Consider the following 72089-nt stretch of genomic DNA (forward strand, 5'->3'; position numbering starts at 1 on the left):
AAGAAAGGATATATGATTTTTAAAAACCCCAAAAATGTGAAATACATTTGAAGTCTCATTGTAGACTTTATATATATTTTTTAAACACTCATTTAAATGAGATATTTTGAGCAGTTCTGAAAAATGCAGCTATGCAAAAGCAACTGCTTTGATTTCTAAGAAAAATTTAAATAATGTAACATTTTATAAGCAGTTTCCTCATATGTGCAATTTCCTCATATGTAGGTTTTGAGGAGACACTTGACCATTAATCTTGTTATGGTTGTCTAATAAGCATCCCATAGAAAAGTTACATTAATAGCACTAAATAGATTAAAATATATCCCATAAGGCTGGTGCTGTGGCTCACTAGGCTAATCCTCCACCTTGCGGTGCTGGCACACCGGGTTCTAGTCCCGGTCGGGATGCCGGATTCTGTCCAGGTTGCCCTCTTCCAGGCCAGCTCTCTCCTATGGCCCGGGAGTGCAGTGGAGGATGGCCCAAGTGCTTGGGCCCTGCACCCCATGGGAAACCAGGATAAGCACCTGGCTCCTGCCATGGGATCAGAGCGGTGCTCTGGCAGCAGTGCACTGGCCGTGGCGGCCATTGGAGGGTGAACCAACAGCAAGGGAAGACCTTTCTCTCTCTCTCTCTCTCTCTCACTGTCCACTCTGCCTGTCAAAAAAAGAAAAATCTATTCCATAAAATAGATTCTATGTTCTATGTCAAATGTTCTATGTCTGGAGTTTTGATAATTCTGTCTACCTACCACAAACTTGTGAGTTCATATCACTATTTTAATAATTCTTTTCTCTACATAAAAGTTTGATATAATATTTGACTTTGCTTATGCAAGCCATAAGTACCAAAAGGTAATTTCCCAGGCCACAAAGGCATAAACTTGAAAACACTTAAGATTTAATCCGTGTATTTTAATAGGAAAAGATTTATAGTTTACACATATATCAATATGGTGAATCCTTTTCTAAAATAAAGATTTATTTCTTTGGTATACAGAACACCATTTATAAAGTATACGAGGATTTTTTATTTTTCATCTCTCAATTTTGTTTGTTGTCAGTGGTGAACTAAATTCCAACCAAGATTTTCTGTCAGTTGCCAGTCTGCCATTGCCAGTGATAGTCTGTGTGAAGTAAAAAAAAACAAAACAAAACAAAAAAAACACAACTGCAAATGGCTATTAAGTTGAATTGAAAATGTTGTTTTTGATACAAATGAGATATTCAGAATGCTCACATGGAAAAATGCCTCATCTTTTTTTTAAAGATTTATTTATTTGAAAGTCAGAGTTACACAGAGAAAGGAGAAGCAGAGAGAGAGGTCTTCCATCTGATAGTTCACTCCCCAGAAGGCTGCAATGGCTGGAGCTACGCTGATCTGAAGCCAGGAGCCAGGAGCCAGGAGCCAGGAGACACAATCAGGCCTACACAGGCAGGACAAGAAGCAAAGCTGCCACAGTTTTTCTTGCTCCTCTGCATACACTGCCATTCATCTGCCTCTCCCATTTGTAGCAGGTTCACCAGACGTTACAGCCTGTGTTCTCCTGTAAGCCCTCCAGTGGACTACTGCTGAGGTGGCACAAACCACAGTGTGTGTGGATGTGTGTGTGTGAATGTTTGTGCACACACACTCAACAGAGTTGGGTACCTGGGTTGCCAAGAAAACTCCTAGACTCTAACAAAGGTGCCATTGAGAATAGCGGGGAGCCGGTGCACACTTTCCACTGAAAAGATAAAGCTGTGTGATGTACTGAGTCACCAAGTTCAAGTATTAAAATTTTTTGAAGCCAGTTTCCAAAAAGCAAAAGCAACCCCAGATTATAGAGGCTTATCCTGGTGATGTGTGGGAGTGGGTTTATTAAGTTCAGGACAGAGAGCTCCACCTAGAGGATCTATGCTGCTCAACACCCAAGGTCAATAAAAGCAAAACCATCAGTCAACTGCTATTTACAATGTCAAATTAAAAGCCCCCTGTCCCCCAGAGGACTTCAACTTCTGCTTGAGAAACAGTGAGAGAATGCAAGGCCTCACATTCCCCAAAAGTTGAGTCCTAATTCTATGCACAAAGTCAGAATACAGAGATGCCCCATACCATAGCTGCTCTAGCAGAGGTCATTGTTAGAGCAATCTTTTAGGAATCTTCTGCAAAGTGGAGCTACACCCATGAAGGGGTGTTGAATCTTATCAAATGCTTTCTCTACCTTGACTGAGATGACTATATGGTTTTTGTTCTTTTTTCTGTTAATATGACTTATGACATCTATTGATTTGTAAATATTGAACCAACTTTGCATTGCTGAGATAAATCCCACTTGATCATGTTGTATGATCTTTTTGATGTTAATCTGCTAGGGTTTTTTTTTTTTTGAGAATTTTTAAATCTATATTCATCAAAGATCTAGTATACTTTTCATTTCATATTTTGTCTTTGGTTTGAGTATCAGAGTGATGTTGACCTCATAGAAAAAATTTGGCAGAGTTCTGTCCTGTTCAATATTTTGGAATAGTTCGAAGACAATTGGAGTTAGTTCATTTTTAAATGTTTTGTAGAATTCAGTAGTAAATCCACCAGATTCTGCAATTTTCCCTCATGGAAAACTTTTAATTAATGCTTTATCTCATTGATTGTTATGATTCTGCTTGTATTATCAGTATCTTAATGATTTAATCTTGGTATAAGTCATGTGAATCTAGGAATTTATCCATTTATTTGAAGTTTTCCAGTTTATGAACATAGTTTTTATAGTAGTTTCTTAAAATCCTTGTATTTTAGTGGTGTCAGTTGTAATATCTCCATTTTTATCTCTAATTTTATTTATTTGAGTTTTCTCTCTCTTTTTTCTTCATTATTCTGGTGAAAGGTTTGTCTATTTCATTTATCTTCTCAAAAAACCAACTTCTCATTTTGTTTATTGTATTGTTTTCTTAGTTTCAATTTCATTTGTTTCTGCCCTATCTCTTATTATTTCTTACCTACTGCTGATTTGGAGTGTAATTTGTTTTTGTTTTTCTAATTTTTAAATATTTATTAGGGCCAGTACTGTGGCATAACAGCTAAGGCCACCGCCTGCAGTACCGGCATCCCATATGGGTGCTGGTTCGAGTCCTAGCTGCTCCACTTCTGAACCAGCTCTCTGCTATGGCCTGGGAAAGCAGTGGAGAATGGCCCAAGTCCTTGGGCCCCTGCACCCATGTGGGAGAATCAGATGAGGCTCCTGGCTCCTGGCTTTGGATCGGTGCATCTTCAGCCATTGTGGCCAGATAGGGAGTGAACCAATGGATGGAAGACCTCTCTCTCTCTCTCTGCCTCTCCTCTCTCTATGTAACTCTGACTTTCAAATAGACAAATACATTTTTTTAAGATTTAAAGATTTATTCATTTATTTGAAAGAGATACAGAGATAAAGGGAAGGAGAGAGAGAGACAGAGAGAGAGAAAGAAAAAGGGAGAGAGAGGGAGAGAGATCTTCTACCCACTGTTTCATTTGCCACATTCCCAAAATGACCACAAAGCCTGGGCTGTGGCCAGGCTGAAGGCAGGAGCTAGGAGCTCCATCCATATCTCCCACATGAGTGCACAAACCAAGGACTTGGGCTATCTTCTGGTGCTTTCCTGGGGCATTAGCAGGGAGTCTGATCAGAAGTGGAGCAGGGGCCGGTGCTGTGGAGGAAAGGGTTAATGCCCTGGCCTAAAGCACTGGCATCTCATATGGGCACCAATTCAAGACCTGGCTGCTCCACTTCTGATTCAGCTCTCTGCTATGGCCTGGGAAAGCAGTAAGAAGATGGTCCAAGTCCTTGGGCCCCTGCACCTTTGTGGGAGACCTGGAAGAAGCTCCTGGCTCCTGGCTTTGGATGGGCACAGCTCCGGACATTGTGGCCAACTGGGGAGTGAACCATCCGATGGAAGACCTCTCTCTCTCTCTCTCTCTCTCTCTCTTTTGACAGGCAGAGTGGACAGTGAAAGAGAGAGAGACAGAGAGAAAGGTCTTCCTTTTCCTTTGGTTCACCCCCCAATGGCCACTGCAGCCAGCACGCTGTGGCCGGTGCTCTGTGCTGATCTGAAGCCAGGAGCCAGCTGCTTTTCCTGGTCTCCCATGTGGGTGCAGGGCCCAAGGACTTGGGCCATAGCAGAGAGTTGGACTGGAAGAGGGGCAACCAGGACAGAATCTGGTGCCCTGACCAGGACTAGAACCTGGTGTGCTGGTGCCACAGGCGGAGGATTAGCCTATTGAGCCACGGCGCCAGCCCTCTTTCTTTATCTCTGCTTCTCCTTTCTCCGTGTAACTCTTTCAAATAAATAAATAAATCTTAAAAAAAGAAGTGGAGCAGCCATGACTCAAACTGGCATCTATATAGATGCCCACATTGCAAGCAGCAGCTTAAGCTTCTATGCCACAATGCCAGCCCCTCTAAATCTTTGAGATGTATCATTAGGTCACTTATTTGAGACTTTCTCTTTTAAATGTAAGGGCTTGACATTATAAACTTCCCTCTTAAAACTTCTTTTGCTTTATCTCACAGATTTTGATACAGTGTGTTTTCATTTTAATTTATTTCAAGAAAGTTTTATATTTTCTTTTTAACTTCTTCAATGACTCATTGATCATTCAAAATGTTTTATTTCCGTGTCTTTTTGAGTGCTGCATCTTCTTGTTGGTTTCTAATTTTTATTCCTTTGTGGTCTGAGGTGATTCATGGTATGATTTCAGTCTTTTTAAATTACTGAATCTTTACTTGTAGCCTAATAGATGATCTAGCTCAGACAATACTCAATGTGCTAATGAAAAGAAGGTTATTCTATAGTTGGTGGGTGAAATGTCCTGTAAATGTCTGTTATGTCCACTTGCTCAACAGTACGTTTCAACTCTGATTTATCTTTATTGATTTTCTGTCTGCTTGATTTGTCCACTGAAGAGAGTGGGGTGTTGTAATTACCCACTATTATTGTGTTGGGGGTCTCTTTCCTTTAAGTCTAATGTTATTTGCTGTATATATCTGGGTGGTCTTGTTTTGGATGCATAAATATTTATGATTGCTCTATCTTCTTGCTGACTCAAGCCTCCTATCAAAATACAATGTCCTTCTTTGTCTCTTTTTACTGTTTTTTATTTAAAGTCTGTTTTATCTAATATGAATGTAGCCACTCCTGTTCATTTTTTGTATCCATTTTCCTGGTGTATCTTTTTCTAGTCCTTCACTTTCAGTCTATGTGTATCTTTATTTGTGACGTGAGTTTCTGGTAGCCAACATGTAGTGGGGTCTTGATTTTTTTTTTAACTATCCAGCCAACCTAAGTCCTTTGGTTGTTGAATTTAATCCATCTATATTAAATGATAGTATTGATGAATAAGAATTAACACCTGTCATTTGGTTGATTGGGTACTGATTTTACCTGCTCTGTTAGTGAATTTGGTGGTGTCATATGCTTTCAGGATGTTTACTTCTAATGCAGGACTCATTTCAGAATTTCTTATAAGACTTGTCTGGTAGTGGTGATTTCCCTCAGTTTTTCTTATTTGAAAAATAGCTTATTTCTCCCTCCATTTTAAGGATACCATCTCTCAATACAATCTTCCTGGTGGAAAGTTCTTTTCCTTGAAGACATTGAATATATCATCCCACTCTTTTCTCACCTGTTTGATTTCTGCTGAAAAGTCTGATGTCAACCAAATTAGTTTTTATTTATATATAACTTGATACATTTATTTTAACCTTATTGCTTTAGTATTTTCTCCTCATCCTTAACTTTTGTCAGTTTGACAACAATATGCCTTGTAGATGATATTTTTTGGTTCAGTCTGCTTGCAGTTCTTTGAGCTTCTTTTATCTGGATAGCCACATTTCTTTCTCTTTTTTAAGATTTATTTATTTGAGAAGCAGAGTTACAGACAGAGAGAGAAAGAGACAGAAAGAGAGGTCTTAAATCTGCTAGTTCACTCCCCAAATGGCCACAAAAGTTAGAGTTCAACAGATCCAAAGCCAAGGATAAGGAGCTTCTTCCAGCTATTTCAGGAGCCCAAGCACTTGGGCCATCTTCTACTGCTTTTCCAGGCCATTAGAAGGGAGCTGTATCAGAAGTGAAGCAGCCCGTACCTGAACTGGCACCCATATGGGATGCTGGCACTGTAGGCAGAGGTTTAGCCTACTACATCACAGTGCTGGCTTTGATGTCTCCAGACCTGGAAAATTTTCAATTATTGTTAGATTTAGAAGGCCTTAAACATCTTTTCTCTTCCCTTCTGCTTCAGGAATACCTATAATAAAAATATCCAGTCATTTAATCATATCACAAGTTTCACATAGAATTTCTTCATTCTTTTTCATTTGTTTTATTGTCTGATTAGGTTGTTTCAAAAGTCTTGTCTGCCAGATCAGAAATTCCTTCATTCATTTGGTCTATTCCTTTGTTAAAACTATCAGTTATATTTTTTATCTCACTGACTGAAGATTTTATTTTCAAAATTTCCATTTGGTTCTTCTTAATTATTTCTGTCTGCTTACTAATATTTTCATTCATGTCACTCATTGATTTACTCACTTATTTAATCTGTCTATATGTATTCTCCTGATTGTATTAAGTTTCCTTACAATCACTATTTTGAATTCTATTTCCAGAATTTCATAGTTTCCTTCCAATCAGGATCTAAATCTGAAGAATTATTGTGTTGTTTTGGAGATGTCATGCTAGCTTGCTCCGTCATGTTTCCTGTGTCCCTACATTGACATCTGTACATCTGGTATAGTAATTCCTTCTTCTTTATGAAGTAGGTTTTCTTAAAAAAGAGCTTAAGGTTTGGATGAAATGCAACATATCATTTCGCTGGTTCTTTTGGCTTTGGTTCTAGGTAATTCCAGAAGTTCAGTCTCTCAGTTATATCTTTTGTTTTAATCAATGTCATCCTGTCTATAAATGACACACTGGTCTAGTCTGCTGCAAGCCATAGGGTTACAAGCATGACTTTGAGATGAAGGTAGGTTTCCTAGGCTATGGATCTTCAGTCCACACAATTTTGTATCAGTTACTCTGGAAGTGTGAAAGCCAGTGTCTTGGTGGTGAGTGCTGATGTCAATATAAATGACTGTTCCATTGTTCCAAAAGCAATCCTGAGTGATTGTAGGGCTTGTGGCATGAATTTCTATGATTCTAGGATTGTGTAAAGTGTATGAACCCCTCCATTGGTCTTGCTAGGAAAGTGCAACTGGTGCTGCAGATTATAATGTCCAAAGCCCTATTTCTTGGAATGGGCAATGTGAACTGAACCCTGCTCCAGTTCCACAGGGTGACTTTAAGGCACACAGGAGTCTTTTCCTGGCAGGTATGAGTCCCAAGGTGGAATGCAGGTGGGTTCTCCCCTAGGTCCATTGGGTAGATTCCAGTGGGATTAAACAAAATCAAACTGATTGTTATAATCCTGGTGTTATGTGGTATAGCAGAGTCATTACCCAAATCTTCTAGATGAAGTACATTTTGGTGCTAGTTCCCAGAAGCTAAGTGTCACCCCATTCCTACTCCCAGCTCACATACAGTGAGTGAGCATGGTTCTTGGGCTAATATTCTCAAGCTCCAATTGTTACAATATGAATGAGACATGCCTCTACACCACAATTTGCCCCTACTCTGACTCTTTGTCTTTTGATAGCAGTGGTTCAGAGATCAGTTGTGTGATTTTTTCCAGGAGAGTCCAGCACTCCATGGAGATGAGGGATGCAAGGGAGACAATGTGAATTCATTTCTTTGATTCTAGCAATTTCTCAGACCCCATTCAGCTTCCCAGGGTAAAGTTACAGTCAGTGAGTGACTGTGGAATTCTCCCTCAGCTAAAACTGTAGGAGGCAAGATATATAGGGGTTGGCGCTGTGCCTTAGCATGTAAAGCCACAGCCTGCAGTGCTGACATCCCATATAGGTGCTGGTTTGAGTCCCAGCTGCTCCACTTCTAATCCAGCTCTCTGCTATGGCCTGGGATAGCAGTAGAAGATGGCCCAAGTGCTTGGGCCCCTGTACCCACATGGGAGACCTGGAAGAAGCTCCTGGCTCTTGGCTTTGGATCAGCACAGCTGCAGCTTCCACCACTACAGCCAATTGGGGAGTGAACCAGTGGATGGAAGACCTCTCTCTTTCTCTTCCTTTCCTTCTCTCTCTGTGTAACTCTGACTTTCAAATAACTAAATAAATCTTTTTGTAAAAAAAAGAAATATAAAAACTTCTTCCTACTTTTACTTGGTAAGATGTCAACTTTCAGCTTGCAGCTGTCTGTGCTGTGCTGCCAATCTTAAGCATGTTTCTGTTCTCTGTCCTCACTGTTCCATGGGATATTCATTCTTCTTATTTCACCTCCACTGAATATTTCTGTCAGCCAGACCTCTGGAAATGAGATCATTTCTTTGTTTTCATATCCTAATGAAACTGCAGTCAGTATGACTTTACCCAATTCAGCCATCTTGGATCCTAGGAATCTTGGGCTGCTTCTTAGGGCTAGACTCAGGGATGATCTAAACTTCATGTTTTTCCCAAGTTGAGATTCTGATGATGCTTAAGAATGTCATGTTTAACAATATCCACCCTGAACTAACATCAAAATTGTCATTTATTAATACTATGTGTCAGGCACTTTGTATAAGCATTAGGCAAAATGTTCACCACTAACTTGAAGGGAAATGTTAAATGACCACTTATTAGGAAATAAAGAAATTGAGTCTCAGGATAAACAGGCCTGAAATCACAGGTCTGTTTGAATTCATGTTTGATCAACTCTGCAAGATTCTTGCTTGCCAAAGATACCAATGGACTGTTGACTTCATGTTTTTAAGGGATTTCCTTAGAAACACTTAAATGATTATCATTCTGGTTCTCTTTCCAAGATATGTGATGATGATTTGAGGTACATTAACAGCAAGAGAGAATCACAGAAGACAACCTGTATCTTTCAACACTGGGTGAAAAAGCTGCTTCTTGCCTGCATAGAATCAGTTATGTAAGTGTCACATTCACTGTTAGCTATTCCTTAGACAAACCCTCCCTCTAGGGGCCAGCAAAGAAGGGGATAGATGTGAAGAATATTATGTGTGTGAATTTCACAAGCCATGTTAATTCTTTGGGTTTTTTTTAAAGTTTTATTTTATTTATTTGAAAGACAGAGTTACAGAGGGAGGTAGAATGAGAGAGAGAGAGAGAGAGAGAGAGAGAGGTCTTCCATCCACTAGTTCACTTCCCAGATGGCTGCAACAGCTGGAGTTGAGCCGACCTGAAGTAAGGAGCCAGGAGCTTCTTCTGAGTCTCTCACATGGATGCAGGGATCCAAGAACTCGGACTATTTTCTACTGCTTTCCCAAGCCATAGCAGAGAGCTGGATCAGAAGTGGAGCAGCTGAGACTTGAACCAGATGCCTATATGGGATGCCTGTGCTGCAGGCCGGGGCTTGCGCTGTGCCACCACTGTGCCACTGTGCTGGCCCCACCATCTTAATTCTTTGTAAAAGCCAATTTATTTTTGAACAGGCATGGCCAGAAATTATATCTGTGTTGATTGTCACAACTGTCAAATGTTAACAATTCTAGTAATTTTAGCTCATTGATCCTGGGTTAGGTAGCGCAGGGCACATTCTCCTCTTTGGATTCCCTGTGCTGAAGTCTTTCTCCACAACCTTGACCTTCCAGTGAGATAACCTGCACTGACCTCTGACTCACCCATAAAAGGAGATTCATCCCAACATTCACAAGGGAAGGGGTGAAAAGAGAGAATCTAGGGAAGAATCAGAGAAGAATCCCCTCCCCCATTGCCACCTGCTACCATCTATTGGGCTGTGGGATAGTTGATTGCTTAACTATCCAATTTTTCAGGTATCTAAAATGTGACAGTGGAAGCAGCTGATGACTTAAACACTATGTGTAAAAGGCACTTGAAATTCTTGAGAGGGGCAGACAGAACAGATGCTGAATGACTCACAGTTGCAAGGCTTATGTTGGTTCTGTCTTCTAGACCAACAAATTTTCCTACCGTCTTTGCTTTTAGGAGATTGCCTGCTAAGAACCATCACCAGTGTTTTTGGTTTTTGGAGCTTCAGCTATAGCTGGAGTATCTTCAGAATGAGGTGAGGAATAAGGATGCAAACACCAGAGGTAATGCTATGCTGATAGACACCCTAAACTTGATCCAGGTCCTGAAGCATTGCTGACCATGAGACTGTGACACCTCTAAAAACTGGTGGATTTGGGGCTAATGCTTTAGCATAGGTTAAGCCTCTGCCTGTAGCACTAGCATCCTTTATGAGCACCAGTTCAAGCCCCAGATGCTCTATTTCTGATCTATCTTCCTGCTGATTGCCTGGAAATGCAAAATATGGTGCAGTGTTTGGGTTCCTGCTTCTCACATGGGAGACCCAGAAGAAGCTCCTGGATCCTGATTTTGGATTGGCCCAGCTCTAGTCATTGTGAGCTCTCTCTCTCTTCCTTTCCTTCTCTCTCTGTGTAACTCTGACTTTCAAATAACTAAATAAATCTTTTTGTAAAAAAAAGACATATAAAAACTTCTTCCTACTTTTACTTGGTAAGATGTCAACTCTCTTAATGATTCAGTCACAACTGAATGATTCAGAGTGGATGGAAGGCCTCTTGCTGTCTCTCCTCCTCTGTAACTCTGTCTCTTAAATAAATAAATAAAGTCTTTTTTTTTTTTAAAAGAAGGAATCCTTTAAAAAAAAAAAAGACTGATGGATTTTTTCTTTCCTGCCAGCATGTGGAGTTCTCCAAGAAAGAAGACTTTAATATATTCATTTTGCACACTGGCTCCATGGTCCAGGATGATAACAAAGGAGGCCCCAATCAATACTTGTTGCATGAGGAAAGCACACATGGGTGATCAGATAACAGCCACCTCAATGTTTGGAGACACACAGGGTAGGGGAGCTGGCTAACTGTGCACTTATGTGTCTTAAGAAAAAGAAACAGCAAGAATTGGAAACATTCTCAGTACTTCCAAAGGAAGAAATGAGCAGCCAGTGCATGTGTATCCACCTCCACTTCCTTTTCCATTGGTGATGTTTATCACCTTCCCCCATCCCTTACTTACAGTGATAGTGAGAGAGGCAGCCTAACAGCTTGACACACTTCCTCCATTCTCACACAATATGGGGAGCTTGGGACATAGCTTTCCTTTCCAAATCAAACAACATAAAAGATCTGTTTTCTAATAAAACTTCTTCCCACCTAAACATGCAGCCTTTCTTTTCCAGGCAAGGAGTTCTGCTAGGCTGGGGAATGACAATAAAACCATAGATGAGGATGTCTAAACAGGAGGCACATATTCTGAGTTATGAAACCATGCATTATAAGTGAGCTTCCCAAAATTAAGGAGGAAAAAGAACAAAGAGAGATAGTGGTCAAGCAATGAATTATTCTTCAAACAAAAATGTTTTTGACACCATGTATAAGTCAAAGAATGTTTATGATGAAGAAGTGAACAAGCCAGAAACAGGTCTTGCTTCCCTGTCGTTTATATGCTGACACAGGAAACAAACATTAAGCAAAGAATGTAAGTGTGTTGAAGTGTTTTTTTTTTTTTTTTTGACAGGCAGAGTGGACAGTGAGAGAGAGAGACAGAGAGAAAGGTCTTCCATTACCATTGGTTCACCCTCCAATGGCCACTGTGGCCAGCGTGCTGTGACTGGCACACCATGCTGATCCAAAGCCAGGAGCCAGATGCTTCCTCCTGGTCTCCCATGCAGGTGCAGGGCCCAAGGACTTGGGCCATTCTCCACTGCACTCCTGGGCCACAGCAGAGAGCTGGCCTGGAAGAGGGGCAACCGGGACAGAATCCAGTGCCCCGACCGGGACTAGAACCTGGTGTACTGGTGCTGCAGGCAGAGGATTAGCCTATTGAGCTGTGGCACTGGCCATGTGTTGAAATTTAAAAAAGAAAAATGTGAAATGCACTGAGAACCTATCTTGGGGATGCTAATAACAGGGGGGGGCTCTTACTAATTTTGAGGAAGGCAGTAATGAAATCTCACATGCGGGAGACTTGTGGCATCAACCAGGCCAAGACTGGTGGGAAGAGCATGTGAAATTAACACAAAGAACACTGCTGTTAAAACATTTAAGACTGCATGATGTCCAGTGCATAAAGAACACTGGGGATGATTGAGATAGAAGAGAGAGGGAGGCTGGGACTAAAGAACCAAAGTGACTCCATTTTTAAACAATAATAAAAAAAAAAAAAAACAGCTTCCGTTTCCCATAGCAGACCCGGGTCCTTGTAAAAGGAGGCATTCAGGCATTCTGGAGATATCAAAGCTTACCAGGGACAGCTAGCTTGGTAGACCAAGGGCAGCACAGCAGAGATCTCTCAACAAAGTAACTCCCTGTACCCAAAGCTTCCATGCTGTATGTAACTCTTTTTTCCTGCTAATGTAGCCCCTTTTTCCCTTTAAAAACTCTCCCAAAGACTGGGGCCTCACTCCTTCCTCCACTGTGCTGGTTGGTTGGATGGGGTCCCTGTTGTGGCTTGTACTCCCGAATAAACCTTGCTTTTGCAGTTTGGTGTGAGCGACTCTCTGGGGGCCTCTGTGGGGATCTAACGATCTGGGCACAACAGGACCAGGTCATTCACATGAACAAATCTTCTGTCTACTGGTTCACTCCCCAAATGGATGCAGCAGCTGGAACTGAGCCAGTCTAAAGTTAGGAGCCAGGAATCTCTTTCAGGTCTCCCACAAGGGTGCACGTGCCAAAGTACTGAGGCCATCCTTTGTTGTTTCCTTGGTGTATGAGCAGAGAACCAGATCAGAAGTGGTGCAGCCAGGACTCAAATGAGCACTAATGTGGGATGACAGCACTGCAGGCAGTGGCTTTACCCACTATGCCACAGTGCCAGATCCTGAAGTAAAAATCTTGCCAACCAACTATACTCTATCCAGTAAAACTGTATTCAGAAATTAATGAAAATCAGAGTTTCCAAGACAGGCAAAAAACTAAGAAAATTAATCACCAAAAGACCATACTTACAAAAGATGCTTAAGAAAGTCCTATATAATGAAGTGAAAGAAAGTGAACTATTATTACAAAAACATGTAAACACCACTAGAAGAATAGATACACAAAAGAGAAATAGAAATGAATCTAAATGTATGAATTCAGTAAACCACCAGCCCCCCAAAATGGACATCAAAAGACAAAGAGCAGAACAAAGGTTTTTCAAAATAAACAAAATAAAAATTTTAAAAGACAAGACTAAGTCTTCATTTATTAATATTAATCTTGAATGTAAATGGACTACATTTCTAAATTAGAAGACATGGAATAGTTGGATGGATAGAAACCAAAACCCAATGATATACTGCCTAAAATAAAGCCACTTTATCAATATAGACACACAAATTGAACCAGCATTCTGATATGAGATGGGGGTGTACTAAGACTTCGCTTTACTTGTTACATCACAACACTTTCTCCTATAAAACTATTTGGGGTGCCAGCACTGTGGATTAAGTTACTACCTGCAATGCCAGCATCCTAAATAGGCATTTGTTGTTGGACCCTGCCATCCATATCAGAAACCTGAGTGAAGCTCCTGGTTCCTGGGTTTCACTTGGCCCACTGCTGGCTGTTGCAGCCATCTGGGGAGTGAACTAGTGAGTAGAATACTCTCTCTCTCTCCTCTGATTTCCCAATAAGGCAATAAATGTTTTTAAAAACTATCCTAATAAGCTGAAAGGGGAAAGAAACTGTTCAAACTCATTTTGCAAGGCTAGAATTATCCTGACACCACAGCTAGGCAAGGCCAGAGCAAAAACAGCAAAAGAAAAATATAGACCAATATTTCTGATCAATGTGAATTCAAGACTTCTCAACAAAATACTAACCAATAGAATCCTACTACACATCAAAAATTTCACTCAACATGATCAAGTAGGATTGCTTTTCTAAAGGAGAGTTACCTGTATTTTTTTTTTTTGGCAAAGATGAAAAATAAGCAGAGAAGACAAGGATGACTCCAAGGTTTGGGGCATGAGCAACTGGGAGGGTGAGGCTGTCACTGAATAAGGAGGAAGGAAGCATTTGAAAGAAACAAATTGCAGAGAAGTATCAGGGTTTCACTTTGAACATGGTCAGTGTGAGGTACCTGGGGGATGGCTCCATGATAATCCTGAGACACTAACTTATATTCATGTCTGTAGCTCAGTGGGCAAGAGTAGACTGCAGAAATAAATGTGAGGCTCATAGCCTGTAGATGGTAAGTGAAACCTTGAGGCATGGAGAAGCCAAGAACAAAGAACAGAAGCAAAGCAGACCAAAGACAAGGCCCTGGGCTCTCCAACACTAAGAAATAGAACAGAAAGAGGGAAGAATCAAAAAATCCCTAGTTGGAGCATCTAGTGTTACTGGATGAAAGCAAGGTGTTGCATGGAAGCCCAGAGAAGAAATCCCCCAAGAATAAAGGAGTGGTGTGCTGTGCCCTGTGCTGCTGGATGACAGAGTGGGACATGATGTAAGAGATGACCCTGTGCTAGCACTGAGAAAGCATGGGTGCATTCTCACAGAAGTACTTGGAACCTCTAGGTCTTGGTTTAAAGACTACAAGCAAAAATCGAACTTAAAACACCAGAAGAGTCAATTTTTAAAAAGGGAAAATATTTTTAAAACCATAAATCAATAAAAATGAAAATGTGTCTACAGCCCTATAACAGACAGTTCCAAATGTGACTTCTGTAAGTGTCAATAAATTAATAAATAAACTTCTGGCAAGACTGAACAAGAAAAAGAAAGCACATGCGATGTGATTTGAGTGGAGAAAGTGGATGTCACCCAAGTTTCAAAAACGTAAAGACTGTAAGATATTATGTCACACATAACTTTGGTTCAATAACATTTTTGGTGATTAAATGGATTTATTTTTGGAAATTACATATTACCATAATCAATTTTATGAAAAAGAACAAAAGGATATATCAACAATTATTATACAGTTTGAAAAATTTTTGAAATATGTATAATGACAAATTAAAAACAAAATGTGTACAATGTTTAAGCCCAGATGGTACTACTATTGTTGAACAGCGAATGCTGAGTGTCCTGTGTTTAACCTGGGAGGCCACCAGAGGGCACACAAACACATCTTTTTTGAAGAAAAGAAGGAAGGAAGGAAGGAAGGAAGGAAGGAAGGAAGGAAGGAAGGAAAGGAAGGCAGGCAGAAAGAAAGAAAGAAAGAAAGAAAGAAAGAAAGAAAGAAAGAAAGAAAGAAAGAAATTAAGACTGAAAGAACAGGCCGGCGCCGCGGCTCACTAGGCTAATCCTCCACCTAGCGGCGACGGCACACCAGGTTCTAGTCCCGGTTGGGGCACCAGATTCTGTCCCGGTTGCCCCTCTTCCAGGCCAGCTCTCTGCTGTGGCCAGGGAGTGCAGTGGAGGATGGCCCAGGTGCTTGGGCCCTGCACCCCATGGGAGACCAGGAAAAGCACCTGGCTCCTGGCTCCTGCCATCGGATCAGCGCGGTGTGTCGGCTGCAGCGCGCCGGCCGCGGCAGCCATTGGAGGGTGAACCAACGGCAAAGGAAGACCTTTCTCTCTGTCTCTCTCACTGTCCAATCTGCCTGTCAAAAAAATAAGTAAATAAATAAATAAAAGACTGAAAGAACATGTAATTCCTGTTACTTGTTTAAAAAAAAAAAGAGAGGCCAGAATAATTTTGATACTGATGATTAATGAAAATAGAATGAAAAAGAGAACCATATGGTCACTTATGAATAAAGTTTAAGTCTGCTGTCATAGCCTATGGGTGAACGCATCCGATTTCATCTGAAAAAAGTTTAAATCTTAGAAAAATGTACTTAGCAGATTATTAAGTTAATGATGCATTATGAAAAAGTAATTTTCAAACCAGGAATAAAAATGTGATAAAACATTAGTAACCATCCTGGTGGCAAGGGAAGTGCTAGGCACACATTTTGCAGTGATGAGTAAAGAGCCTTTCTTCATTAGCCTCCCTGCAGAGGGAGGATTCTTCAAAGTACTCAGCAGAGGAAGGCCTTGCAATAGAAAAATATAATTCAAAATATTCACTGTTTCCTCCCCAACACAGTATGTGTTCACTGATGTGTTCACTGATGTAAAATATACACAGTGATCTCTAATTAGAATTAATATACACAGAGAAGCTCCTGGGACTCATATAATGTGTTCTCCACTGTCTCTAATATGAATATGGTGTCCATGCCATAGTCCCTAGGATGAATCTCATATATACATGGCAGTCTCTTCTATGAACATGATGTCCACACTATATTCTCTGGTAGTAGCAGAATGTTCTAAAATAGATGACACAGGGCTGAAGACCAGTTAAAGAACTACACTAGTGAATCTTCACACTTGTCAGAAGGCTGTAGTAATGAAGACAGTGTGATGTTGGGGAAGAAATACATGAGTGGATAAATGAAACAGAATAAATGGAATGAAAATACAGCATGTAAATTTAGTTAACTAATTTTGTCAATGGAACTAAGCCAATTCAACACAGAACATTCTGTTCCACAGATGTCAACTGAATAATTATGAGGAAAAATTAACCACATGCAAATCACATGAGAAAAAATCAACACAGACACAAATCTTATAGCTAGCCCAAAAATCCACTCACAATGGTCTATAAACTTAAATTTTCAAGTGTGAAAATTGGAAAAATTATAGAATAAAATCTATATGCTCTGTCACTTGCTGGGGAGGTTTTTAATGTATCTATTTTGCTGGAGAAGTTTTTAAATTATCTATTTATTTGTGAGTAGGGGAGGTAGAGACAGACAGAGCTCCCATGCACTGATTTATTCTGCAAATTCACAATATATCTGGGATTGGAATGGGCCAAAATAAGGATCTGGAAACTCAATACAGGTCTTTCACTTGAATAACAGAGACCCAACTCCTTGAACTATACCTGTTGCCTCCCAGGGTGTGCACCAGCAGGAAACCAAAATAAATAGGGACCAGAACTAGGACCTAAACCCAGTTTCTACAACATGGGATATGGGCATTCCAACATGATGTTCCAACTTCCAGGCCAGTCTATGGAAAAAAATGTAAAATTGCCTGATCATGGTAGAAAACTGTCAATTGTACAAAAAGTTAAGCATAGAAGTGCCATATGGGAACCAATGTTGTATCATAGTTTGTTAAGCCAACTTCTACAATGCCAGGATCTCATATGTGCATCCTCGCGGCTCCACTTCCACTGCCTGCATCCTAATGCACCTAAAACTGCGGCAGAATATGGCCCAAGTTTGGCCCCTGCCATCCTTGTGGGAGATCTGGATGGGGTTCCAGGCTCCTGGCTTCTTCCTGTTACAGCCCCTGCTATTGCAACCATTTTGGGGGGTGAACTAGTATGTCTGTGTGTCTGTGTCTGTGTGTGTCTGTGTTGTGTGTGTGTCTTCCTCTCTGCAGCTCTTTCAAAGAAATATAATAAATCTTATTTATAAGAAAGTTACCATGTGATCCATCCATTTTTCTCTTAGATACAAATAAAAAAGTGGTGAAAACAAGTATTCAAACAGAAACTAGTACACTAGTGTTTACTTGCTCCCTTGCTCTCTTGGTTAACCCTAGGTATCCTGGATAGTGTTTCTCTTGGTGCTGCATCACCATATCCCTTACTGTATAAGCCCCTGGGAGCTGAAGGTCACATGCTTATCCAGGCAACCCTGGACATTCAGGGTAGTACTATCTGAACTGGCACTATGCATGTTCATATCTCACCAGAGGGACCTCTGGTAAATGTAGTCTTTGAGTTGCAAAGAAGAGTTTAACCAGACAGCTTCACTGTGTGCAGACACTGCCTGAAATGTCCAACATCATTTGGTTTCATCTACAGAAACTAACCACAGAAGTTCCCCATGTGTTGTTCTTGCTCAGTTTCTATGCCTCTCAAATAAAATAAGAATTTTTTTAAAGATTTATTTATTTATTTGAAAGTCAGAGTTACATAGAGAGGAGAGGCAGAGAGAGAAAAAGAGAGGTCCTCCATCCGATGGTTCACTCCCCATTTGGTTACAATGGTGGCAGCTGTGCCAATCTGAAGCCAGGAGCCAGGATTTTCTTCTGGGTCTCCCACATGGGTGCAGGGGCCCAAGGACTTGGGCCATCTTCCACTGCTTTCCCAGGCCACAACAGAGAGCTGGATCAGAAGTAGAGCAGCTGGGTCTCAAACCAGTGCCCATATGGGATGTCAGTGCTTCAGGCCAGGTTGTTAACCTGCTGTGCCACAGTGCCAGCCCCAAAATAAAAAAAAAATTTTTAAGGTCCAGCATTGTAGCATAGTGGGTAAAACTGCCTAAAATGCTGGTATCCCCTTTGGGCACTGATTTGGTCTCAGTTGCTCCACTTCTGATTCAGCTCCCTGCTAATGGCCTTGGAAAAGCAGTGGCAGATGGCCCAAGTGTTTGTCCCCCTTCCACCCATGTGAGAAACACAGATGGTGCTGCTGACTCTTGTATTCTGCCTGGCTCAGCACTGACTATTGCAGCCATCTGGGAATATCTCTCTCTCCCTCTCCCTCTCCTTCTCTGTCAAAAATAATTAAAAAAAAAAAAGAGAGAGAGCACAGAAGATCCCATCCACTGAATCACTGTGTGCCTACAATAGTGAGACCCAAGATCTAGGAACACAATCCAGGTCTCCCACCTTGGTGCCAGGAATGAAATTAATTGAGCCATCACCATTGTGTGTCAGGATATATATAAGCAGGAGCTTGAAAAAGGAACCAGAGCTTGGATTCAAAACCTAGATATAAGACTTGGACATCTTGACTACAGCCCACTCCAACATTGGCATTTTTGAGAGGAACCCTTCTTTTATGTTGTAGAATGTGTCTATATTTCAGTTTTTCAGATATTTCTTCAGAATGGATTCAGTTCATATATGTTTAGCAGGAATACTATGGCCATACTTGTGTGCACTCTCTGTGCAACCCACTAGATGGAAATGGAATGTTACTCCATCACTGATGATATTTACTATTTATTCAGTTAGAGTTAGGGTGAGGGGTGGGGAAAGGATCATGGTTAGAGTTTATTGTCACCGTTGGGTCTTAGCTACTGTGTTAGACATATGGTGGCACTACAAAAAGTTCATGGAAGGTGGAATTAAAAGATAAGTTGATTTTTGTACCAAAATTTTTAGAATACACCCGTAGTCTTTTCAGAATGCTCGTGTTCCATGAATTCTAGATCCTCATGTATGCAAATTAAGAGTTGTCATCTTCATTCTGGGGGACCTTCTATTCCAAGAACATGAGATTTATTTATTTATATCTTCTTTAAATTTTATTATTTTTGAGATAACATTTTAATTTACACTATAGTTGAAGACTAAGTACTCCACTAAACAAAGAATTCAACAAATAAAAATTTAAATGATCATATTTTATCAGGAAAATAGTTGATGTTTATAAATAATATTCGAATAAAAGATGCTCAAGTTTACTCATGTAAAATAAATTTTAAAATAGTCACAAAATCATTAAAACTATAGTAATATATAACAATAATATATACTCTAATACTATATGATTATTATTAATTTGATTTTTTTTTTATTTTTTGACAGGCAGAGTGGACAGTGAGAGAGAGACACACAGAGAAAGGTCTTCCTTTTGCCATTGGTTCACCCTCCAATGGCCGCCTCGGCTAGCGCGCTGCAGCCGGCGCACCGCACTGATCTGAAGCCAGAAGCCAGGTGCTTCTCCTGGTCTCCCATGGGGTGCAGGGCCCAAGGACTTGTTCATCCTCCACTGCACTCCCTGGCCACAGCAGAGAGCTGGCCTGGAAGAGGGGCAACCGGGACAGAATCCGGTGCCCCAACTGGGACTAGAACCCAGTGTGCCAGCACCGCAAGGTGGAGGATTAGCCTAGTGAGCCGCGGCGCCAGCTTTTATCAAGCTTTTAATAAATCAAATTAAGGCCAGTGCTATAAACATGGTTATGTAGATATCTCTTTAATACAGTGTGTTTTTGTCTTTTGGGTATATAGTGGGTAGTGGGATAACTGAATCATATAGTGAATCTATTTCCAGTTTTTCACAGAATTCTCCGTATTATTTTCCACAGTTACTGCATTAGTTAACATACCCATCTACAATGTTTAAGAGTTTCCTTTTCTTCACTTCTTCAACATCATTTATCTCTCACTGCCTTTTAGATAATAGCCATTCTAATATGGCTATTACTTGCATTTTGGCTTTGACTTGCATTTTCTTGATGCCTAGAAATATTGAGCACCATTTTCATATATTGGCTAGTTATTTATATTTCTTCCTTTTTGAGAACTGTCTGTTGATATCCTTTGTCCATTTCCTGGATTAGTTGGTTTTTTTGTTTGCTTGTTTGTTTGTTTAGCTTTATGAGTTGCTGATGTATTCTGTATATTAACCCTTTGTCAAATAAATATATTGCTAATATTTTTTCATTCTGCAGGTGGTACCTTCACCTTATTTATTGTTTCCATTGTGGTGCAAAAGATTCTGAGTTTGATATAATCCCATTTTTTTCTGGTTTTGATTTTTTTTGCCTGTACTTTGGGGGGTTTTTCAAGAAGTCATTGCCTATACCAATGTCTTGAAGTGTTTCCTCCACATTTTTTCCAATAACTTCATAATTTTAGGTCTTAAGTTTAGGTCTTTGATCCATCTTGAATTATTTTTTATATGGTGACAGGGATCTAATTTCATTCTTCCACACATACACATCCAATTTTGCCAGCACCATTTACTGAAGAGATTATCATTTCTGTAACACATGGTCTGGGCACTTTTGTCAAAAATTGGTTGGTTGTAAGTACATGGATTAATTATGACCTCTATATTCAGTTCCATTGAACTGTGTATTGGTTATTAAATCTTTTTAATCAATATAGTATGGTTTTCCACATATAAGTCTTATGTTTTTTTTGAGAGATTTATACCAAGTATTTCATTATTTGAGCAATTGTTCATGATATTGCATCTTTAGTTCAGTAAGAAAGTTGATTTAATTTTTTATTTATCTGAAAGGCAGTGATATAGAAACAAGGAGATCTTCTATCTGCTAGTTTGCTCCACCAAATGCCTACAATAGCTGAAGCTGAGGCAAGCAAAATTCAGGAGTCAGGCAATTAATCCAGGCCTCCTATGGTAGTGAGAGGGACCTAAATAATCAAGCTATCATCTACTTTTTCCAAGGCTGCACATTAGATGGAAGCTAGAATCTGAAACAGAGCTCAACTTTAACCTAGACATTCTAATATGGGATTTGGACATCCAAAACAATGCGTTATATGCTGCTTTAGACATCAACCCCAGGAAAGTTGATTTTTGTATCTTTGTCTTGCTTCCTATAACCTTTCTGGATTTATTTGGTAGTCTGAAGAGATATTAAACAATGAGTTTCTTAGAATTTTCTACCTAAACAGGCCAAAGTTGGACATCAGCTTCATTTCTTAATTTCTATTCAAATTCTTATATTTTTATTTTCCTGTAACATTGGCTAGAACTTCCAAGAATATGTTAAATAAGGGTGGAAAAGATATACATTCTTGCCTTGGCTCTAATCCTAAGAGAAAACACTCAGAAATTGTTCATCTTTTTAAAAAATTTGTGAATACTAACTGTTAGAATAAAAAAGGGAGAGGATGATCCAACATGGGAAGTGGGATACACAGCATACTCATAGAATGGCAGATGTCCTAATCAGCACTCTGGCCTCAGAATCAGCCCTTAAGGCATTCAGATCTGGCTGAAGAGCCCATGAGAGTATTTTAAGCATGAAAGCCAAGAGACTCTGGCAAAAAAAAAAAAAAAAAAAAAAAAAAAAAAAAAAAAAACAACACCTTAAATGAAAGATCTCCGCGAGTGAGATTCCAGTGGAAAGAACGGGCCATCAAAGAAGGAGGTACCTTTCTCTGAAGGGAGGAGAGAACTTCCACTTTGACTATGACCTTGTCTAAATAAGATCGAAGTCAGCAAACTCAAGAGGCTTCCATAGCCTTGGCAACTCATTACTAGAGCCTCGGGAGATTTCTGATGCCATAAACAAGAGTTTCAAATTGTTAAATCAACAACAGGAGTCACTGTGTACTTACTCCTCATGTGGGATTGTCCTTAATGTGTTGTCCAATGTGAATTAATGCTATAACTAGTACTCAAATAGTATTTTACACTTTATGTTCTGTGTGGGTGCAAACTGATGAAATTTTTACTTAATATACACTAAATCAATCTTCTGTATATAAAGATAATTGAAAATGATTCGATGTGAATGGAATGGGAGAGGGAGCAGGAGAAGGGAGGGGTGCGGGTGGGAGGTAAGTTATGGGGGAAGCTGTTGTAATCTATAAACTTTACTTTGGAAATTATATTTACTAAATAAAAGTTTAAAAATAAATAAAAATAAAAAATGTGTCTTAGAGTGTAGACTTTTGATGTGTATTTTGAAAACTTGTTATTCCCCAATGTAAGAGATCTTTATATTTGGTTAAGATTTTATGGCATTGGAAGTTTTGTAGGACATTGAAGAAATTCTGTTATTGGTCATGTATCAAGAGCAAAGGAATACTCAGAGACTGAGGCTTTTTTTTGGACCACGCCATGCAGATCCATATCCTTAGAAATTTGCAGTGGCCTGTTGTCTGCAATATTGTGTAATATGATTGTTGTGACTTGGTGTTTTCCTACCCTCTTGAACTTCTAGCACACAGCTTTAAGCTTTTCATAGTGTGCAATTTGATGTTGGCTGAGTTGCTATAATTTATGGCCACTGAGTCAACAGGTAAGTGGTTTTGTTTTATGCAACCAATTTTACAGATGCTGGCCTTAAGCTAATAACTATGGTATCTAGGGGACCCTGACTTAAGAATTTGAGCTGTTGCTGTTTTATTTTGAATAATAGTAGTATTTGGTAATCTGCAAGGGGTCTCAACAGATAGTGAGATATTAAGGCTTCAGCTTCTTGGTTTTAGGAGGATCAGGGTAAATTATATGCTACTTTTATTGCATGACTTTTCAAGTAGGTCCTCAGGCCATGAATTCAAATTCCATTTATGAACTAGTGTAAATGGACCACCACATGTTTTGCACCTGCACAGACGCTGGGCCAATGGAAGGGTTTCCTTTGGGAGGGATTATCCTACTCAAAAAGATTGAATGTGGACAAAGTCTGTTCAAACACCAGATACATTTTTTTAAAAGATTTATTTATTTTACTTGAAAGTCAGTTACACGAAGAGAGAAGGAAAGGCAGAGAGAGAGAGAGAGAGAGAGAGAGGTCTTCTATCCACTGATTTACTCCCCAACTGGCCACAATGGCCGGAGCTCTGCCAATCTGAAGCCAGGAGCCAAGATCTTCCTCTGGGTCTCCCACATGGGTCAGGGGCCCAAGGACTTGGGCCATCTTGTACAGCTTTCCCAGGCCATAGCAGAGAGATGGATCAGAAGTGCAGCAACTGGGAACACCTGTATGGGATGCCAGCACTGCAGGCAGTGGATTTATCCATACGCCACAGCACCGGCCCCCAGATACTTTTTACAACCCCTTCCATGTACTCCTTTCATATCTCTAACCAATTAAGGCTTCATAAACAGCAGTAAGGCAGAAAACAGTGGGGGAAAATGGGTCAAAGTGCAAGGGAAAAATAAGAAAATATGCTCAGCCTGCCAAAATCATGGCCTTACTTGGTAGGGATGGAAAGAAACCTTTGAGGTAGGTTAATCAGCCAAGTCTTCCTGAAACCACCAGTAATGAGAACTTCAACAGAGATGTGCAGCATACAGCATATCTGAAAGAGAAATAATGCTCAGAGGCTGTAACATCCTAAACCTAAGGAAACTTCCTGTCTAGGGGAAGCCCCACTAGGCTGCTAAGGAGACACTTCATCAAAGGCAGTTTTGCTTTCAGAACTTGAAGGTGGCTCTCTCACTGAGACAGTTGAGGAGATGACAGAGTGGGAGTCTTCCTGGGAAAGCACATGTCACAGGTTTTAGCAATTCCATACAGAGTGACAGTAGCCAGAGTGGCTTAGCTTCTGGGAGACAGTGGAGGCTGCATCACCAGATGGAGGACTGAACTCAGTGCAGCACCAGAATGCCTGGAAGGTGGCATTCAATGGGAAAATTGAAACTAAGAGGCTGTGAAGATACTGAATTGGAAGTACTACTGAGAACTTGATGACTGGAACCTGTTTCCACTGCAAATTTCAGGGAGAAAACACAAGGGATACCTCAGGAAACAGTGACTGAGAAAGGAGATAAGGGAAGCCCAGCCCCCACCCACTCTGAGCCGGGAGATTTGGTAACTCTCTTTCTTTCAAAGGATTCTTTAAAAAAAAAATTCATTGTAGGGACTCCAAGATGGTAGAATAGTGACAGGGTGGTCTGCTCTAGGCTAGGCGAAAATAGTAAAAAAAAAAAAAAAAAAAAAAAAAAAAAACCTAGGCCAGCGCTGCAGCTCAATAGGCTAATCCTCTGCCTAGAGGCACTGGCACATCAGGTTCTAGTCCCTGTTGGGGCACCGGATTCTGTCCCAGTTGCCCCTCTTCCAGGCCAACTCTCTCCTATGGCCCGGGAGTGCAGTGGAGGATGGCCCAAGTGCTTGGGCCCTGCACCCACATGGGAGACCAGGAGAAACACCTGGCTCCTGCCTTTGCATCAGTGCCATGTGCTGGCCACAGCATGCTGGCCGCGGCAGCCATTGGAGGGTGAACCAACGGCAAAGGAAGACCTTTCTCTCTGTCTCTCTCTCCCACACTGTCCACTCTGCCTGTAAAAAAAAAAAGTGGAGAGAGTGCATTCTCAGGAGAAAGTTTCAGGAAAAGCTGCAGTGGAGATTCTGCAGAAGCAGGAGTGATGCCATGTATCTGTGTGGAAGGTGCAGAATTGCAGCAATGAAAAGACACAATAAAGGACACAGCAGCCCTGAGTTGGAGTAAACATCAGCTTTGAAAAGCAAGATGAGATCACATTGCAGTGGCCCCCATGCCACTACTGATATAGCTGGAGGGAGAGTCTAGTGAACTACACTGTCTTTGAGTAGGCAGAGAGCCCCAAAGGGAACAGGGAGCTTGCTCACCCAGAGAAAAAGAAATGGGACATGTCTCTCTCCCTATCCCCTGCCACAAATGGCACCTAACAAATGGCTGTGAGAGGGTGGGAACCATTTTGCACAGAAGTAGGTAGCAACTGCTGCAGGACTTGTGTGCACACTCAGCAACTGGTGGAGATAGTTTCCATTTTGTTAGCAGAGTAATCCTCAGCAGCTCTGCTGCACCCTCCTGGCAATGGGCTTGGAAAAGGAGCCATTCTGGCATTAGTACCACCTGCAGACTCTTGTATACACCCAGTATGATTGAGAAATGAATAGGGTTGCAGCCAGCAGGTACTGTGCATACATGAGATCAAGAGATTTTACCAGGGGGAAAAAAATCTTCATTCCCCACTGATTATGAGTCTGGCTGGGAGGATTGACAGGGGGCTGTCACAAACTGTGAAGTGCCCTTAACCTCTCAAGAAATCACAAGCACCAGGCTACTGGGCTCAATCTGCCTAGGCAGAGCACCCACAGCAGCAGGCTCTGGGAAACTCTTAGACACTCTGAGGATTGGGCAGGCTAGTGGTGCACAGTGGACTTTTGACACCTCATGATTGTGGGAGCCCTGAGTGCTGAGACTGTGAAAACACATGACTGCATGAGAGGGCACAGAGTGTAGCTGGGTATTGGGACAATCATTGTGAGCAGCTCCACATGCTCAGAGCTCCCTGATTGCCTGGGATGGGTCACTGTAGCAGGATTTGGGCTCACACTGAGAACTGCACAGATCCTTTGTATAGTCCAGGTGGAATCACAGGTGAGTAAAACAACCACTGAGGGCTAATACCTGGGCACTAACTCTCTGGGAAGAGAGGAAGTGAGGGTGTGATCTAATGAACAGAGGTGACCCTAGCCCCCCTTCTGATAACAAGAGATCTATCATGGCCAGCACTGTGGTGTAGTGGGTAAAGCTGCCGCCTGCAATGCCAGCATTCTATATGGGTGCCAGTTAGAGTCCCGTCTACTCTACTCCTGATCCAGCTCTCTGTTATGGCCTGGGAAAGCAGTAGTGGATGGCCCAAGTCCTTGGGTCCCTGTACCAATGTGGGAGACCTGGAAGAAGCTCATGGCTTCAGATTGGCACAGCTCCAGCTGTTGTGGCCATCAGGAGAATGAACCAGCAAATGGAAAGATTTATTTCTCTCTCTGCATTTGCCTCTCTGTAACTCTGACTTTCAAGTAAACAAATAAACTCTTTTTTAAAAAAATCCCAAATTAAAAACAAAAAGAGAGATCTAATGCCCAACTTGGGTGTCACACTCAATGTTGCCTGTTGGCTCCCTGGCCACACCCAGCACACACTTCCTGGGTATAAAATAGCAGACATTCCACTAAGCCACAGAAGCATAGTTCAAAGACAAGATCCATAAAATGAAAAAAAAAAAGTATCTCCACAAATGCCTAAAAGTAAATGCAGAAACTCATCAACATTAAGGAAGACAACATGACTCTTCTCCCAAAGGAACACAGCAACACTTCAATATTAGAATGTGAATTTGGCCAGCGCCACAGTTCAATAGGCTAATCCTCTGCCTGTGGTGCCGGCACCCTGGGTTCAAGTCCCCGTTGGGGTGCCAGATTCTGTCTCAGTTGCTCCTCTTCCAGTCCAGCTCTCTGCTGTGGCCCAGGAGTGCAGTGAAGGATGGCCCAAGTCTTGGGCCCTGCACCCACATGGGAGACCGGGAGGAAGCACCTGGCTCCTGGCTTCAGATCAGTGTGGTGTGCCGGCCATAGTGTGCCAGCTGCAGTGGCCATTAGGGGGTGAACCAATGGAAAAAAGGAAGACTTTTCTCTCTGTCTCTCTCTGTCTACTCTGCCTGTCAAAAAAAATATGTGAATTTGAAGATAAAATTGATGAAATGCCTGAAATGGAATTCAAAAGATTAATCATAGGATTACTCAGCACCAGTCAGAAGCAAATCCACAAATTAAAGAAAATTACACATGACATGAATGAAAATTTTATCCCATGAAATTGGGATTTTTGGAAGAAATCAAAATGAGATATTAAAAATGAAGAATTCAATAGGTCAAATAAAATTATAGTGAAAAGCCTTACCAGTAGATTTTGTGATGCAGCAGAAAGAATATCTGAGCTGGAAGACAAACCTTTGACAATTTTTCAGTCAGACCAAAGGGGAAAAAAAGAGGAAATGAGAAAAATTAACAACATTGGAGATTTATGGGATACTATCAAATGACCAGGCATATGGGTCTTAGGAGTTTCTGAAGGTGTGGAACTAGAGAATGGATTAGAAGGCCTATCTAGTGAAATATTTGTAGAAAACTTGCCTGACACCCATGTAGGAGACCTGGATTGAGTTTCTTGCTCCTCACTTGGAATCAGCCCACTCTTAGCCATTGTGGGTATTTGGGAAATAAACCAATGGATGGGGTCTCTTCCTCTCTGTGTATTCTCTCTATGTTCTCAAATAAATACAAATTTTAGAAGGCTACACTATGCAAATTCTGATCATAAAAACTCAAATGGATATCTTAGTAAGAGAAAAAACTTCAATGTGAAATACATCAAGTATGTTAAAAGAGTCTTTATATTAATAAATGTATCATATGTCAGGATGACAAAACAATTATAGATGTTACTGTACCTAAAAATGAAGCCTTAAATGACATGAAACAAAATCCATATAAGTAAATAAGGAAAAAGTAATCTACGGGGCCAGCATTTTGGCATGGTGGGTAAAGCTGCCACTTGTGATGCTAGCATCTTATGTGGACACCAGTTTGTATCCCAGCTTCTCCATTTTCAATCCAACTCCCTGATAATGGCCTGGGAAAAGCAACAGAAAATAGCCCAATGGCTTGGGCCTCTACACCCACATGGGATACCTGGATAAAGCTCCTGGTTCCTGGCTATATGTTGGCCTGCCTCAGCCATTGTGCCTATCTGGGGAATGATGAACCACCAAATGAAAGATATCTCTCTCTCTCTTTCTCTCTCTCTCTCTCTTCCCTCCTGTTTCCCTCCTCTACCTATAAATATTTTTAAATAAATATTTTTAAAAGTCATCAACACTTAATATTAGACAATTAATACTCCTTTAGGAATTGATGAAATGAGTAAAAACTCAGTCAAATCTAAACATTAATTACAATGTATTGATTAAGCTAATATTATAGAGCATTCTTTGGAACCCTCAGCAAGATAGTATATATACTTAACCAAAAATTAAGCATCAAGCATAAAAGCTTAAAATTTTACTAGTGAGTGCAATGAAATTAAGTTATAAGTCAATAAGAAAGAAGAGAAGATTCTTCCAATACTAAAATTCAAGTACTATACTAATCTGTGAGTGATGGAAGAAATTACAAGGTTAGAGGTCAGCGCTGTGTCAGAGTGGGTAAAACCACTGCATGCAGTGCCAGCATCCCATATAGGTGCCAGTTTGAGTCCCAGCTGCTCCACTTCCATTGCAGCTCCCCGCTGTCTGCTATAGCTTGGGAAAGTATTAGAAGATGGCCAAAGTCCTTGGGCCCCTATATCCACTTAGAAGACCCAAAGGAAGCTCCTGGCTTCAGATCGGTGCAGCTCCAGCCATTGCGGCCAATTGGGGAATGAACTAGCAGATGGAAGACCTCTCTCTCTCTCCCTCTCTCTCTCTCTGACTCTCCTTCTCTCTTTGTGTAACTCTGATTTCAAATAAATAAATAAAATCTTTTAAAAATTAAAAAAAAGAAATTACACGATTAAATTGGAATTTGTGCTGAACAAAATGTATCATGACAATGATGTTTGTGGTAGATAAGTGGTGGCCAAATTTTTTCCTATTCCACCTGTGAGGTAGCAACTAATGTACTTTGAATGTGGGCTGACATTAGCAATTAGTCCAACACAATTTGACACATTTGGAATGCTATAAAATTCACTAGGGGAAAGGATAGCACCTAACTGGAACCATGCTAAAGTTGACTATCTGTCTTGAAATAAATAATGATCACCTCAAATTCTCTGTTGTCATCTCAAAGTTTAACTTTGAATTTAAAATGTTAAGAAAAAATATAGGGAAAAATTTTTGAGACATTGGGGTTGGCAATCATTCATTTTATATAACATTGATGTATAATCAATCAAAGAAAAATATACAAAGCAAGTACATCAAATTGAAACCATGTACATCAAATTGCATTTTTTTTAAAACATCATATTTCTTTATTTGGAAGGGGGAGAGAGAGAGAGAGAGAGTCCAAATTTCATTTTCACCACTGTGACCTCAGAGTCAACCCTTAAGGCATTTGGGTGTGGCTGGAAAGCCCATGAGAGCAATGCAGGCATGGAAAGCAAAGACACTGTGGCAAAAATATCCTACATGAAGGATCTCTGGCAAAACAAAACAAAACAAACAAACAAACAAACAAAAAACCCTACATGAAAGATCTCTGCGAATGAGATCCCAGTGAAAAAGACAGGTTATCGGCCAGCGCCGCGGCTCACTAGGCTAATCGTCTGCCTAGCGGCACTGGCACACCGGGTTCTAGTCCCGGTTGGGGCGCCGGATTCTGTCCCGGTTGCCCCTCTTCCAGGCCAGCTCTCTGCTGTGGCCAGGGAGTGCAGTGGAGGATGTCCCAGGTGCTTGGGCCCTGCACCCACATGGAGACCAGGAGAAGCACCTGGCTCCTGGCTCCTGCCATCGGATCAGTGCGGTGCGCCGGCCGCAGCGCACCAGCCGTGGCGGCCATTGGAAGGTGAACCAACGGCAAAGGAAGACCTTTCTCTCTGTCTCTCTCTCTCTCACTGTCCACTCTGCCTGTCAAAAAAAAAAAAAAAAAAAAAAGACAGGTTATCAAAGAAGGAGGTACCTTTCTCTGAAGGGAGGAGAGAACTTCCACTTTGACTATGACCTTGTCTAAATATGATCAGAGTCGGTGAACTCAAAAGGCTTCCATAGCCTTGGTGACTCATGACAAGAGCCTAGGGTGATTGCTGATGCCATAAACAAGAGTGTCAATTTGTTAAGCCAACAACAGGAGTCACTGTGCACTTACTCCTCATGTGGGATCTCTGTCCTTAACGTGCTGTACATTGTGATTTAACGCTATAACCAGTACTCAAACAGTATTTTTCACTTTGTGTTTCTATGTGGGTGCAAACTGTTGAAATATTCACTTAATATATGCTAAAGTGATCTTCTGTATATAAAGAGAATTAAAAATGAATCTTGATGTGAATGGAAGGGGGGAGGGAGAGGGAAGGGGGAGGATTGCAGGTGGGAGGGAAGTTATGGGGGGGAAGCCATTGTAATCCATAAGCTGCACTTTGGAAATTTATATTCATTAAATAAAAGTTAAAAAAAAGGAAAAAGGAGGAAGCAACCCCAGCTTTCACAGAAGGATGAAGATAAAAACAATGTGTGGTGTATACAAATGTGTTAGTTTCTTTTCTGCTACGAATAATATAATTTCACAGACTTGGAAAGTTATAAAAAGAGTAGGTTTGTTTTGGCTCACAGTTCTTATTGAAGGGTGAAGGACTGCATTTGATGATGGTCTTATCATTGGCACAGTCCAGAGGCAGCAGAGGCCATCACATAGCAAGAGACAGGGAACATACATGACTCTTGGTCTCTCTAAATCTGTATAAGTCATCAGTATCCAATCATGAGGGACCTACTCTGGTGACTTTATCTAATCCTACTCCATTTCCAAAGGGAATGGCATTTGATGAACACAAAGTTTCACCTGAGAAAGAAAACTCTACAGATGGATAGCATTGATAGCTGAACATTAATGCAAAAAATATTAATGCTATTAAAATGTACATTTAGACTGTCCAATGTTTATGTATTTTATTACAATTAAATGTTTTTAAATAAGTATTCACCATAGTCCTAGCCCATAATCATTATTATGGTTGATTTTCCAGCTGTGGGTGTTGAATGTGACAGATGATGAAATGAAAGTGTTCTATGCCCAGTGTAGTGCCTACATCCACAAAAGGGGTCTGGGACCCACCTTTGAGGTGTATTCACCAGAGCATAGGACTAGTGACAGATAACAGGGAAAGGAGGAGAAATGGGGCTGTATTACTGTTGTGGCAGCATGAGGAACAGGGTGATCTCAGTTCCTGTTTCACATTGAAGACTTTCCACTGCAGACAGGGACAATGAGCAAAGTGAGATTTGTTGAAGGTGAGAAACCTCCTGCCTCAGCAGTCAGGAGGGAGCCTCTAAGGGAGAAGTTGCCAAAGAAGCTTGTCAGTGTCTGCCCTTTTTAAACATGAAGTGGCTCTCTCTGATTGGCCCCTTTCTGAAAATCAAATCCAGATTTCTGAAAATCAAATGCAATTGAGGAGGAGCAGAATAACAACTAATCAGAAGGTGGGGATTACAATCCTAACTTTGATAAAAACTAATTGCAGGGGGCCAGTCCTGTGGCACAGCGGCTTAACACCCTGGCCTGAAGTGCCGACATCCCATATGGATGCTGATTTGAGATCCAGCTGTTCCACTTCCAATCCAGCTCTCTGCTATGGCCTGGGAAAGCAGTGGAAGATGGCCCAAGTCCTTGAGCCCCTGCACCCATGTGGGAGACCCAGAAGAAGCTCCTGCCTCCTGAGTTCAGATTAACACAGCTCCAGCCATTGCAGCCAACTGGGAAGTGAACCATTGGGTGGAAGACCTCTCTCTCTCTTTCTCTCTCTCTCTTTCTCTCTCTTTTTCTCTCTTTCTCTCTGAGTAGCACTGACATTCAAATAAATAAATAAATCTTAAAAAACTACTCACAGGCTGGCACCATGGGTCAATAGGCTAATCCTCCACCTGCAGCGCTGGCACACCGGATTCTAGTCCTGGTCAGGGCGCCAGATTCTGTCCCAGTTGTCCCTCTTCCAGGCCAGCTCTCTGCTGTGACCCAGGAGTGCAGTGGAGGATGGCCCAAGTGCTTGGGCCCTGCACCCACATGGAGACCAGGAGAAGCACCTGGCTCCTGGCTTTGGATCAGCGTGGTGCACCGGCCGCAGCACGCCAGCTGTGGCGGCCATTGGAGGGTTAACCAACAGCAAAGGAAGACCTTTCTCTCTGTCTCTCTTTCTCACTGTCCACTCTGCCTGTCAAAAAAAAAAACAAAAAAAAAAACAAAAAAAACTAATCATAGGTAACTGACCTAACTTCCTTCCAAGCAGCCTAACTGCCAATTAGCCCATCCAGCTCCTCACATCCTCATCTCTTTCCTTCCCTCCTCAGAAAAATGGGACCTAACTGATGAAAGTAGTGTGGGGTGATGACCGTTCTGGATGCTTCATGCTGAAAGGGGACGTCATTGGGGAATAACAGGAGAGCAGTCCTCTGAGGGTCAATCTAGAAGTCCCTGGTAAAATGCAGATTTTCTTAGGTGCTTCATCTGGAGTACCACCTTTCATCACTTCCATTTATTTGATCCTAGCGGACACAAAGCTTGTAAGATAGTTTATTATGCATGATAGAGGAGGTTCCCCCATGCATGCAAAAGTATGTTTGATTTAACTCATTGGAAACTAGATGAGTACACAAATTTCCAGTACATTTAACAGAGCTTGGTTTAGTGAAGAGAGTTACAGATGTATTAGTCTTTAAGTTGGTTGGTGGTGTTAGTAAGAACCCCCTTCATTACATGGCTATATATGCTTGTGCCTTTTCTTTGACCAACGACAAGGTTAGACCAATGCCAAGGTCTTTATTGCTCCATCTGGTGTGGTCAGTTAGGTTATATCATCCAGGTTGGTGTTTGGTTGGGCTTAACACTGTTCCGTCTCTTACCCAGAGGATGTTACCTGTTAGCTTTGGATATCTATTTTGACATTATAAATCAAGAGGTTGGGCTGTATAAACCATAATTGAAGGCAAGGACTCTAAGCTACCATTCTGACAGTCTGATTTTACCAGTGAAATTTTATTCCACCTAGGCACATCAAAAGATCTCAAAAGAACAGAGCAGCTTTCTCTGTAAATCAGGCTGGCTTTGGAAGGGACAATTGGCCAAATCAGGGTTGGGCTTGGTGCATATGGTTTGGCCTATCTCCACATCTATGTAGTATGTCACCCTGGCTACAATTGGCCTGTGAGTGCATGGCTGTAGTATGCATCATTGTTTCCCTTATTATATTTGCTCCATTACAAACTCAGTGCACTAGGTGGTGACACTGTTGCATAGCAGGTAAAGCTACCAAGTGCAGTATAGGCATCCCATATGGGTTCCAGTTTGAGTCCCAGATGTTCTATTTCTTATCCAGCTCTCTGCTAGGGCCTGAGAAAGCAGTAAAGGATGGCTCAAGTCCTTGGGACCCTGCATCCATGTGGGAGACCTAGAAGAAGCTCCTATCTTCAAATTGGCCTAGCTCTGGCCATTGTGGCTATTTAGAGAGTGGACCAAAAGATGGAAACCTCTCTCTCTCTCTCTCTGCCTCTGCCTCTCTGTAACTTTGCCTTTCAAATCAATAAATAAATATTTTTAAAAAACTCAGTGCACTGTGCACACCTTCCCCATTAACTTTAGTCAGAGTTGCACACATGGACCTTGCTTTGATGTTTGAACACTGTGTTGGAACCAGTTAGGGAAATGGGTTGTAAAAAGAGAAACAACTGTAGGAGGATGTTTTTAAAGTAATATATGGGGCTATTTTATGGGAAGGAAGACAAGAAATAAGGATGATCAGAGAACTGAGGACAAAGAGCAGACCCAGAATTTCAGCAGCAAACAGCTGAGTTGTATTGATTACTTATCTCAAGGTGGGATCTTATTAAACAATAACTCGAGTCTTTTTGTGGCTTCCCACAAGCATTTGTCCTTGCTTGTGTTGTATCTGGGGTTGTCTTCCAGAATCTGGCCTCCTGGAGTTTCAGAGGTCCAAACTTTTACTCTAGTATGATGGGACCAGGTATCATGGCCTGAGCCCTTTACTAGTCGGCAGGTTCCATGTTCCATAAAGGAATTCCCATCTGAGAAGAGGACCTAGTCTGGATTTTCTAGGGAAGTTTCCTTAAGATCTCTGGCTGCCTATGTCTGCAAGACTACCTGTTCACAAACTTGCCTGGGACTTTCATTACCTCTCAAAGAAAAGTGGCAGGATTAAGAGAGGAGCATGTCTTGATCTGCAGGACCCTCTAGTAATAATGTCTGGTATTTCAAGAGTTATCTGCTTTTTTAAAGATTTGTTTATTTTATTTGAAAGGCAGTGTTACAGAGATGCAGAGAGAGAGAGGTCTTCCATCTGCTGGTTCACTCCTCAGTTGGCTGCAACAGCTGGAACTGAGCCAATCCAAGGCCAGGAGCCAGGAGTTTCCTCCAGGTCTTTCATGTGGGTGCAGTAGCCCAAGGACTTGGGCCATCTTGTACTGTTTTCCATAGCAGAGAGCTGGACAGAAAGTGGAGCAGCCAAGACTTGGACCAGTGCCCATATGGGATGCTGGCACTGAAGATGATGATTTTTACCTGCTACACCACAGTGCTGGCTCTGAGATGGTTATCTGTTAACCAGAAGCTTCCTTTTGAGGTCAGCAATCCAGTTACATTATGGGGCATATATTCTATTAAGTCCTGAGCCAGGGTAAGTTTCATGGCTTTAGGAGTCAGGAGGGTGATTGTAGCCACTGCTGAGAGGCAGGTCGGCAATCCCTTGGCCACTAGATCAAGCTCCTCACTAAGATATCCCACAGATTGTTGAGCTGGTTCTCTAATTTGAGTCAATACTCCTAAAGCCATCCTTTTTTTAACCAATTGAAACACTTAGGTCAGGGGCCTCAAGTAGAGCTCCTTTAGGCTGAGTGAAGTCTCATTGGTCTTCTGTGTTCCATACTAGAATATGAGTTCTGGTCATCTGGGTGTCTTTTGCCAGGATCCATCAGTCATTTCAAGTCATTTCCTAGTCCCTCACAAAGGACAGATCCACACGGTAGAGATTAGAGCAGTCTCAGCTCTAAGCAATTAATACAGCCTTAGTCAGCAAGCCTGGCCCCTGAGTCTTAAGACTGGCAGCTGCACTAACTGATTTTAACTGGCTGACAGGGAACTGGTGTTCTGAAGAGAGAGAGGGTTGCTATGAGGGACAGTGAAGCTCTGTGAAAAACAGAGGCATAAGCAGTCACTTGCTCATCCATCTGGTGCGATGATGTGAGGCTGATCAGAGTTGGATTTGAGTTAAACCTGAGTCATGACATCAAGGTATTGTGGGGGAATGAGGACAAGGGTTATCTCAGCTCTCATTTCATGTCAAAGAATTTGTATGCAAACAGGGACAGTGAGCAAAGTGAGATTTATTGATAGCCAGCACCTCCTGCCTCAGCAGTCAGGGGGAGGGCTCCAAGGGAGGAGATGCCAAAGAAGCTTACCAGTGTCTTCCCTTTATAAACATGAAGTGGCTCTCTCTGATTGGCCTCTTTCTGAAAATCTGACCCAGACTTAACCAATCAGGGGAGGATCAAAATAACAGCTATATCAGAAGGTGGGTATTACTATCTTGTCTAGCTTTGGTAAAGCTAAGTGCAGTTAATTGGCCTAAGTGCCTTCCAAATAGGCATAACAGCCTTCCAACTAATAATATGTTATAAGCCTGTGTAACTCCTCACATCCTCATCTCTTTCATTGTGACATCCAGAATATTAGCCAGCCAACTGGCAGGAGACAGAACCCCATGGTCTTGACTGCACATGTCTGAAGTTTCCAATTCACTGAGATAGGAAATGGGTGGGAGAGCAGGTTTGCATTAAAATACCACTGAATCTTCAGTTCTTACTGAAGCTTAGTAAATTGTCTTCATTAATGTTTTTTCATTGTTGAATGTCCTCGAGACCATTTACACAGCATTACATGGTTGGCTTTATATTTTGTTTTAAAGTAATTTTCAATAGAATGGAGATCTATAGAACTATTCATTGTCATGCCAGAAGTCTCCCGAAAAATCATTCAATTTTATAGTTAGAATGCTAAATATCCTGTAAATTATGTTTTAATTACTGTATTTTAATGATACATCAGTTACTAAAAACAATTAAACTCAATCAGTTGTCAGTCTCCTGTGAGTGACTCTTATTATAATTGATGTGGTTTGGAGGCCCTCAAGAAGCTAAAGTGACACTTATCATAATTTGACATTTTTATTTTAAATTGTGTAGCAATCATCTTCTAGTTCATTAAATAGATGAAATTAGGGCACATGCTGAAAATACCTGAGAATAAACTAGAAAACTATTTCATATTATGTAAAAGATGTCAGGAATTTTAAAATCCAGTGATCCATCATGCAGTTAATTTAGCAGATAAGGCAGAGGAGCTAAAAGGAAGGACTAATAAAAAAATTTGCTAAAGTAATATATTTATATTTGTACATAATGCATCCTTTCTATTTGTCATATAATATTAATTGATAGTTTATAGCATCCATGATTTAAAATTTGCTACATCTTTAAGAAATATCCATCATGTACACTGTGTTCCTGTAAGTACATTTTTCTTTGTAAAGTTTTATTTATTTACTTGAGAGGCATAGTTGCAGATAGAGAGAGAAATACAGAGAGAGAGGTCTTCCTCTGCTGATTCACCCCCCAAATGGCCATAATGGCCAGAGTTGTGCTGATCCAAAGCCAGGAAACAAGAGATAGTTCCGCATCACCCACACAGGTGTAGAAGCCCAAGGACTTGGGCCATCTTCCACTGCTTTCCCAGGTCATCAGCTGGGAACTGGATTGGACGTCAAATAGCTAGGACTCAAACCAGCACCCATATGTGGTACCAGCATTGCAGGCAGATGCTTATCCTACTACACCACAGTTTTGGCCCTCCAGGTGTAGGTTTTTTTAGGGTTCTTATACAATGGTATTTATTTTTCAGGAGTTATAAAAGGTAGATATCATAATGCCCTTATGTAACTGCAGATTTTTAATCATTTCTCTATTTCTCTTCAGTTTTAATGTTTTCTAGTAATCCATCTTATGAGTTACTGTATTGATTTTACCTGTACACTGTATGGGCCAGCCACACCAATTGAACGGAACCTATGGGAGAGAGGGACCTAAAAGAGGGACAAGGGCAAAGAGAATGGAGCCAACACAACAAGGCAGATCAAGGCTCATTTATTCCAATATCTCGGTGGTATTTATACATAACCAGCACAAAGAAGCACAAAGGATTACAACATATGTAAGCAACTTATCAGGGCTCTGGTAATACAGATAATTTTAACAGAGTGTTCTTGATTAACATCCTCCTTCGGGATGGGAGTCTGTGACTTTCTTATCCCAAGAACTCCACAAGCCAAGACTGGCCTTGATTTGTCCAAAGGCTGCCTATATCTCCCCCTTTTTGATTTTATTGAGAATGGCCTCTGTCTTAGGTTGCCCTCAGTCATCTCTGTCCTTACCCATCATTGGTAACTCTGGCAGCTTGGCCTAGAGCCCTGTCTTAGGTTGGTACAGGATGCTGAGTTTCTCACCCATCTTTGAGGACCATTCCAGTTTAACATGAGGTGAGAGATGAAATATACAGCCAAATATCAATTATTTTTATTATAAAAGAGGTTTTGTACAAAGCTTTAAATGATGAACCTCAGTTCATACAGATTGTAGCAAAGTTAGCATAAATTGCAGAACACACGGAAAACATCCCATACAAAATAGGAAAAGCAGTTGCAGTCCAGCCAACATTAATAACCAATGAATCCATTGAAACCCTCCAAATGTTAGGGGGTTAGTAATAAACATGTGTTGCATTTCATTTTTGAGTTTATCAATAACAGACTCTATATATGGCATATTGTTAGTAATGTTAAAACAACATCCCCCAGGCACAGATTCACAGCTTATATGATCTTTTAACAGCAAGTAATCAATAGCTGCTCAGTTTAAGAGTACTCCTGAGTGAACTTGATCCAATTCTTCAGCTATATTGGATAGTGCAGTAGCAGTAAGATTGATTGTTTTGGTCACCAGACATGTAAGCCTTTGTAGTCCATGATTATTTCCATAAACCAATCCAGGAACTCCCACTAGCTATATAGCTATGGTAAAGGCAGGTCTCCAGTTAAGATGACAGTATCATCACAGTTCTCAGGTAATGAGTGTCGCTGTCGTGTCTTTGGAAATACAGATGTTAGCACTGGGGCCACACAGCCCAACGAGCAGTTGCGGAAATCATCAGGGGCTAACGATGTAAAAGCAAATTGGTTGCATAAAAATAGCCATCCTTTAGGAGCCCATGTCCCATACTACTACCAGATCAGGTCTATTCCATTGATTGGTGATAGGATCCCTCCATTTTACCATTGCTCTTTTCGTAGCTGTTTGTGGATGCCAGTGTCGATCAGCTGCAGAATAACCATCTTTATCCAATGTGAGAAAATTTAAAATGAATAAAGCATGTGAGAACCATTTGTTAGGAGAATGGGCAGAAACCCCAAACTCCCCCTTTTTTATTTTATTGGCACCCAACATGGGGCAAAAATATAAGCAGGTCCATTATCCATTTTGATTTGTTTTGGAGTTCCTAGGGAAGTAAAAACTTGCGAGCAATGAGCAATAACATGTTTTGTAACTTCACCTGTATGTAAGGAAGCAAAATTAATCCAGAACAGGTATTAATAGACACATGTATATATTTTTGTTTACCGAATTCCAGGAAGTGGGTGATATTCATTTGCCATAGTTGATTGGGGAATAAACTGCAAGGATTAATTCCATAATGAGGTACTGGTAACTGAATAGAGCAAGTAGAGCAGGATTTTACAATTTGTTGAGCTTGTTCTCTAGTAATTTTATGTTTTAAATCTAGTGTATGAGTATTTAAATGATGTGAATCGTGATCTTTTGTTGCTGTTTCAATAGAATATACACACAGAGCAGAATTTGCCAAATGATTACCTTCTACCAAAGGTCCAGGAAGATTGGACTGTGCTCCAATATGAACGATAAAGAAAGGGCAGGTATGCTGTCAAATGACAGTGCAAATGTGAGAAAACAAAGGAGAAGTAGCAGAGGATTTAGGAAAGAATGAATAAATTTCTAATGAGGCACCAATAGGAACACATATTTACTATCAGTGTATATGTTAACCGCTACATCCAAAGTAGACTGCAATGCAAGTGCAACAGCAGCTAATTCAACTAGCTGTGGAGATGAAAAAGGGGTATTAATAACTACAGTAGCCATCATGAACTACAGAAGCTTGACCAGTGTTAGAACCATCAGTAAATATCAAGGCAGCATTTTTTAAGGGTTGAAAGTTTGTATTTTGTGGGAATACACAGGGATGTTGTCGTAAAAATTGTATTATTTTATCTGCTGGATAGTTATTATGAACTTGTCCTGAAAAAGAAGCTAATGCAAGAGGCCAGTCTTCAGTAAAAGACAGGAGCCATATTAGCTGTTTGTTAGTATATGGTTGACATATACATGTCATCTCTATTCCAAATATCTTTCTACATTCTAGTCTCCCTTTAGCTATAATCTCAGCTATTGCATTGTAATATGGTACAACATTCTTTTTAGGAGTAGCCTATAATATATCCAAAGTAAAGGAGCCTTTTGCTGCAACAGAGCGGTGGGTAAATAATCTGTAATCAAAATAATAAGAATTAAAGGTTGATTATAATCAATATAAAAAACAAAGCTCTGAGATAAGGCTTGTTGTGCCTTTTCCAAGGCCAGCCATGCTGCGCGAGTAAGCACTCATTGAGAGGTAGAGGAACTATCTCCCTTTAGGATATCAAACAAAGGTTTAAGGCCTCCTGTTGTGAGGTGGCTTTCTGTGGAAGTATTTTTTCGTGGGTACACTTGGAAGACTAGATATTGATAAGGATATTAAAGTTGCATTTTCTCAGGGACATGATAAGACCAAAAGCAGATAACTGCTCTTTCATTACTGTCAGACATTGCATCACCAAAAATACCTCGGGTCCAGCTATCAAAATATCATCCATACAGTGTATAATATATAAATTGCTATATATTTTGTGAATTTTTTGAAGGGCAACATCAACGAATTGTTGGCACAAAGTAGGGCTATTAGCCATTCCTTGAGGTAAGACCCTCCATTGGTATCTTTTCATAGGTTCTTTAAAATTTACTGATGGAACAGTGAAAGCAAATAGGGGCCAATCTTCTGGATATAAAGGGATAGTATAAAAACAGTCTTTTAAATCTATTATTGCAATATAAGAGGGTTTTTTTTTTTTTTTGGAATTGCAGTAGGCAACGGTAGACCTGGTTGCAAAGCCCCCATAATTTCCATAGTAGCATTAACAGCCCTAAGGTCCTGAAGCAACCGCCATCTTTCAGATTCTTTTTGATAACAAAAATAGGACTATTCCAAGGAGAATAAGAGGAAACTATATATCCTGCTATTAATTGTTCTTCCACTAATATCTGTGTAGTTTTTATCTTTTCATGCAGTAAAGGACATTGATCCACCCACATGGGATCATCTGATTTCTATTTTATTTTTTCCACATGGGGCACAGGTTGATCAGTGGCCATCTAGTGAAACCTGAGCCTTTCCAGTCACGATTAACAGTTAAAGTAATAAAAGATGTAATGCCTGTTGTTTACCTAGACCCTTACCTGGCAAATGACCCTGTTGAAGCATATTAGTGGTAACAACTTCATTTGGACTACACATTAAAGCCCCCATTTTGTGTTAAAACACTCTGCCCCCATAGGTTAATAGGCAGTCCTCCTAGAATATATGATTAAAATGTGTCTGTATTGCCTGTTTTATCTTTCCATTGTAACAACTCTGAACTTTGTTCTAGTCCCTGACTCTGACCAATACATCATAATTGAGTCATGGTAATTTCCTTTTTCCAATTTGTGGGCCAGTTTGCTGCTGAAATAATGGAAACATCAGCTCCAGTATCTAAAAGACCCTTGAATAATTTTCTATTTAATTTTAAGGAAAATTTGGGTCAGTCCTTAGTTACGGGTTGTATCCAATAAGCATCAAAAGATCCAAAACCTTTATTATCTCTGTTATTTAAAAAAGACTTACCAATTGAAGACAAGGGGAGCAGAATCAATTGAGCAATGCGTTGTCCTGGAGTTAAAGTTACAATTACATTATTGGCTTGGGCTATAATTTTTATTTCACCAGTAAAGTCAGAGTCTATAACTCCAGGAAAAACCTGTAACCCTTTCATAGTTGTACTACTTCTGCCCAGTAGACCAAAAACCCAGTTGGCAAAGGACCAAAAATCCCAGTAGAGAGGGCTTGCAGGCCCATCTCAGGGGTCAATATTGTATAGGAGGTGACACTGAGGTCCAGTCCTGCACTACCCTCTGAGGCTCCGTGGAGGGAAATTTTTGGACTTAGGGTGTTCTGTTGAGGAACAAATATCATGGCCCCAAAAATTTGTTGGTTTTGTTGGGATGGGGCCTGGGTCCAGCCCTGCTTCTAGTCTTTTGAGCTTTGTTCTTTTAATGAATTAAATTTTTTTTTATCAGTTTTGGAGTGACATTCATTGGCCCTATGCCTTCCCCTTTTGCACCGGGGACAAATCCCAGAAGTCTTATTTTGATCTTTAACTTTCAGACAATTTTTTCACACATGTCCCTGCTGCCCACATTTATAGCACCCTCATTTATTGGGCATAACCCTCCTCGTTGATTTTTGTAATGACATACCAAGCAGAGTGGCAGGTCCTGAATGTCTCTTTTTAAATGAATACATTTTGCTAATTCCTCATCAAAGAGACTATCACAGAACACCTCAGCCACAGTAGCCAATCAATCCATGTTCATGTTGTACTTATGTTTTGTAGAATTTACAATACTGTGGTCATCACTAGGTAATCTTTACACAGCACCAGAAAAGGATCCATATTGAGAATTATACATCATTAATAATCATCATGGGCATGTTTATTTAGATTGACTACGTGTTCCCCTGGGATGAAACAGCAGCAGCAGAGGCTTGCTCTGGCTCCCTCTTAAAGCCCCCAAGGACAAGGGTGGCTCATTGCCAAGATTTTAGGCAAGCAGTGCATCCCATCCCAGATCTTGGCCAGAGAGCCAAGACACGAAGCATGCCCACCTGTTTATTAGAAACATTCCTTTATCCTCCTCCCTGGGAACTGGCCAGGCTCCCAAGGAGCATGAGGTTATCTAGCAGACAAGTTACTTGTTTATCAGAGCCAAACCTAGATACAAGCCTCTCCATTTCCAAAATCTGTCCTTACATTTTGTCCTAGGGTTGCATTGAGGTGTAGGCATAAATAACATGGGCTCGTTGCATCATAAGAATACAATACAGGCCGGCGCTGTGGCTCAATAGGCTAATCCTCTGCCTTGTGGCACTGGTACACCGGGTTCTAGTCCCGGTCGGGGCTCTGGATTCTGTCCTGGTTGCCCCTCTTCCAGGCCAGCTCTCTGCTGTGGCCCAGGAGTGCAGTGGAGGATGGCCCAAGTGCTTGGGCCCTGCACCCCATGGGAGACCAGGGTAGGCACCTGGCTCCTGCCTTCGGATCGGTGCGGTGCACTGGCCGTAGCGCGCCAGCCACGGTGGCCATTGGAGGGTGAACCAATGGCAAAAGGAGGACCTTTCTCTCTGTCTCTCTCTCTCACTGTCCACTCTGCCTGTCAAAAAAAAAAAAAAGAGAATACAATACAAATTTTTTATACAAGTATACATCCAGTAATCAAACACAATAATATTCAACAAATTTTAAGGATAAATTGAAACATATCTGAGGGGGAATTAGCCTCTTGGGCACCCATGTCAGGACATAAAAAACATCACCGTTCCAATATAACAACCCAAGCTGCTGCAGACAGCCTGAGGATGGGCAAGACAATCCCATGGCATGGAGATCTGAGGCATTGTTACTTGCTAAACAAACATGTTGAGGTGCACACAGTCCAATTAACGAATGTGTTAACATTTTGCATTACTCTAAAACTAGTGATTTTGTGTTTCATTAAGTTTTTGCAACATTTCTTTTTGATAAGACAACAAATTTTTCAGTGGATGGAACACGGTGGGTAACCATTTAGCCATAATGATAGTAGCCTCTTCTTATCTGTAATTATTACATTCTTGTAGTTTCATGGAATCTTAACCATTTGTGGCATATTTTGATTTACATTCTTTTTGTAAAGCAAACCAAGCATAATCTGCCCAAGCATTCCTATCAACAATAGGGGCAGAGCTAGTACATAATACAAAAACAGAATGAGTAGTCCAGACACTTTATCACCACAATTCCTCATTTCACATAGTAATATTAACTTTACAAAGGTAACATTTACTTCAACTGAAATATTTAAATGTAGAGTGGGGGGTGTCCAGTGTACACTGATTTATATTTTCCACTCCCAGAGTAAGTAGTTACATTTTCATTCACAACACCATCTTTAGCAAACCAAGGACTAACTTTTCAACAGCACTGATAAATTGCTCTATGGTTTGTTTCTTTAACCCTATTTCCTGCATCTGCAATAAAGTTTTTACAGCCTTTATGGCTTGCTTACCTTGTTTTTACAGCCTTTATCATGGCTTGCTTTGTTTCTTAAATGCGCATTTAAATCTTTTCTGAGCAAATCCCATTGTTGCTCATCCAGGACTCCTTCTTCTGCAAACCAAGGACTGACTATTCCTATGGCATCAATGAACTGTTCTATGGCTCACTTTTTTTTAACCCTATCCCCTGTGCCTGTAATGGAGTCTTTATTGCCTTTATCATGGCCTGTTTACTTTGTTCTTGTCCCATAATTTCCCCTTACACACCTGATCCAGAGGCAAGCAGTATTGGGTACTTGTCTTCCTTTCATTATTCTGTTATTGCTGCAGTCTTTTTCTTGTTGGGGTGGGTGATCCTCACTTCATTTCCCTCATACTCAGGTCCCTGTTTGGGCACCACTTGTGCAGGCCAGCTGCACCAGTCGAATGAAACCTAAGGTAGAGAGAGGGACCTAAAAGAGGGACAAGGGCGAAGAGAACGACAAGGCAGATCAAGGCTCATTTATTCCAATGTCTCGGTGGTATTTAAACATAACCAGCACAAAGGAGCACAAAGGATAACAACATATGTAAGCAACTTATCAGGGCTCTGGTAACACAGATAATTTTAACAGAGTGTTCTTGATTAACATCCTCCTTCAGGATGGGAGTCTGTGACTTTCTTATCCCAAGAACTCCACAAGCCAAGACTGGCCTTGATTTGTCCAAAGGCTGCCTACAGTACACAACACCAAGATATTCCTATTTTAGTTGTATATGTGTACACAGATGTGTGGTGTGTGTGTGTGTGTGTGTGTGTGAGAGAGAGAGAGAGAGAGAGCACATGTGCCCATATTAGAGAGATAGCACTGAAAATACAATGAGGATCCCCAGCCATCATTTCAAACACCACCTGTGAGCTGGCTGTCGATGAAGCAGACCACTGGTTTCTATTCCACTGTTGTGAGTTGAAAAGTTTCTCCCCCAAAATTCAAATCTTAAAGCCTTAACTCCCAATGTGACTTTATTTGGAGAAAGAGCCTTATAAGAGGTTAGTAAAGTCAAATGATATAAAAATGTGAGGTCCTAGTCTGAACTGACTTGTGTCCTTATAAGGACACATGTTGTGATGACATGCACAGAAGAAACATACCACATGAAGACACAGCAATGTGGTAGCTGAGTTGGAAAACAGGGAAGGAGGCCTCAGGAGAAACCAAGCCTGCAAGCGCCTTGACCTTGGATTTCCAGTGTATAGAACTAGGAAAACTAAATGTCTGTAACTTAAAGCACCCTATTTATGATAATATGGTGACCCTGGAAAAGAAATACAGCCCCACTTCAGCCTGATTTACCTGCAGCCACCAAGAGAGCTCACACAATGTGTTATCAGGAATACAGGCGTTAAAAGTGGTGGATTCAGGAGTTATAAAGCCAAAGCCAGAAATAGAGAGAAGAAAGGCAAGAGGTACAAAAAAAATGAAAAATTATTTATAGAAACCTAGATTTAGGGGAAATTAATTATAAAACTGAATAAATTATATATTCATGTTTTTGAAAAGTCCATGATTTGATCCAAATAGAACTCTAAAATTTAATTTAAAATTATATAATCAGAAAAATAAAAAAGACCTGGCTTGACTTTTGTGTTTCTACAGCATGAGATCTAAGTCCACTTTCACAGCTTTTGAACTATTTTTCTTTCCAAAACTTTATGGGATAACCAGTAGTGTGACTGAAATCAAAGTCCTACATGTTCTTCCACTAAATTGAAGAAAGGTATTACCTATGGTCTTAGGAAAGTTAGTAAAAATAAAATAGAAGAAAATTAAATGTATTTATTTGGTACTCTTTACTTAAACAACGTTTTAATTTTCTATAGTCAAATATACTAATATATATATATATATATATATATAGGTGGACAGAGAGGCACTAACCATAAGTAATGGATTAAAATTAAGGTAAATATTTTTTTTTGACAGGCAGAGTGGACAGTGAGAGAGAGAGAGACAGAGAGAAAGGTCTTCCTTTTGCCATTGGTTCAGCCTCCAATAGCCACCGCGGCTGGTGCACTGCGGCCAGTGCACCGCTATGATCCAATGGCAGGAGCCAGGTGCTTATCCTGGTCTCCCATGTGGGTGCAGGGCCCAAGCACTTGGGCCATCCTCCACTGCACTCCCTGGCCACAGCAGAGAGCTGGCTTGGAAGAGGGGCAACCGGAACAGGATCCGATGCCCCAACTGGGACTAGAACCCGGTGTGCTGGCGCCGCAAGGTGGAGGATTAGCCTAGTGAGCCATGGTGCCAGCAAGGTAAATATTTTGAAGTTACAAATTCACTAGGTAAAAGAAGCCTCCACAAACCCAGATCACAACACCCCCTACTTTGATCAACATAGGCAATGATATAATGCCCATCCAGAAAACCATCATCCCCTTCAAAAAAAAAATAAAAAGGACAGGCAGAACTTTAAGCCCTCAACCTCACCACAATCAACCAGCACAATGGATTGCAAATATCAGACAGCAAACTGACAAACTGACCAATTCTGAACATAATGGAAGATAGGATCCACATGGGAATTAGACAAACTAAAAAGTTCAATGAGATTGGAGGATTTCAGACAATAATGATACTCTCATGGTGTCACTCAGGATTATTGCTTGCAAGTAACAAAATATTACTTACAATGAGTTCAGAAGGTGATTGCTTGGGGCATTAATTATCAGAACTATTGGAAAAGCAAAGACACACCACCATCTGGTTTTAAGAAATGATCTCTAGGGGCCAGCACTGTGGCACAATGGGTTTAAGCCTGATCCTGCAGAGCCAGTATCCCATATGGGCACTGGTTTGAGTCCCAGCTGCTCCATTTCTGAGCCATCTCCCTGCTAATGTGCCTGGGAATGCAGCAGAAGATGGCCCAAGTCCTTGGGCTACTGTACCCAAGTGGGAGATTTGGAAGAAGCTCCTGGATCCTGGCTTCAGATCATCTCAACTCTGGCCACTGCAGTGGCCATTTGGATGGAAGATCTCTCCCTCTCTTTCTCCTTCTCTCTCTCTCTCTCTATATATATATATATATAATATATATATATATAATTTATATATATATATATAAAACTCTTTCAAATAAGTAAAATAAAGCTTTTTTATAAAAAGAAAAAGAAATGGCCCCTAAATGCACACCACAAACCCATGTTGTTAAGAAGATGCTGTGCAATAGAAAATGGCTCAAGTGCTTGGACCCCTGCACCCACTTGGGAGACCTGGAAGAAGCTCCTGGCTCCTGGCTTCAGATCTGCACAGCTCTGGCCATTGCGGCCAATTGGGGAGTGAACCATCAAATGGAAGACCTCTCTCTCTCCCTCTCTCTCTGCCTTTCCTCTTTCTGTGTAACTCTTTGAATCTTTTTTTTTTCTTTTGACAGGTAGAGTGGACAGTGAGAAAGAAACAGAGAGAAAGGTCTTCTTTTTTCCATTAGTTCACCCCCCAGTGGCCACCACGGCTGGTGTGCACCGCACTGATCTGCAGCCAGGAGCCAGATGCTTCCTTCTGGTCTCCCATGCAGGTGCAGGGCCCAAGGACTTGGGCCATCCTCCACTGCACTCCCAGGCCACAGCAGAGAGCTGGACTGAAAGAGGAGCAACTGGGACAGAATCTGGCACCCCGACTGGGACTAGAACCAACCCGGGGTGCCAGTGCCACAGGAGGAGGATTAACCTATTGAGCCATGACACCAACAAACTCTTTGAATCTTTAAAAAAAGATTTAAAAATGACATCAGTCTTAAAAAAAAAAAAAGAAAAAAAAAGAAGATGCTGTGAAGAATCACACTTAGATCTGGATCAAGAAGCTATCTGAACAATCTGAACAATCTGTTGCTCACCCAAGTAGAACTTCTGTAAAATTTCCCAGAAGATCTGATCGCTCCTTTCATAGCTACCATTTAAGACTTAGTTCATCTGCCAGACAGAACTTTTGCCACATCATGGATTCAAGTTACAAGGATATCTGGTTTCTTATTCTATATGAAATGATCTCAGAGCCAGTGCTGTGGTGCAGCAGGTTAAAGCCCTGGCCTGAAGCGCCGGCATACCATATGGGTGCCGGTTCTAGTCCCAGCTACACCACTTCCCATCTAGCTCTCTGCTATGGCCTGGGAAAGCAGTAGAGATGGCCCAAGTCTTTGGGCCCCTGCACCCATGTGGGAGACTGGGAAGAAGCTCCTGGCTCCTGGCTCCTGGCTTTGTATTGGCTCAGCTCTGGCCATTGCAGCCATCCAGGGAGTGAACCAGTGGATGGAAGACCTTTCTCTCTCTCTCTCTGTAACTCTTTCAAATAAATAAAACAAATCTTTATTTTTTTAAAAAGAAAGACATGATCTCAGACTTACAGGTTAAATCAAGAGAAATATGTTCTTTCACTGTATTGGAGAATGTAAATACAACATCACTGTGACTGGGTTAAATTGCAGTATAGGGAGTACTATGCTCCATTCAGTCTCTAGGTGAGAATCTGTTCCTTGACACTTCCAGCTCTGGTAACATCTGGCATTACATGTGATCACATCACTCCCATCTTTGCCTTTACAATGATATCAAATTCTCTCTCTCTTTTTTTAAAGATTTTATTCATTTATTTGACAGGCAGAGTTACAGACAGTGAGAGAGAGAAAGACAGAGAGAAAGGTCTTCCTTCCACTGGTTCACTCCCCAAATGGCCACAATGACCGGAGTTGCACCAATCTTAAGCCAGGAGCCAGGTGCTTCCTCCCAGTCTCCCACGTGAATGCAGGGGATGAAGCACTTGGGCCATCCTCCACTGCTTTACCAGGCTACAGCAGAGAACTGGACTGGAAGAGGAGCAACAGGGCTAGAAAGGGTGCCCATATGGGATGCCAGCACCACAGGTGGAAGATTAACCTAGTGTGCCATGGCACTGGCCCTTCTCCTCTTCTTAATGTGTAAATCTCCCTTTGCTTTTGATTTATGAGCACATAAGTGATTATACACAGGGTTCACATGGAAAAACCTGGTTAATGTAATCTCAAAATCATTAACTTTATTTCACATTCAAAAACATCTTTCAAAATAATTCAGCATTTCTTGCTTGCATGGATTAAGAGATGTTATCTTTGGAGGCCAATATTCAGGTTTCCTCTTCTAGAAAGGATATGTTAACTTTTAAGTTTATATCATGAGGAAAGGTTTGCTAGAAAGGGATTGGAATAGGTTGAAAGAGATTCATTACATATTATCTAGTAAACTTCTTGATAGGGAAATAAACTGACACATCCCATCAATGGGCCAACAAGACAATAGAAAGTCAGAAACCAGCCTCAGCCTTAGCTCAGAGGCTTAGAAAATCACAAGGTTAGCTGGGAGGCTACACGATATCCTCAGCTACCTAATAATGGGGAAAATTATACCCCCATCACCTGGGAGCTTCCCCAGATGCAGAAGACAGAGTAGAAGCCCAGAAAACCAGCTAACCTAATTAAACTGCCATTTCCACCAACAGATGAATGGAGTGAAAATGTGACACACATGAATTCTACTCTTCTTACAAAAGAGGAAATGATGTCACTTAGGATAACATATATGAACACAGAGAGCATTATAAGTGATGCAAGCCTGGCACAGAAAGACAAATACATGAGTTTGTTTATATGTGTATTTTGTAGAAGTAAAAATCATGTAGGTATATGGGCAAGAATATATATTAGATGGTGCAGGGTGGAAGTGGGAGTAGGGATAAGAAGAGACGGTGCTCTAGGGAAATATAATTTTCAGTAGAAGGTTAGTTTCTTTGTCCTACTGCACAAGACAGATGATTAAACTGTGTTGAATTTTTCAAAACTGCTAGGAGTGGCTTTTTTAAAAAGTACATAAAGTGATAGATATGTTCAAAGCCTGATTTGATAATTCTGTGATAAAACATGTGATAAAACACATCTATCAAAACTTCAGACTTTGCTCACAAACGTGCAAATATTTGTCAGTTGAAAATAAAGGTTTCAGGGACCTGAAACCTGTGTAGCAGGTTAAGCCGTTGCCTGCAGTGTTATCATCCCATATGGATGCCAGTTTGAGTCCCAGTTGATTCACTTCTTTTTTTTTTATTTTTTTAACTTTTATTTAATGAATATAAATTTCCAAAGTACAGAATATGGATTACAATGGCTTCCCCCCCATAACGTCCCTCCAACCCGCAACCATCTCCTTTCCCACTCTCTCTCCCCTTCCATTCACATCAAGATTAATTTTCGATTCTCTTTATATACAGAAGATCAGTTTAGCATACATTAAGTAAAGATTTCAACAGTTTGCTCCCACACAGAAACATAAAGTGAAAAATACTGTTTGAGTACTCGTTATAGCATTAAATCTCAATGTACAGCACACTAAGGACACAGATCCTACATGAGGAGTAAGTGCACAGTGACTCCTGTTGTTGACTTAACAAATTGACACTCTTGTTTATGGCATCAGTAATCACCCTAGGCTCTTGTCATGAGCTGCCAAGGCTATGGAAGCCCCCTGAGTTCACCGACTCTGATCATATTTAGACAAGGCCATGGTCAAAGTGGAAGTTCTCTCCTCCCTTCAGAGAAAGGTACCTCCTTCTTTGATGACCCATTCTTTCCACTGGGATCTCACTCATGGAGATCTTTCATTTAGGTTTTTTTTTTCCCCCAGAGTGTCTTGGCTTTCCATGCCTGAAATACTCTCATGGGCTTTTCAGCCAGATCCGCATGCCTTAAGGGCTGATTATGAGGCCAGAGTGCTGTTAGGACATTTGCCATTCTATGGGTCTGCTGTGTATCTCACTTCCCATGTTGGATCATTCTCTCCCTTTTTGATTCTATCAGCTAGTATTTGCAGACACTATTCTTGTTTATGTGATCCCTTTGGTTCTTAGTCCTATCATTACGATCAACTGTGAACAGAAATTGATCACTAGGACTAGTGGGATGGCATTGGTACATGCCACCTCGATGGGATTGAATTCGAATCCCCTGGTATGTTTCCAACTCCACTGTTTGAGGCAAGTCAGCTTGAGCATGTCCCGAATTGCACATCTCTTCCCTCTCTTATTCCCACTCTTATATTTAACAGCAATCACTTTTCAGTTAAGTTTCAGCACTTAAGAAGAATTGTGTATTGATTACAGTATTCAACCAAAAGTATTAAGTAGAACAAACAAAAAAAATACTAAGAGGGATAACATATTAATCTGCTCACAGTTGATTCACTTCTAATTCAACTCCAACTCCAGCCATAGTGGCAATTTGGGAAGACAAACAGTGGATGGAAGATCTCTCCCTCTTCTTCTGTGTGTGTGTGTGTGTGTGTACCTCTGCCTTTCAAATAAATACAATAATTCTTTTTTAAAAAAAGAAAGAAAAAGAAAAGTTTGCTTAAAAAAGAAATAAAATAAAAATTTTAAAGGTAAAAGATCTGGGTGAGCATTGTGGTGCAGTGGGTAAAGTCACTATTTGTGATGCTGCATTTCATATCTGAATGCCTGATTTGAGTTCCCACAACTTTTCTTTTCCAACTCAGCTTCCAGATAAAGCACTTGGGTGGAGGAGGGATAATGGTAAAAGTACTAGAATGGCTATCAACTTCATGGGAGATTTAGATGGAATTCCTTGCTTTTGGATTTAGTCTGGTCTGGCCACATCTATTGTGGGTAACTGAGAAGTGAAACAGTGAGTGAAAGATCTCTTTTTCTCCCCCTCTGTTGGGGTACACAAGTAAAAGGAAAGAGAGGATACAAGGACTCTTCCTCTGAAAAGTGCTTCCAGGACAATTCAGTATCTTTTCTTTATTTATAAGAATTACAACAGCCTATTGTACAGTGCATGCATGTGTTCATATAACTAAGGTTTCTCTGAAGCATGTGTAGCAAAACATATTAGATATGTTAGAGTCCGAACGCCCACCGCCCGAGGGACGTCTCCAAAAGACCTCTCTCATGCAAATTGCAAAGGATTTTATTTTTATTTTTCCAGCATGATGGGGCTCTCTGGTCAGACCAGAACAGAGCAGCCTCGAGGAACTACAGCATAGGGTTTGTAAAGGCAAAAACTGCAAAATCGGGAGGGAGGGAATGTACGGTTGCTATACACGGTTGCTAAGATCAAAAGAGAGTACAAAAAATCCAAAGAGAGTACATAGTTACTGGGGTCAACATAACCTAAGACCTAAGTGAAACCAATATTCATCATAATCTTGACTATACCAGTCACAATTGTACAATTATCATTTATGATCTTGACATTAATTCACATTATATGTAAGACATAGACAAATCACATCTTTATCATTAACCCAGGTACAACCTTTCTACTTTCAAGCTTGAGCAATCATGCTAGTGGGTTTTTGTGCTCTGCCAAGGGTGATGTAGTGCACTGCTATTGTCCGACTATTTGAGATCATAGTTGCAAACCAGAGTCTCATGGTGGGGGTTACTTTCCCAGAATGCAGTCTCAAGTGCTTCAAAATGGAGTCCCTACTGTCAAGGTGCTACTTCAGATACACATGTCTGGGAAATCAGCTACATGTCCTTGTGGAGACAATGTTCCCACAAGGGTTCAATGCTCTTTTTGTTAGAAGGTCATAAACTACCCTTAATCAGTCCCTGTGGTCACACTCTGTCTTCTAGGAAGAAAATATCTTCACTAAGAGTGCTTTGGCAGAAAGCTTTTTTCCAGATTTCTCCCTTTTCTTGTTTTATAAATGTTTATTAGCAATATGATTTTGGCAGTAATTTTGCTTTTTGCATTCAGCTGCCACACTGTGTTCAGGATAAATGTGTTCTCAACTGAGAGCGCTTTGGCAGAATTTTTGCTCTCTACATTCTGCATCCCCCCCACACTTTTTTTTAAAATAAATGTCAGTAATATGATTGCTTAAAGCAAAGATTGCATCCTTTACAAGTGTTAGTCAAAGATGGGATGCAATGAAAGAAGCAGCATATCAGGATCAATGAGGCTATGGCAAGGCAACCATAGAAAACAATTGTTTTAACCAGATGGTGTTCTTGAATAGAGATGGAAAAAGGCAACATAAGACAGCATAATAACAACAATGAGTTCTTTTGCCAATTGAATCATTATGGCTATCAAAAGTCTCAGGGGTTTCTTCTTGGTGTTCTTGTTGAAGCAACCACTGAGCTGAAGCAAGTAGTGACTTGAGGTCTCCCCAGGTAACCACTTGTCTGTCAGGTCAAGGAGGTCTCCGACAGTGAGATATTGTCTCTCTTTTCTTGAACCCAAGTTGAAACTGAGGGATCAGGTCCTGAAGTCCTTGAGGCAGCTCATGATGTCATGCAGGGTGAACACAACAAGCAAGAATCCACACAGGTCCTATGGGAGAGAGAACAGAGTCACACGATCTCCCCCACATTAGTAGTGGTTTTGGTCCTTTCCGTGTTGGTTCAGGAGTTTGTTTATAATCCACTAATGGACAATGGTGCAGCTTTTGAGGGGCAAAAATGTTTCCTTGCTTGGGCTTCCTCTGTTCAAAAACTGCCTGAAGGGTAAGATAAATGATTAAGTGTAAATAAAATAATAGACATTGCTTGATTAATTTGTACTGCAATGTTTACCCCTTTCTTTAATTGTTTGTGTAAAAAGGTTTTAACAGTGTGATGTGGTGGAGTGGGGAGGGGGGCAGGGAAGGAGGGGAGGGAGCCGAGGAGGAAGATGGTGGAGAGCTGGAGGCTGGCGTGCCGCGACCCGGGAGGACTAAGCGGGAGCGGGACCAGCTGTACTAGAGTGCTACTCGGACGTGTCCGTCCACGGAGGAGATGATCGCCGGTCGCGTCCGCACGGACGCCTACCGCCTGGGGATCCTGCGGAACTGGGCAGCGCTGCGAGCAAAGACGGTGCTGGATGTGAGCACGGGCACCGGCATTCTCAGCGTCTTCTGTGCCCAGGCCGGGGCCGGGGCGTGTACGCGGTGGAGGCCAGCACCATATGGCAACGGGCCCGCAAGGTGGTGCGGCTCAACGGGCTGGAGGACCGGGTGCTCATCCTGCTGGGGCCGGTGGAGACAGTGGAGCTGCCAGAGCAAGTGGATGCCATCGTAAGCGAATGGATGGGCTACGGACTCCTGCACGAGTCCACGCTGAGCTCCGTGCTGCACGCGCGGACCAAGTGGCTGAAGGAGGGCGGGCTTCTCCTGCCGGCCTCTGCCGAGCTCTTCGTAGCCCCCATCAGCGACCAGATGCTGGAATGGCGCCGAGGCTTCTGGAGCCAGGTGAAGCAGCACTATGGCGTGGGCATGAGCTGCCTGGAGAGCTTCGCCACGTGCTGCCTCATGGGCCACTCGGAGATCGTGGTGCAGGGCCTGTCCGGCGAGGATGTGCTGGCCCGGCCCCAGCGCTTTGCTCAGCTTGAGCTGGCCCGCGCCTGGAGCAGGAGCTGGAGGCTGGCGTTGGTGGGCGCGACGGTTCGGCGCCCCTGCACGACTTTGCCATCTGGTTCCAGGTGATCTTCCCTGGAGGGGATTCGGAGAAACCCCTGGTGCTGTCCACCTCGCCTTTTCACCCGGCCACACACTGGAAGCAGGCGCTCCTCTAGTTGAATGAGCCGGTGCAAGTGGAGCAAGACACGGACATTTCTGGAGAGATCACTCTGCTGCCCTCCCGGGACAACCCCCGCCGCCTGCGCGTGCTGCTGCGCTACAAAGTGGGGGAACAGAAGGAAAAGACCAAAGGCTTTGCCATGGAGGACTGAGCGCCGCTTTTTCTCCCAGCGACCTCCCAAGGCGGCCTGACCTGAGGAGGAGAGGTGTAGGGAGGTTGGAGGAGAAAGGGAGATCCCACGTGCAAGTAGGGGGCAATGTCTGCTCCCTTTTCCCTCAGGGCTGCTGGGGCAGGAACCTGACTTCAGTCTCCCTTTGAGGAGATTCTTCTAACGGTTTTATTTTTTTTTTTTCTACAAAGTGGTCCCCTCCCCACCCTTCAACCAAGAGATACACCATGCTTGTTAGTGGGCGTTTAAGCCTCAAAAGCATGTGGTACCGAGCATTTGGGTTTCCATTTCTTTTATTTCACAGGAAAAGCAAATACACGAATGTAAACGGCAGTTTATGAAGGGTCCATGCACACACCTGACACTTCTCAGAAGGGTGAAAAATTTCAGTGAAACTCATTGTCACTTTAATATCTCTAGAGCCATATTTTCTGTCTCTGAATTCCCCCTTTTCCTGGGTGCCTCTAGGCTATGATCCTTGTTTCTAATTTTTTTTTTTTTAAATAAACGACTACTGGTACTAAAGAAAAGATGAGAAAAAAAAGAGTGTGATGTGGTGCTGGCACTGTGGCTTAGCAGGTAAAGCTGCTGTCTGCAGTGCCAGCATCGCATATGGGTGCCTATTTGAGTCCTAATTGCTACACTTCTGATCAAGCTCTCTGCTGTGTCCTGGGAAAGTAGTACACAATGGCCCAGGTCTTGGGCCCCTGCATCCATGTAGGAGACTGGAAGAAGCCCCTGGCTCCTGGCTTTGGGTTGGTGCAACTCTGATTGGCTGTTGTGGCCATCTGGGGAGTAATCCAGTGGATGGAAGACCTCTCTCTCTCTCTTTCTGTCTCTCTCTCTCTCCCTCTCTGCCTCTGTAACTCTTTCAAATAAATAATAAAAAATCTTTTTTTTTAAAGTGCGATTTGCATGCTCTACAATAGTTTGGCCTGTAGCATTATAGGGAATACCATGTTTTAGTTTGATGTCCCATAAACAACAACAGCTGGAAAATATATCTGAAGTGTATGTGGGAAGCATTATGAGTTTTTAATTGGCTAGGTTTATCCATGACAGCCATTGCCATGAGTAGATGTTTGATAAAAAGATAAGTCGATTCACCTTTAAGGAGGTGGCCCAAATATAAACAGTATGAGTCAATGACAACATGTAGGTAAGAGAAAGGCTTAAGTAACAAACATTGAGTAAAACCCATTTGCCAAAGTTCATTAGCTTAATGTGGATTAGCTGCAGTAAAAGGAAAATAATGAGTTGTTTGAGCACACTAAGTACAGTTAGAGTTAATGGGGCATGCTTCTTCTGATGGGTATGTGTAACTGTTTATGAAGAGATTTTGCAGATTAAAGAAAAATTCATGACTTTGCAAAAGATCTGTAAAAAGAGCAGCAACAAGAAGAGCATGATCAGCACACTGATTACCCTCTGATAATATACTGGGGAGAGGTGAACGACTGTGAATATGTGCCATGTATAAAGGATGATGGGGTTTAGTGAATAATGTCTGAAGTGTAGGGGGAAAATTGAGTAAATTAAGATCAAGTGTCAGGTGGAGAAATAAATTGGCAACATATTGGGAGTCAGTGATTAAATTTGAAGGTTGAGAGTTAAATAAACATACAGCCAAAACTATTGCAACTAATTCACTATGTTGTGTTTTTTGGGGGGGAAATAAAGTGTATTTAACAACCCAATATTGTTTCTGTTAATAAGTAATAACACCCTTATATGGAGAATCATCAGAAAATATTGTCAAGGCTTGAGGGTAGGGGTTTTAGAGATAATGGAATGGAAAGAGGTAAAGTAGATAGAAGAGTTACATGGAGGGGGTGGGTCCTTAGGAAGGTTATGATACTGTTAGAACAATTTGATAAGTTAATTGAAATGGAGCAAATATTCATATTCCTGTTTTGAGAAGGGAACATAGATGCTAATTAGGTGAAGACTCAAAACATTAAGTGATCAATTATGAACTTTTGCAATTAAATCAGCAATGGGTTGTATATAAGGGTAAATATTGTGAGGAGGAGTGTGAAGCAGGTAGAGCTATTCCATTAAAAATATGCTTCCAGAAGCTTGAGCTAATAAGACTCCTATGGAGTTTATATAAGTGGGAAGTAAAGCCAGTTGTAAAGCAGTATTTTCAGGAATCCAGTCAACAAAACTCTGTCATAGTTGAAATTAATTGTATCTATAGCAGACCGCATCTCAGGTGAAATGGAAATAGTGTCAGCAGAATGATTCTTACCTTTTAAGGCTTCAAGGGGAGTTTGTAGTTGTTGCATAGTTCATCTGAAGTAAGGATGAGCCCAATTAAGATGTCCTAAATATTGCTGAATTAGGTTTAAGGGGTTTGGTAGTCAAAGCTGAGGAAGATAAGGCATAGATTTTGTTATCAACAACTTGTGGCTTAAGTATAAGTAAGGGGCTTCCTTTTGTATCTTTTCAGGGGCAATATGAAGTCCATATTGTAAGAGGTAATAAATTAATCATTGAAGATGAAAAGGCAAAACCTGAGGTCCAGCCACCAAAATGTCATCCAAATAATATATGGCAAGAAGATGGGGGAATTCAAATCAAAAGGGACATAGGGGTTGATGGACATAATATTAGCATAAAGCAGAACTATTTCACATTTCCTATGGAAGAACTGTCCATTGATATCTCATAGCAAGTTAAGAATGATTTAAAACAGGCACTATAGAGGAAAATTTTTTACTATCAGTCTTAACCAAAGGAATGGTAAAAAAGCAATACTTTAAATCTACTATAAAGAGAATATTTGAGAGAAATTAAATTGGGGTTAGATAATCCACACTGAAGGGGTCTCATAGGTTGAATATGTTCATCAATCTCCCAGAGGTCATATAATAATCTCCATTTAACAGATTTCTTCTTAATAGTAAAGATAGTATTCCAAGGGCTAGTAGATTGTTCAATATGTCCTAATTATAATTGTTCTTTAATTAGGGCCTCCACTGCAGATATTTTTCTTTGGAAAGTTGCCATTGTTTTACCCATACTGGCTCTCCAGGAAGCCAGGTTAAGGGGAGAGCAGTATATTGAGGGGATGCATAACTGGAGGCCCCTATTTTAAATTTGTATAAATTGTGGCTTGACCAGCATCACCTTAATCCCTAAACCAGAGAAAGATGCAGCCCTGAAAGAAAATTATAGACCAATATCCCTGATGGACATAGACGCAAAAATCCTCAATAAAGTTCTCACCAATAGAATAAAACAACACATAAGAAAAATCATCCACCCAGACCAAGTGGGATTTATCCCTGGTATGCAGGGATGGTTCAACATTTGCAAATCAATCAATGTGATTCACCACATTAACAGACTGCAGAAGAAAAACCATATGCTTATCTCAATAGATGCAGAGAAAGCATTCGATAAAATTCAACACCCTTTCATGATGAAAACTCTAAGCAAATTGGGTATAGAAGGAACATTCCTCAATATAATCAAAGCAATTTATGAAAAACCCACGGCCAGCATCCTATTGAATGGGGAAAAGTTGGAAGCATTACCACTGAGATCTGGCACCAGACAGGGATGCCCAGTCTCACCACTGCTATTTAACATAGTTCTGGAAGTTTTAGCCAGAGCCATCAGACAAGAAAAAGAAATTAAAGGGGTACAAATTGGGAAGGAAGAAGTCAAACTATCCCTCTTTGCAGATGATATGATTCTTTATTTAGGGGATCCAAAGAACTCTACTAAGAGACTATTGGAACTCATAGAGGAGTTTGGCAAAGTGGCAGGATATAAAATCAATGCACAAAAATCAACAGCCTTTGTATACACAAGCAATGCCACGGCTGAGGAAGAACTGCTAAGATCAATCCCATTCACAATAGCTACAAAAACAATCAAATACCTTGGAATAAACTTAACCAAGGACGTTAAAGATCTCTACAATGAGAATTACAAAACCTTAAAGAAAGAAATAGAAGAGGATACCAAAAATTGGAAAAATCTTCCATGCTCATGGATTGGAAGAATCAACATCATCAAAATGTCCATTCTCCCAAAAGCAATTTATAGATTCAATGCAATCCCAATCAAGATACCGAAGACCTTCTTCTCAGATCTGGAAAAAATGATGCTGAAATTCATATGGAGGCAAAAGAGACCTCGAATAGCTAAAGCAATCTTGTACAACAAAAACAAAGCCGGAGGCATCACAATACCAGATTTCAGGACATACTACAGGGCAGTTGTAATCAAAACAGCATGGTACTGGTACAGAAACAGATGGATAGGCCAATGGAACAGAATTGAAACACCAGAAATCAACCCAAACATCTACAGCCAACTTATATTTGATCAAGGATCTAAAACCAATCCCTGGAGCAAGGACAGTCTATTCAATAAATGGTGCTGGGAAAACTGGATTTCCACGTGCAGAAGCATGAAGCAAGACCCCTACCTTACACCTTACACAAAAATCCACTCAACATGGATTAAAGACCTAAATCTATGACCTGACACCATCAAGTTATTAGAGAACATTGGAGAAACCCTGCAAGATATTGGCACAGGCAAAGAGTTTCTGGAAAAGACCTGGGAGGCACAGGCAGTCAAAGCCAAAATCAACTATTGGGATTGCATCAAATTGAGAAGTTTCAGTACTGCAAAAGAAACAGTCAGGAAAGTGAAGAGACAACTGACAGAATGGGAAAAATATTTGCAAACTATGCAACAGATAAAGGGTTAATAACCAGAATCTACAAAGAGATCAAGAAACTCCACAACAACAAAACAAACAACCCACTTAAGAGATGGGCCAAGGACCTCAATAGACATTTTTCAAAAGAGGAAATCCAAATGGCCAACAGGCACATGAAAAAATGCAAATCAAAACCACAATGAGGTTTCACCTCACCCCAGTTAGAATGGCTCACATACTGAAATCTGCCAACAATAGATGCTGGAGAGGATGTGGGGAAAAAGGGACACTAACCCACTGTTGGTGGGAATGCAAACTGGTCAAGCCGCTATGGAAGTCAGTCTGGAGATTCCTCAGAAACCTGAAGATAACCCTACCGTTCAACCCAGCCATCTCACTCCTTGGAATTTACCCAAAGGAAATTAAATTGGCAAACAAAAATGTGGTCTGCACCCTAATGTTTATTGCAGCACAATTCACAATAGCCAAGACCTGGAATCAACCTAATGCCCATCAGCAAAAGACTGGATAAAGAAATTATGGGATATGTACTCTTTAGAATACTATACCGCAGTAAAAAACAATGAAATCCAGTCATTTGCAACAAAATGGAGGAATCTGGAACACATCATGCTGAGTGAAATAAGCCAGTCCCAAAGGGACAAATATCATATGTTCTCCCTGATCAGTGACAACTGACTGAACACTAAAAAGGAAACCTGTTGAAGTGAAATGGACACTATGAGAAATGGTGACTTGATCAGCATAGCCCTGACTGTTAATGAACAACTTGATACATTATCCCTCTTAGTATTTTTTTTATCTGTTCTACTTAATATGACTGGTTTAATTCTGTAATTAATACACAGTTATTCTTAAGTGTTGAAATTTAACTGAAATGTGATCCCTGTTAAACATAAGAGTGGGAATAAGAGAGGGAAGAGAGGTACAATTCGGGACATGCTCAGGCTGACTTGCCCCAAATGGTAGAGTTAGAAACATACCAGGGGATTCAAATTTAATCCCATCAAGGTGGCATGTACCAATGCCATCTCACTAGTCCCAGTGATCAATTTCAGTTCACAATTGATCATAATGAAAGGACTAAGAGTCAAAGGGATCACATAAACAAGTCTAGTGCCTGCTAATACTAACTGATAGAAGAAAGGGGAGAGCAATCCAACATAGGATGTGAGATACACAGCAGACTCATAGAATGGCAGATGTCCTAAACAGCACTCTGGCCTCAGAATGAGCCCTAAAGGCATGCGGATCCAGCTGAAAAGCCCATGAGAGTATTTCAGGCATGGAAAGCCAAGACACTCTGGCAAAAAAAAAAAAAAAAAAAAAAGGACCTAAATTAAAGATCTCTGTGAGTGAGATCCAAGTGGAAAGAACAGGTCTTCAAAGAAGGAGGTACCTTTCTCTGAAGGGAGGAGAGAACTTCCACTTTGACTATGACCTTGTCTAAATAAGATAAGAGTCAGAGAACTCAAAAGGCTTCCATAGCCTTGGAAACTCATGACTGGAGCATAGGGAGATTACTGATGCCATAAACAGGAGTGTCAATTTGTAAAGTCAACAACAGGAGTCACTGTGCACTTATTCCTCATGTAGGATCTAAAATATTAAAAAAAATATTGTGGCTTGAAATTGCTGTAAAAGATCTCATCCCCAGATGGGAAATGGAACAGGAAGAATTAAAGGGTAAATATGAGCAACAAAGTGATGATCAGTGGGGTTGTAACAAGCCATGCACTTATGATTCTGTTGGGTTTGGGAGCTACTGCCTATTCCACACAAGGCGTCAACAGAAACTGAAGGCCCTAAAGCAGGCCACTGTGCTGAAGGAATGACAGAGATGTCAACCTCAGTACCAACTAGTCCAGAAAACTCCTCTGAGACTCAATTTGGACAGTCATTTGAGGATGGTTATTAGAAATTTGATTAATAGAATATATGAACATAGATCCAGAGACTTGATCTCCCCACAAAACATCATTATTAGAAGTAGAAATAAATGGAAGAACAAGTAGTTGAGCAATAGAAGCTTGAGAGGAAATTTCTTGGGATAAGTTTGACCACAATTGGAAATAAATAATCTCTGTATATTAACATCTATCACTCTGGGAATGAAAAAAAAAATGCCCTTTTTTATAGGTGTGGGACTTTGGCAAAACTAGTCCAATAGACTTTTAAAAAATATTTATTTATTTGGAAGGCAGCGTTACAGAGAGGCAGAGGCAGAGGCAGAGAGAGAGGTCTTCTATCCACTGTTTTACTCCCCAGGTGGCTGCAATGGCCAGAGTTGCTCTGATCTGAAGCCAAGAGCCAGGAACCAGGAGCTTCCTCTGGTCTCCTATGTGGTTACAGGGGCCCAAGGGCTTGGGCCATACTCTACTGCCTTCTCAGGCCATAGCAGAGAGCTAGATAGGATGTGGAGCAGCTGGGACTTGAACCAATGCCCACATGGGATGCCAGCACTGCCCATAGACTTTTTTGGTAAGAGACCTGTTAATTGTGTGGGAACCTTATAGACAGTGCCAGGCATTTCAAGGGGGATTGGTTCCTGAATCTATTTAGGCACTATGGGCAGTAGCATGAAAGGACTGTTGGAAGATTGATGAAGGGGATTGGGTTGTTGGACAGTCAACACCTTCTGTTGGGCCTGGGCTGAGGGCTGGCCCAACTTTAAGTTTCCTGAAAGAACGGAGTGGCACTGATTAGCTCAATGATATCCTTTATGGCATCTTGAGTATTTTTTGGAAGGTCAAATAACTGATTTTGGCAGTGACAGTTTCTTTTATTTATTTTTTAATGATTTATTTATTTACTGAAAGTTAGAGTTACACAGAGAGGAGAGGCAGAGAGAGAGAGAGAGAGAGAGAGAGAGAAGTCTTCCATCTGATTGTTCACTCCCCAGTTGACCACAACAGCTGGAGCTGTACTGATTGGAAGCCAGGACCAGGAGCTTCTTCTGGGTCTCTCACATGGGTGCAGGGGCCCAAGGAGTTGAGCCATCTTCTTCTGCTTTTCCAGGCTGACAGTTTCTTTTAAAAATGACCTTAATTCCCCACATCCAAAGCTTTTTTTTTAAATCAGAATATTTAAGGGCAGGAACCAGTAAATTAGTGTTGTAAGTTTCAGTCCTTACTGAAATTGCTGCCATAGTAGTTTCAGCTTTGGAGACAACAATTCTGATTTGCATTTTCATAAGCCATTTGTTTTAATATTTTTTGTCACTTCTTGATTATCTACCTGATGTTCCATAGCTTTTTCTAACCTACCCACAAAGGATGTATAGCCCTCAGTTGGCCATTGATAGGCTGCAGAAAAGGAAGTGGAAGGGTGTTTAATATCAGGAATCTTTTTTCAAGCTTTTAATGCAATGCTAGAAATTCACACATGGGCTTCCTTTCAAGGATAAACAATTTGTTGACCAAGATATGAATACGCTTTCTCTCCTAACAACTACTCCAAAATTATGGGGACATTGTTATTTAAGTTATCTATAGCTTGTACAGAAGCCAATACTTTATATTCTCAAACCCAAACAGTGTATTGGGCTGGGGTAACTAAAATTTTAACTAGGGTTTTCCAATCCCATGGCACCATTTCATATGTCTCATATACCCCTCCAACTCCCTCCAATATGCCCACTGTATAAGAACTTTGCATCCTGTACTCTGTCAAGCTCTTTTTTTTTAACTCTGTAAACATAGGGAAGATGCTCAAGCCAGGGAGAGACATTTTGAGATATAACAACAGGACAGTTAACATTGGTAATTCTCCTTGCTCCTTGGCTTCCTGAAACATACCTTGTACCACTGACACAACTGAAGGGGACTCAGACACCACTGTTACATCAGTAAGCATGGAAAGCACAGAGGTCTCATCTTCAGGCAGTAGGGACAAGCCCATTGACTGACTCTCTTGGCCAGGGAGAGCTGCCAAGAGGTTTGTAACCTTACTACTGGCATCCCAGCAGAGATACCACACATGTAAAACTGGAATAAAGTGTAACTTTTGATTGACTTTCTGTCAATCAGTTACTTTTAAAGTGCTTCCATCAGAGTACCAAGGGCAGCAACTATTGATTTTGTTTTGTTTTGTTTTGTTTTGTTTGTTTGGTTGGTTTTTTTGACAGGCAGAGTGGACAGTGAGAGAGAGAGACAGAGAGAAAGGTCTTCCTTTTGCCGTTGGTTCACCCTCCAATGGCCGCCATGGCTGGTGGGCTGCGGCCGGCGCACCGCGCTGATCCGATGGCAGGAGCCAGGTACTTCTCCTGGTCTCCCATGGGGTGCAGGGCCCAAGTACTTGGGCCATCCTCCACTGCACTCCCTGGCTACAGCAGAGAGCTGGCCTGGAAGAGGGGCAACTGGGACAGAATCCGGTGCCCTGACTGGGACTAGAACCCGGTGTGCCAGCGCTGCAAGGCGGAGGATTAGCCTAGTGAGCCACGGTGCCGGCCAACTATTGATTTTTTTGCAGCAAGTGTCCAAGTACCTTTTCTGATAAAGACTGCCCCACATTCTTAAGAGGATAAAGCAGTTCATCCTTATGTTTCTGTTGCACTGGGGACAGGGAGTTCCCCATCTTAGTGACTCACCCAAATCTCAAAGAGGTGAATGATGCATCTGTAACCATTGCTATGCAAGGTGAGCCATCCCTTGCATTTTATGCTAAGGGTCCCTGTTTGGGCACAAGATGTTGTGGTGTGCAAGTGAAAGGAGAGACAGGACATGGAAACTTTTCCTCCCAAAAGTGCCGCCAGGCCAACCCAGCATCTTTTCCTTATTGATAAGGATTACAACAGTATATGTGCATGTTCAAATAACTCTAAGGTTTCTCTGAAACATGTTTTGCAAGACATATTAGGTAAGCCTATCTGGGAAAGCAGCTGCATGTCCTTGTGAAGCCAACATTCCAACAAAGACTCAGTGCTCTTGTTAGAAGGCCATAAAATATCCTTAGTCAGATCCTGTGGTCACATTCTGTGTTCTAGGAAGAAAACACTTCACTAAAAGTGCTTTTTCAGAAATCTTATTCTTCACATCCCTCTCTCTGTCACTCTGTTTTAAAGGCAAGGGATAAGGCTGGCTCTGTGGTGTAGTCAACTATGCCTCTGCCTGTAGCACCAGCATCCCTTATGATCACTGATTCTAGTCCTGGCTGTTCCTCTTCCAATCCAGCTCTTAGATATGGCCTGGGAAAGCAGTAGAAGATGGCCCAAGTGCTTGGGCCCCTGCACCTACCTGAAAGACCCATAAAAAACCCTGGATCCTGACTTTGGATTGGTTCAGCTCCAACTGTTGCAGCCATCTGGGGAGTGAACCTGTGGATGAAAGGCCTTTCTCTCTCTCTCCCTCTCTATGTAATTCTACCTCTCAAATAATTTTTTAATTATTTAAGTCTTTAAAGGCAAAGGAAGTCAGATGAGTTTAAAATAACAGATAATATCAAACAACATATTTTGTATAGAAGAAAAAATTTAACTTAAATATATAAAAAGCTGATGAAGTACAAGAAAAAGATGCAAAAACATAAGAAAGATGGCTACGTTGGTTAGTCATCCCACAATACAGAGAATAAATTTTAAAACAAAAGATGCTTCTAGAGACATATATGGCCTCTTCTTGTAATAAAATGTCAAATAATGTGGGTATAATGACATTTAACCTTAGATATATATTTAAGAAAAATATACAACACTATATGTAAAAAGGATGAAGATAAAGAAAAGGATGATTGGATTGTTCAACAACAGTACATCTTGCCTCAGATTCAGGTCTTGACACTCCTGGTTTTTCACAACCAAATCATCCACTGGACAACTGGAATGAGAAAAAAACACATCAATTGAACATATATGTTTGTTTGTAATGCTCATGCAAAAGCAATGAAGTTTATTCCTGTCCTAGTGGCCTATGATTTTAACATATCAGGAAAATGTATTTATTTATGACTAGAACATTTTTTCTCTTGATATAATAACATAAAAAATGACATCAATATATTTCCCCATTTTCAGTCATGTGGTCCTACAATCTTTAGTGTTTTCTCTAAGTGGGGTGGTGTACTATGGTACACCAGTGTTTGGGATACCTGAATCAAACCCATAGCAGTGCCAGTTTAAGTCTTGGCTAATTTGCTTCCAACACAGCTTCTTGCTAATGTATCCTGGAAATCAGCAGAGGAAAACTCAAGTGCTTGGGGTCCTCACACACTTAAGAATAACACACTTGAGAGACCTTGATGGAGTTTCAGGTTTTTGGCTTCAGCCTGGCCAGCCCTAACAGTTGCAAGCAGTTGGGGAATGAACCAGTAGATGGACGATCTTCTCAGTTCCACTGTCACTTTTTCTTTCAAGTAGAAGAAAATAACCAAATAAGCATTTTTAAAAGTGGGGAAACATTTAGTAAAAAAAATTTACTCACTGACTAAATGGAGTAATAAGCTGAGTGGTTTTGAATAGCCATTTATTTTCTCTCTTCTTTTTCTGTGTTTCTCTGAAGAACTCTCAGCATGGATGATGGAAAAATTTTATTGTATTATTTACCTGCAGATGCAGGAGAGGAACAGGTCTGTTAAGCAGGACCACAGCTTAGGAACAGATTCTCATGCTTAGTCTTTCAGGAGGAATGGTTATCAGCATGTATGGAGTTTTTAAATTAAAAACTCTCTTCTTCCCCACACTCTGCAAAGACTACTTTCCCCATATTTCTAGAAACCCTGACATTTTCAGGATTTCAGAATGACAATAGGTACAGAAAATTCCCAATAAATCAATACAGCTGGGTATAGTGTGCTTAACACCTACACTCTGAGTAGGGCTAAAACAGATATCTTGCTTGCTAGGGACATGAGTCTATCAGTAAAAGGAAGCCACATCTTGACATGATCTACATTTCTGGAATCATTCAGAGATCCTGAATATCAGTACAAAGTGATGAATAAATGAGCCCTGAAGATTGTCTCCTGGGTATGGGATGAAGTTGAGATACACATGTCGGAAAGAGGAGTTCTAATATGCAGTGTCCATTTCCCACTCATCTCAATATTGTTTCATGTGGGAGAATAACCTATCCTCCCCAAGTCTGGAGAAACCAAGGCAGGGCCAGATGATTCTGGCCAAGAAAATGTAATTTCAGATTAATTGTGTCACTGTTTCATTCAGTGCCTATTTTGTTCTCCAGTCACAAACTCTACCCATGTACTAGTAAAGGACATTCTACCACCCTGAGAAAAATAGATTTGTTACACATTTTGAATGCAGAGCCTGTAAGTCAGTGGTTTCCTAACCATAAGCTAATTTATTACCACCTAATATTCTGAGACAGCCAGAAAAAACATTACTTAGAACAGTTCACCCTCACAGATAGATGTCACTGCAAGTCTATGGGGTGGCCCTATGGACCTTTCAATAAATGGTGTGGAAAACAGATACAGAACAAAATTAAAGATGAATTTCACACCAAGTATGTAACAGCTTGAAAATGTGCGTGGGGTTTGATTTATAATGTTGAGTAGGACAAGTCCATTCTTTATTTTTTAAGATTTGTTTCCTTCTTCTCTGAGAGAATACCAAATGGTGGGTGATGCTGATGCAGGAGGGTCTGGAGGCCCTGAGGACCTTGGAATGGAAGGCCATGGCAGCTTCTGCTGAGGTTTTGGTAGTGGCATCCATGGCTGTGTTCAAAGCCAGGGCCAGGTCCAGAGCCAAGGTCATGGAACTCGTAGAGCCTGTCACCAGGCTTGGCCACCTGTTTAAGAACATGAAGATCAAATCCTTGTAGGAGATATATCTCTTCTCCTTGCCCATCAAGGAGTCTGAGATCTTTGATGTTATCCTGGGGACATCCCTCGATGAGACTTTGAAGGTCATGTCAGCACAGAAGCAGGCATAGAAGCAGGTTCAAGGCATTTGTTGCCATTGAAGAACACAATGGTCATGTCAGCCTGGGTGTGAAGTGCTCCAAGGAAATAGCCACCACCATCTGAGGGGCCGTCATCCTTGCTAAGCTGTCCATTTTGCCCACGTGGAGGTGCTATTGGGGAAACAAGATAGGCAAACCCCACACTGTGCCTTGCAAGGTGACCAGATGATGTGTCTCTGTGCTATTGTGCCTCAATTCTTGCTCCTAGAAGCACTGGCATTGTCTTCACCGTGTCCCCAAGAAGTTGCTGATGATAGCTGGCATTGGTGGCTGCCACACTTCAGCCAGTGGGTGCACTGCTACCCTAGGCCACAAAGGGCACCTTCTATGCTATCCCCAAGACCTACAGCAATCTGATCCCCAACCTCTGGAAAAAGAATGTATTCACCAAGTCTCCCTATCAGGAAAGCATGGACCATCTTATGAAGATTCACACCAGAGTATTTGTGCAGAGGACCCAGGCTCCAGATGTGGCTACAAAATAGGATTTTACACAAGAAAACAAAGTGAATTAAGTCTGTTAAAAAAGATTTATTTATTTATTTATTATTTATTTGAAAGGCAGAGAGAGAGGGAGAGAGAGAAGGAGAGACATAGAGGAAGTAAGATATTTTCCATCTACTGCTTCACTCCCCAAATGGCCACAATGGCTGGGGCTGGACCAGGCAAGCCAGGAGACAGGAGCTTCTTCTGGGTCTCCCACATGAGTGTAGGGTCCCAAGGACTTTGGGCCATCCTCCACTGCTTTCCCAGGCACATTAGTGGGGAGCTAGATTAGAATTGTAGCAGTCAGGACTTGAATGGGATGTTGGCACTACAGGCTGTGGCTTAATTCACTATGCCACAACACCAGCAGTTGAAAAGTCCATTCTAACTGAAACTCAATATTCAGAAGCTATCTAAGCCCAAGTTGAGAAATCTGAATATATAAATATCCATATTCCTTATGACAAAATTAAAAAACACAAAACAATGTTAAAAGAAAAAAGTTACACCACAGAAAAGTTACCTTTCTAATAGCAAAAAATGACCAATCATATGAAAAAAAATAATTGGCAAACATTTTGAAATATAAAAAATATTGAAAAAATTGGCAGGCCAGTACTGTAGCATAGCAGGTAAAGCCACCACCTGCAGTGCCAGCATCCCATATAGGTGCCTGCTTCTGATCCAGCTTCTGCTATGGCCTGGGAAAGCAATAGAAGATGGCCCAAGTTCTTGGGGCCCTGCACCTGCATGGGAGACCCATGGCTCCTGGCTTCAGATCAGTGCAGCTCTTGCCATTGTGGCCAATTGAGGAGTGAACCATCAGATGGAAGACCTCTCTCTCTCTCTCTCTCTCTCTCTCTCTCTCTCTCTCTTTTTCTCTGCCTCTTCTTCTCTGTGTAACTCTGACTTTATAAATAAATCTTAAGAAAAGAAAATATAGTTGGCAAAATAATTGGAAAATGTGCATAGTCCAGAAAGACACTCTTTAAAGTATAAAAAAGGTGAATATAGAGGGACAAATAATTGAGAAACACAAATTAAAATTACAAGGGAACATATTGTTCCATGTAATATATTTGATAAATTCAAAATTTTTTTGACAGAGTTAGAGAGAGAGAGAGAGAGAAAGCTCTTCCTTCTGTTGGTTCACCCCCCGAATAGTTGCCACGGCTGGCACACTGCACCAATCTGAAGCCAAGAGCCAGGTGCCTCCTCCTGGTCTCCCATGTGGGTGCAGGGCCCAAGCACTTGGGCCATCCTCCACTGCCTTCCTGGGCCACAGCAGAGAGCTGGACTGGAAGAGGAGCAACAAAGACAGAACTGGAACCCCAACCAGGAATAGAACTCCTAGTACCGGTGCTGCAGGCAGAGGATTAGACTAGTGAGCCACGGCGCCAACCCAAAATGTTTTTTAAATTGAGCTAAATCTGACTAGTTCTATTTCCATTTTACATAAATTATTCCTATTCAAGAAGGACCTGACATGCAGAGGAAAAAATCAAACTAACAACTATTTAAATCAATAGTACAATGTAGAGAAAATTTTATAACAGAAACAACTCAAAAGTATCATGTTCATGACAAAGTATTCAACAAGATGAACCCATGAAAGAAAAAAAAATATAAAATTCACAGTTTGTAGCACAACCATTTGGGAATTGGAGTGCATCACAATAAAAGGCAGATGCTGAACTGAGGGAACTGGCAGAAGAGAAAGTTATTCATTTTGTGCATTTTACCAGAGGACACTTTCCTATTTACACATAGATAAAGGGAGTCAGAGTTACAGCTTTAATTAGGGTGTTTTGGTAGAAATTTCAGGCTACAAAGACAACCAAAGAATGGGAGAAAAAAATAGGCCCTGGAATAGAGAAAATCAAAGAATGTAAGTCCCTAAATTTGGATATAAAACACTACAGTACACTATATGGGACACTTCAGATTAAAAAAAAGCAATAAAAAAGCAGTCACTAGAAGCTGAAAGAAATAGAGTTACCTAGTGACCATTGTAAGGAATACACTTTAGAATTTAAATCCAGCTAACTAACTGCCTTGTAAAATAGAAATAATTTTTCTGAAGAATATGAGTATCCACAATGTCTGCAACACATGGTTTACAATATTGATGATAGAAAACCTATCAGAAATGGATAGATTCCTGGACACATGCAACCTACCTAAATTGAACCAGGAAGACATTGAAAAACCTAAACAGACCCATAACTGAGACAGAAATTGAAAGAGTAATAAAGGCCCTCCCAACAAAGAAAAGCCCAGGACCAGATGGATTCACTGCTGAATTCTACCAGACATTTAAAGAAGAACTGACTCCAATTCTTCTCAAACTATTCAGAAAAATCAAAAAAGAAGGAGCCCTCCCAAATTCTTTCTATGAAGCCAGCATCACCTTAATCCCTAAGCCAGAGAAAGATGCAGCATTGAAAGAGAATTACAGGGCCGGCGCCACGGCTCACTAGGCTAATCCTCCGCCTAGCGGCGCCGGCACACCAGGTTCTAGTCCCGGTCGGGGCGCCGGATTCTGTCCCAGTTGCCCCCTTCCAGGCCAGCCCTCTGCTGTGGCCAGGGAGTGCAGTGGAGGATGGCCCAGGTGCTTGGGCCCTGCACCCCATGGGAGACCAGGAAAAGCACCTGGCTCCTGGCTCCTGCCATCGGATCAGCGCGGTGCGCCGGCCGCAGCGCACCGGCCATGGTGGCCATTGGAGGGTGAACCAACGGCAAAAGGAAGACCTTTCTCTCTGTCTCTCTCTCTCACTGTCCACTCTGCCTGTCAAAAAATAAAAAATAAAAAAAAAGAAAGAAAGAGAATTACAGACCAATATCCCTGATGAACGTAGATGCAAAAATCCTCAATAAAATTCTCACCAATAGAATGCAACAACACATCAGAAAGATCATCCACCCACACCAAGTGGGATTTATCCCTGGTATGCAGGGATGGTTTAATGTGTGCAAAACAATCAATGTGATACACCACATTAACAGACTGCAGAAGAAAAACCATATGATTATCTCAATAGACGCCGAGAAAGCATTTGATAAAATACAACACCCCTTCATGATGACAACTCTAAGCAAACTGGGTTTGGAAGGAACATTCCTCAATACAATCAAAGCAATCTATGAAAAAACCACAGCCAACATCCGATTGAATGGGGAAAAGTTGGAAGCATTTCCACTGAGATCTGGTACCAGCCAGGGATGCCCACTCTCACCACTGCTAGTCAATATAGTTCTGGAAGTTCTAGCCAGAGCTATTAGACAAGAAAAAGAAATTAAAGGGGTACAAATTGGGAAGGAAGAAGTCAAACTATCCCTCTTTGCAGATGATATGATTCTTTATTTAGGGGACCCAAACAACTCTACTAAGAGACTATGAACTCATAGAAGATTTTGGCAAAGTAGCAGGGTATAAAATCAATGCACAAAAATCAACAGCCTTTGTATACACAAGCAATGCCATGGCTGAGGAAGAACTTCTAAGATCAATCCCATTCACAATAGCTACAAAAACAATCAAATACCTTGGAATAAACTTAACCAAGGACGTTAAAGATCTCTACAATGAGAATTACAAAACCTTAAAGAAAGAAATAGAAGAGGATACCAAAAAATGGAAAAATCTTCCATGCTCATGGATTGGAAGAATCAACGTCATCAAAATGTCCATTCTCCCAAAAGCAATTTATAGATTCAATGCAATCCCAATCAAGATACTGAAGACCTTCTTCTCAGATCTGGAAAAAATGATGCTGAAATTCATATGGAGACAGAGGAGACCCCAAATAGCTAAAGCAATCTTGTACAACAAAAACAAAGCCGGAGGCATCACAATACCAGATTTCAGGACATACTACAGGCAGTTGTAATCAAAACAGCATGGTACTGGTACAGAAACAGATGGATAGACCAATGGAACAGAATTGAAACACCAGAAATCAACCCAAACATCTACAGCCAACTTATATTTGATCAAGGATCTAAAACCAATCCCTGGAGCAAGGACAGTCTATTCAATAAATGGTGCTGGGAAAACTGGATTTTCACGTGCAGAAGCATGAAGCAAGACCCCTACCTTTCACCTTACACAAAAATCCACTAAACATGGATTAAAAACTTAAATCTATGACCTGACACCATCAAATTATTGGAGAGCATTGGAAAAACCCTGGTACCGGCAATGACTTCTTGGAAAACACCCCAGAAGCACAGGCAGTCAAAGCCAAAATTAACATTTGGGATAGCATCAAATTGAGAAGTTTCTGTACTGCCAAAGAAACAGTCAGGAAAGTGAAGAGGCAACCGACAAAATGGGAAAATATATTTGCAAACTATGCAACTGAAAAAGGGTTGATAACCAGAATCTACAAAGAAATGAAGAAACTCCACAATATCAAAACAAACAACCCACTTAAGAGATGGGCCAAGGACCTCAATAGACATTTTTCAAAAGAGGAAATCCAAATGGCCAACAGACACATGAAAAAATGTTCAAGATCACTTGCCATCAGGGAAATGTAAATCAAAACCACAATGAGGTTTCACCTCACCCCAGTTAGAATGGCTCACATACTGAAATCTACCAACAATAGATGCTGGAGAGGATGTGGGGAAAAAGGGACACTAACCCACTGTTGGTGGGAATGCAAACTGGTCAAGCCGCTATGGAAGTCAGTCTGCAGAT

General features: G+C 41.2%; 1 pseudogene; it reads left to right on the forward strand.

Annotated features, from left to right (window-relative positions):
• Positions 1-11421: 11421 nt before the first annotated feature.
• Positions 11422-54892, forward strand: LOC100357632 (protein arginine N-methyltransferase 6-like; annotated as a pseudogene).
• Positions 54893-72089: the final 17197 nt, after the last annotated feature.

This window comes from Oryctolagus cuniculus, unplaced genomic scaffold, assembly GCF_964237555.1.
Source record: "Oryctolagus cuniculus unplaced genomic scaffold, mOryCun1.1 SCAFFOLD_80, whole genome shotgun sequence".
Classification (NCBI taxonomy): Eukaryota; Metazoa; Chordata; class Mammalia; order Lagomorpha; family Leporidae; genus Oryctolagus; species Oryctolagus cuniculus.